The sequence below is a fragment of the Heptranchias perlo genome, unplaced genomic scaffold (genome assembly GCF_035084215.1).
Source record: "Heptranchias perlo isolate sHepPer1 unplaced genomic scaffold, sHepPer1.hap1 HAP1_SCAFFOLD_52, whole genome shotgun sequence".
Taxonomy (NCBI): domain Eukaryota; kingdom Metazoa; phylum Chordata; class Chondrichthyes; order Hexanchiformes; family Hexanchidae; genus Heptranchias; species Heptranchias perlo.
In genome coordinates, this window is record NW_027139537.1 from 7464506 (window position 1) to 7536594 (window position 72089).

Here is a 72089-nt window from a genome sequence, read left to right on the forward strand (position 1 = left end):
GGGGAGTAGGGAAAAACCGGGGAACTACAGGCCAGTGAGCCTAACATCAGTGGTAGGAAAATGATTGGAAAAAATTCTGAAGGACAAAATTAGTCTCCACTTGGAGAAGCAAGGATTAATCAGGGATAGTCAACATGGCTTCATGAAGGGAAGATCATGTCTGACTAATTTGATTGAATTTTTTGAGGGGGTGACTAGGCGTGTGGATGAGGGTAACGCAGTGGATGTGGTCTACATGGATTTCAGTAAGGCCTTCGATAAAGTCCCGCACAGGAGACTGGTCAAGAAGGTACGTGCCCATGGAATCCAGGGTGCCTTGGCACTTTGGATACAAAACTGGCTTAGTGGCAGAAGGCAGAGGGTGATGGTCGAAGGTTGTTTTTGTGACTGGAAGCCTGTGGCCAGTGGGGTACCACAGGGATCGGTGCTGGGTCCCTTGCTGTTTGTGGTCTACATTAATGACTTGGATATGAATGTAAAAGGTATGATCAGTAAGTTCGCTGATGATAAAAAGATTGGTAGGGTGGTAAATAGTGAGGAGGATAGCCTCAGTCTGCACGATGATATAGATGGGTTGGTCAGATGGGCGGAACAGTGGCAAATGGAATTTAACCCGGAAAAGTGCGAGGTGATGCACTTTGGAGGGACTAACAAGGCAAGGGAATACACAATGAATGGGAGGACCCTAGGCAAGACAGAGGGTCAGAGGGATCTTGGTGTGCAAGTTCACAGATCCCTGAAGGTGGCGGAACAGGTAGATAAGGTGGTAAAGAAGGCATATGGGATACTTGCCTTTATTAGCCGAGGCATAGAATATAAGAGCAAGGAGGTTATGATGGAGCTGTATAAAACACTGGTTAGGCCACAGCTGGAGTACTGTGTGCAGTTCTGGTCGCCACACTACAGGAAGGATGTGATCGCTTTGGAGAGGGTGCAGAGGAGATTCACCAGGATGTTACCAGGGCTGGAGCGCTTCAGCTATGAAGAGAGACTGGGAAGATTGGGTTTGTTTTCCTTGGAGCAGAGGAGGCTGAGGGGGGACATGATTGAGGTGTACAAAATTATGAGGGGCACAGATAGGATGGATACTAAGGAGCTTTTTCCCTTCGTTGAGGGTTCTATAACAAGGGGACATAGATTCAAGGTAAAAGGCGGGGCGTTTAGAGGGGATTTGAGAATGAACTTTTTCACCCAGAGGGTGGTTGGAGTCTGGAACTCACTGTCTGAAAGGGTTGTGGAAGCAGGAACCCTCACAACATTCAAGAAGCATTTGGATGAGCACTTGAAATGCCATAGCATACAAGGCTACGGACCGAATGCTGGAATATGGGATTAGAGTAGACAGGGCTCATGGCCGGCGCGGACACGATGGGCCGAAGGTCCTCTTTCCGTGCTGTATAACTCTTTGACTCTATGACTCTATTTATCCAATTCCTTTTTGAAAGCCATGATTGAATGTGCTTCCACCACCATTTCAGGCAGCGCATTCCAGATCATAACAAATCGCTGCGTACAAAAAGTTTTTCCTCATGTCGCCTTTTGTTATTTTGCCAATCACCTGAAATGATTTTGAACGCTTCCATCAAATCACCTCTATAACCTTCTCTGCTCTAAGGAGAACAATCTCAGCATCTCCAGACTCTCCACGTAACTGAAGTCCCTCATTCCTGGAACCATTGTAGTAAATCTTTTCTGCACCCTCTCTATCTTCTTCACATCCTTCCTAAAGTGCGGTGCCCAGAATTGGACACAATACTCCAGTTGTGGTCGAACCAGTGTTACACATAACTTCCTTGCTTTTGTACTCCATGTCTGTGTTCATAAAGCCCTTGACGCCGCATGCTTCTTTAACCGATTTCTCAAACTATCCTGCCACCTTCAAAGATTTGTGCACATATACCCCCAGATCTCTGTGTTCCTGCATCCCCTTTAGAATTGTACCATTTAGTTTGTATTGCTTCTCATCTTCCTGCCAAAATGTATCACTTCGCACGTCTCTGCGTTAATTTCATCTGCCACGTGTCCGCCCATTCCACCAGCCTGTCGATGTCCTCTTGAAATCTATCACTATCCTCCTCACTGCTCACTACACTTCCAATTTTTGAGCCATCTGCAAATTTTGAAATTGTGCCCTGTACACCCAATTCCAAGTCATTAATATATATCAAGAAAATCAGTGGTCCCAGCACCGAACTCCCGGGGAACACTTCCTCCAGTCAGAAAAAGAACCGTTCACTACTATTCTCTGTTTACTGTCACTGAGACAATTTCAAATCCATGCTCCCACTGCACCTTTAATTCCTTGGGCTTCAATTCTGCTGAGAAGCCTATTTTGTGGTACATTATAAAACAACTTTTGAAAGTCCATATACACATCAACTGCATTTCCCTCGTCAACCCTCTGTTACCTCATCAAAAAACTCAGTCAAGTTAGTTAAACACGATTTGCCTTTAACAAATTCGTGCTGGCTTTCCTTTACTAATCTACACTCTTCCAAGTGACTGTTAATGTTGTCTCTGATTATCGTTTCTAAAAGCTTCTCCACCACCGAGGTTAAACTGACTGGCCAGTAGTTGCCGTGTTTATCCTTACACCCTTTTTAAAATAAGGATGTAACATTTGCAATTCTCCGGCCCTCGGGCACCACCCCCATATCTAAGGATGACTGGAAGATTATGGCCAGAACTGTGCAATTTCCACCCTTACTTCCCTCAGAATCTTGGATGCATCCCAGCCGGACCGGGTGACTTATTTATTTAAGTACAGCCAGCCTTTCTTGCAATTCCTCTATCAATTTTTAGCATACCCAGTATCTCAACTACCTCCCTTTTTCTGTATCTTGGCAGCATCTTCTTCCTTGGTAACGACACAGGCAAAGTACTCATTTAGTACCTCAGCTAGTACGCAGGGAGTTAGCATAACATTTAGAGCCAGGACGTGCAGGAGTCAAATTAAGAAATCCTTCTACGCACAAAGGGTGGGAGAAGTTTGGAATACTCCTCTGCAAACGGTAGTTGATTCCAGCTCAATCCAGAATTCTAAATCTGAGATTGATGGATTTCTGTGAACCAAGGGTATTAAGGGATATGGGGCTAAGGCGGGTATATGGAGTTAGATCACAGGTCCACCCTGATCTGATCGAGTGACAGAAAAGTCTCGAGGAGCAAAATGCCACCGCCACTGGCTGTCTCCTGATATGTGCCAGCTTCTCCTGCAAGAAAGCGGGTGATGTTCCTATCATGGTTGAATAGCTGCCAGTGTGTGTGGCCTGTGAGTTGTGGGTGTGCTGCTTGCAACGGTGGTAATGTGTAAGGGTGAGAGGGTTGATTACTGAAGGAAAGAGTTTGTTGCTATGTGGGTGATGGGGGGGTGTAGTTCATGGAGCAATGGGTGCGGCTAGTGGTGTAGTTGGTTGGAGACGCTATTGACAGTTGACCTCGCTCACCTTGACCACTCATGTCAAAGCATTGAATTTCTTCCTGTACTGCATCCATGTTCATGATGCTGTGCGCCTGGCATTGACCTCATCCCCGACTGCCTCCCACTACCTTTTGGGTGTATATCTGGAGGACCTCTTGCCCACTGCGGATATAGGATGTCCCTCCTTCAGTCCACCTCTTACGCCAAAGCCTCTGGTGCATCAGCAGAGAACCTTGATGCACGGAGTCTCAGGCCGGCACATTGGTGAGGTCTGGCCTGCAGATTGGAGGATGTGGGATTTACTGGTGTGCAAACTTTATTTAATATTTTTAATTAACTCATCAGTGTTTAAAAATAGGGATGGGACCTGCATCTGTGCTTTACACGTGCGATGTCTGATCTCCGTTCAGACTCCGTGCAGACAGCAGTCTGTTATATTCAGCAAATAACAGGTACTCGCTACCTTTAAGAGATTTCTAACAGACAGCCTGCCATTAAGAGATAGGAGCTTCCCCCTGCTGGTGGAAAGTGCGAATTGCATGGAATCCTCGTTCAACGCTGATTGCCAACGCAGATTGCAGGTGAGTCCTCAGGGCTGACGAAAATCTCGTCCTGCCTGCACAGGGCCCATTGGGCGCGGGGTAGTAGCGGATCGTGCTGCTCCCGTCCAAAAACAGGTCCTATCCAATTTCCCCACTCGGTGTCCAGGTAACATTCTAGTAAATCTGGGTTGCACTCCCAAGGCCAATGTGACCTTCCTAAAGTGTAGTACCCACAACTGAACACAGTACTCCAGGTGTGGTCTAACGAGGGCTTTGTATATTTGTAGTATAACTTCTACCCCATTGTATTCTGGTCCTCTATATATAAAGGCCAGCATCCCATTATCCTTTATTGATTATTTTCTGTCCCTGTCCATAATATTTTAATGATCCATACACATGGACCTCGAAGTCTCTTGTGATTTTGTGATTTCCGTTCCCACTGCTGTTTCCCTGCACCAGTTACAAAGTACAGTCCTGGTCCCACTGCTGCTGAGACCCTGCGCTTCTGCCATCTCAAGTCTTCATTTCTCCAACACTCTCGTCACCTCACATATTTAAATTAGCCGAGCTAGGAAATACCACCTGGAATCACAGAGCCTTACCCTAATATCGCTCGGTGTGACCTGTCCATTTAAAGGGGCATCACCCTGTCATCTCACGGTGTGACCCGTCCGATTAAAGGGGCCTCATCCTGAGAGCTAACGTTGTGACACATCCAGCTAAAGGGACTTCACCTCATGATCTCACGGTGTGACACATCCAGTTCAAGCGGTCTCACCCTGAGATCTCACGGTGTGACCCATTCAGTTAAAGGGGCCTCACCCTGAGATCTAACGTTGTGACTCGTCCAGTTAAATGGACCTCACCCTGAGATCTGACGTAGTGACTCGTCCAGTTAAAGGGACTTCACCCCGTGATCTCACGGTGTGACCCATCCAGTTAAAGCAGTCTCACCGTGAGATCTCACCGTGTGACCCGTCCGGTTCAAGAGGCTTCACCCTCTGACCTCACGGTTTGACCCGTCCAGTTAAATGAGCCTCACCCTCTGATCTCACGGTTTGACATGTCCAGTTAAAGGGGCCTCACCCTCTGATCTCACGGTTTGACCAGTCCAGTTAAAGGGACGAGAGAGGAATAGAGGAAATTGTCCCAGATCCAGAAAAGCATGCAGGATCTGCTCCAGCTGCAGTCGATGGGGATCGATGTCGGGAAGGAACTCAGGGAGTTGAAGGGCCAGCAAGTCTCGATCTTCACCTCCGAGGCCTCGAAGATCACCTTTCGGTCCAGAGTCCACTCCGTGCAGCAGGGCGAGAAGTGTTCGCGTTTCTTCGTCCAGAAGCTGCACAGAGAGACATCTGGTGATCAGCAGCCTGAAGGAGGAAGACAGCCCGGTGACGCCTTTGCAGACCGACATACTGAGGATCAGCAAATCTTTATATGCCGGACTGTATGACGCAAAGCCCAGAGACACCACGGCCTCCCAACCCTTCCTTTCCTCTATTACGGAGGTCTTAGAGGACAGCGAACAGGAGAGCCTGGATCGTCCATTGACCTTGGAGAAGCTGACAAAGGCTGTCCGGTCTTCGAGAAGAGTAGAACTCCGGAGAGTTCTACTCTTCTCGAAGGTTTACCGGTTGAGTTGTACTCGGCTCTGTGGGATTGGATTGGCCCAGAGCTACTGGATGTGTACGGGGGTATACTTCTGGCAGGCAGCATGTCAGAGTCCATGAGGAAAGGCATCATCACTGTCATCTACAAGCAGAAGAGAGAGAGGGGGAAATCAGAAATTGGCGATCCATTTCCTTGCTAAATGTCAACTACAAGATTCTGTCGAAGGCCATCGCCAACAGGCTCGAGTCCGCTCTGGAGCAGGTGATCCACCCGGATCAGACCTGTACTGTACCCAGCAGGAAGGTCTCTGATAGCCTGGTACTGTCCAGGTATACGATCGTCTACATGTAGGAAAGGGGGGTGAACACCTGCCTCATCAGCCTGGACTAGGACAAGGCCTTTGACAGAATATCCCACACATACATGATGGACGTGCTGTCCAAAGTGGGCTTTGGGGAGGAAATGTCCAATTGGACCTGACTGCTCTACTTGGACATTCATTGCGCGGTCCTAATCAATGGGCGGGAGTCGGAGAGTTTTCTGATCAGATTTGGAGTCAGGCAGGGCTGTACTCTCTCCATGGTCTTGTTCATATGTGGTAGCGAGCCGTTTGTCCCGTCCGTCAGGAAGGACACAAGTATCAGGGGGATGACGATCCCAGGCAGCGGAGGCTTTCAGATTACGGCCGCCCTGTACATGGATGACGTCACTGTCTTTTGCTCCGATCAGCAGTCGGTCCACAGATTGATGGGCATCTGCGATCGTTTCGAACTGGCCTCGGTGTCCAGAGTGAACTACAGTAAGGGTGAGGCCATGTTCTATGGCAGGTGGGAGACCCGATCGTTTGTCCTCTTCACCGTCAGGTCCGACTAACTGATGGTACTTGCGAGCTGGTTCATGGGGCCCCAGGCCTCCACCAAGCAATGGGAGGAGCGGTTCGCCAAGGCCAATCAGAAGCTTGGTATGTTGGTGGGACACTCTCTCTCAATAACAGGCAGGAACCTGGTGATAAGGTGTGAGGTACTCGCGGTGTTGCTCTACATGGCCCAGGTCTGGCCCATTCCCCACAACTCCGTCACCACGGTCACCCGAGCTATCTTCCACTTTGTCTGGAGGTCCAAGGTAGAACGTGTCCACAGGGACACCATGTACAAACCTCCAGACAAAGGGGACAGAAGCGTCACCAATGCTGCCCTGATCCTGATGGCCAGCTTTGTGTGTGGCTTCCTCAGGATGTGTGTGGAGTCCCGGTACACAAACACCAAGTGTCACTATGTGCTGAGTTTCTCCTGTCGAAAACATTGAGAAAACTGGGTCTGGCCATGCTGGCCGAGGAGACGAAGGACGTACCGTCCAGCTCGACCACCCCACCCTACCTGCCCCAGGTGGCGAAGATCCTGAGGAGAAACCACTTCGACCACAAGGCCGTCAGACAGTGGTTGACGAGGAACGTTCTGGGGGTCCTGCAGGAAAAGGAGAGGATGAATCCGATCAGGCAGATCCCCGACCAGACGGTCGATGCCATTTGGCAGAACATCTCGTCGCCGGAACTGACCAACAGATACCAGGATGTGGTCTGGATGGTGGTGAGATCCGCGCTCCCAGTGCGGGCATTCCAACATGGACAAAATCTCTGCACCACCTCAAGCTGCCTTCAAGGCTGCAACGGGGATGAGACCATCGTCCGTATCCTGATGGACTGGTCCTTCACGCAGAATATGTGGAGAGAAATGCGTTGGTCTCTGTCCCAGTTCATCCCCAACACCTCGGTAGCACAGGACGCTGTGCTCTACGGGCTGTTCCACGGGACGGACACCGAGACAGATATCAACAGCTGCTGGAAGACCATCAACTCGGTGAAGGAGGCCCTTTGGTCCTCCCGAAATCTTCTGGCCTCCCAGCTGAAGGAGCGGTCCACGAGCGAGTGTTGCCGACTGACACACTCCAAGGTCCAGGGGAATGTGCTGCGGGATGCACTGAGGCACGGTGCGGCCTATACAAGGGCTCTATGGGGAAAGAGCACCGTGTAAAGCCATCCCACCTTTTATTATACAGAATGTATTTAAAGACATGTACTGTGTATTGTATTGAAATAATGGGATCATAGTGTGTGCGATCTGTTTTGTATTGTTTTGAATTGAAATTGTGACTTTTACCCTGAACTTTATGTATCCTTAAATTTTATGAAATAAAGTATATTTTGAAAATAAAAAAGCATTGCTGCTCAAAGGCACTCCTTTGATCAGCGAGAGACCTGTCCGAAAGACTGACAGAAGTCTTTTTTTGCCTGAAAGTGATGTCCGGTTTGACGTGTTGTTGCTCAAAGGCGCTCCCTGCTGGTGAGCAGAGGCAAATGCTCGAGTAAAACAGCTTCAAGGTTTGAGAAAGGAAAAGCGCCAACATTTTAAGCAGCAAACAGTCTGTAAAGTTAAGAGAGCGGCCTTGAGCTCAATACCGCTTAATCCAAAAACACGTTCGTTATTTTGAGCCAGAATTAAACCAACGATTTAAGAGTGATTTTGCTTTCAAGTTTTAATCTCTACAAGTTTTCCACACGACCAGCTGAGCTCTCGAAGGGAAACAGCAAAGGTCCCTCTTTTTGGTGATTGTTCACCGTGTGCCTTTTGACACTCCCGGACTCGTGGAGACGCGTGGGCATGACCGAGACTGACTCGGTACCTGCTCATACCGCAGCGCTGTGAGAGTGTGAGCTCCGACTTACTCGACACACCTTTGGCCAGTCGAGCAATGGGGAACGTGTCTGACCAAAATTCAGAAGATTGTTGGTTCGAGTTCCACCTGGATGGAGAGTTTTTGCAAACTGCCGATTAGTTTATGATTTTACACCTTGCAAACTGTCCTACTTGATAGAGCTGCCCGGAGTTTTTTGCAATAAGTGCCTTCTGAGCGCAGCAGGCAGCGCGTCAGTCTCATAATCTGAAGGTCCTGAGTTCAATCCTCAGAGAAGGCGTCATTAAGCTTTTTTTTTCCCCATCTTTGCTCAAGACCAAAATCAATATTTTTTTCTTCCTGCAGTACACCAAAAGATTTGCTGCCCCTTGACCTCTCTGTACCGTAGCACGCAGTGAAGCTTAAGAAGTACATGGACCATGGGCTCGCAGAAAACTGACGCCACTTTTGTTTCTGGACAATTGACCCAAGTCAAAAGGTGAGTGGAGAATGCAAGAATCTATCTTGATATCTCTCACCTGCTCAGCGAGCATTCGACTTGAATCATAGAAACATTCCAGCACGGAAGGAGGCCATTCGGCCCATCGAGACCACACCAGCTCTGTGCAAGAGCAATCCAGCTCGTCCCACTCCACCGCCCCATCGTTTTTCCTGATGTCATCTATGGTGCTTTTGCCAATCATGTTACATCTATGCCCTCTGCTCCTTCACCCTTCTGCAAATAGGAACGATTTCTCTCTATACACTCTGTCTAATCCCTTCATGGTTTTGACAATCTCTATCAAATCTCCAGCTTCTCCAGTCTATCCACGTAACTAAAGTCCCTCATCCCTGGAATCATTCTAGTAAATCTCTTCTGCACCCTCTTTAACGCCTTCATATCTTTCCTAAAGTGCGGCGCCCAGAAGTGGACATAATACTCCAGTTGTGGCTGAACCAGTGTTTTCTAATGACTTCCATACTTTAGTGCTCTCTGCCTCTATTTATAAAGCCCAGGATCCCGAATGCTTTTTTAACCACTTTCTCAACCTGCCCTGGCACTTTCAATGATATGTGCACATATACCCGCAGATCTCTTTGTTCCTGTATCACTGTTAGAATTAAGCCCTCTAGTTTATATTGCCTCTCCTCGTTCTTCCTACCGAAATGCATCAATTCGAATTTTTCTTCGTTAACTTTCATTTGCCATGTTTCCGCCCATGCAGCCAGTCTGTATATATTCTCCTGAAGTCTATCACTATCCTCCTCACTGTTTTTAACCCTTACAAGTTTTGTTTCATCTGCAAATTTGGAGATTGTGCCCTGTACACACAAGTTCAAGTCATTAACATATATAAAGGAAAGCAGTGGTCAAAGCACCGACCCCTGGGGAACATCACTGTCCTCCTCCCTCCAGTCCCAAAAACAACCGTTCACCACTACTCTGTTTCCTGTCCCTTAGCCGATTCTGTATCTATGTTGCTTCTGCCCTCTTTATTCAATGCCCTTCACAGCAGTTGTTTCGCACTCGCCTCCAAGCAGTTCCACGATCAGCAGAGAAATCTCGCCTTGGGTTTGCCCCCTCCCTGACGACAATCAATACTTTGTTCCAATCGGTGGTTTCGAGCATAAGCAAGTGAGCAACAGCAGAACGGGAAGCCACAGTAATCGTGAATGATGCTGAGAAGAGCCCGAGCCTGCGGAAGGTAGATGAGATCACAGGAAAGAAACAGCGGCCCCGAGCTTGAGGGAGCAGCGAGAGCCCTGTCTGTCTGCCTGATCGAAGACATTTTTGCCTGAAAGCGGTTTGAAGTGTTGTTGCTCAAAGGCACTCCCTGCTGGTGAGCAGAGGCAAATGCTCGAACAAAACAGCCGTGTTCTGACAGACACAGAAAGCTTTAAGGTTTGACAAAGGAAAAGTGCTCTCCTGTGCCTCAGCGCCAACATGTTAAGCCGTAGGCTGCCTGTAAAGTTAAGAGAATGGCCTAGAGCTACTTACTCCAAAAGCACGTTTATTACTTCGAACCAGCAAACTTTGATCTGTTAATTGTACTATAGTTCTCCGCTCGACAAGCTGAGCGATCGAAAGGAAGCAGCTCATGTCTCTCTCTTTGGTGATTGTTCAACGTGCACCTTTTGACACTTCCGGACTCGTGGAATCGCGTGGGCATGACCGAGACTGACTCGGAAACTGCTCATTCTCCAGCATTGTGGAAGTGTGAGTTACTGCATGCTTTTTGAAAACTAGGCCAGTGGAGCAATGGATAACGTGTGGAGGTTCAATTCCCGTTTGATTCGAAAGTTTCTGCGATTTATTTTTGTTACAAAACATACATTACTGCATAAAATTTAAGAATACACAGAGTTAAAACTAAATTTCACAATTTCGAAGCAATACAGTACAATACAGACCGTATCTCACGGTATGAGCCGTCCAGTTAAAGGGGCCTCATGCTGTGATCTCACGGTATGAACCGTCCAGTTAAAGGGGCCTCATGCTGTGATCTCACGGTGTGAACCGTCCAGTTCAGGGGGCCTCATCCTGTGATCTCATGCTGTGAACCGTCCAGTTAAAGGGGCCTCACCTTGTGATCTCACGGTGTGATCCATCCAGTTAAAGGGGCCTCAAAGATTATCTTTCGTTCCAGAGTCCGCTCCGTGGAGAAGGACGAGAAGTGCTCGCGCTTCTTCTTCCAGAAGCTGCTCAGGGAGACTTCTGTGATCAGCAGCCTGAAGAAGGAAGAGGGCTCGGTGACGTCTTCACAGACCAACATACTGAGTCCACCCCACCTTGTAATTTGCTAATTTACCTCATGCTCATGCTTTAATATTGCATTTTTTTGATAAAGATTAGAAAGTTATTTGATAAACTTGAGTAATGAAGAAGGAGAGACAGAAAGCGATAGAGAAACAACAACAGAGCAATAAACAGGTGGAGGGAGAAACAGATAAAGAGACATAGGGAGATAAAGGTAAACAGATAGATAGCTATATAGACAGATAGATGGATAGATAGAGATAGATAGATAGGTAAGTAGATATATAGATAGATGGCTAGAGAGATGTATAGATAGAGAGAGTTGGATAGAGAGATATATAGATAGATGGATGGATAGATAGATGGATAGAGAGATATATAGATAGATAGATGGATGGATAGATAGATGGATGAATAGATAGATGGATGGATAGATAGATGGATAGAGAGATATATAGATAGATAGATAGTTAAATAGATGGATGGATAGACAGAGAGATATATAGATAGAAAGATAGATAGATAGGCAGATGGATAGAGAGATAGATGGATAGAGAGATATATAGATAGAGAGATAGATGAATGGAGAGGTAGATGGATAGAAATATAGATAGATAGAAAAATACATTTAAAGCAGTGGAGAGACAATGATACATTCGAATCGGTCGAAGGAGATTGATATTGATTTTTAATAAGGTGAAAATAACAATGGATATCGTTGAAAGAGATAAAGAAACATAAAATTAGTAGAAAGAGAGCACGATGGACAGATTCATAATTAGAGACAGAGTTAGAGATTGGCAGAAGCAGCGATGGAGAAATGGAATAAGTTGGAACATTGGTGGTGGCGGGGGTGGGGGGCGGCGGGGAGTGGGTGCAGGAATAGTCCGTCTTTTTGTGATAGTTTAATTGAAATGTATTGTGTCAATTGAAGATCAATTAGCAATGGACAGCTACAAATTGCCCGGTACAAACTCAAATACCCCTCGCCCCAATGAAGCGATGCTGGTAAAGAAACAACTCAATTCAAACCCAAACTGAACTGCAACAAATCAGCAAAGGTTACTTGAAAGGCATCGAGTGATGAGCTTCAGACGAAATGTTCTGGGGATGTTGCACTGAATTAGGCCGACAATGGAAGGCCCTGCAGTGATATTACGCACCACGTGTTTCTCTGCTCTAATGTTGAGAAAAGACTCGAAATTAATTGAATACAACTGCAGTTCCTCAACGGGACTTTCTCCTGCAGCTTAATATCCTCTTAACAGATCCGCCGCCTATCAAGGTCAACCTGCTTCTCCTGTTCGGACTTTGACATTTCAGTTAATGGTTAGTTTTGGGGTACTGTATTAGTTTGAGGTGCTGGATTGTTTGAGGAACACTATTAGTTTGAGGTGCTGTATTTGTTTGAGGAATACTATTAGTTTGAGGTGCTGTATTTGTTTGAGGAACACTATTAGTTTGAGGTGCTGCATTTGTTTGAGGAACACTATTAGTTTGAGGTGCTGTATTTGTTTGAGGAACACTATTAGTTTGAGGTGCTGTATTAGTTCGAGGAACACTATTAGTTTGAGGTGCTGTATTAGTTTGAGGAACACTATTTGTTTGAGATGCTGTATTTGTTTGAGGAACACTATTAGTTTGAGGTGCTGTATTAGTTTGAGGAACACTATTAGTTTGAGGTGCTGTATTATTTTGAGGAACACTATTAGTTTGAGGTGCTGTATTAGTTTGAGGCACACTATTTGTTTGAGGTGCTGTATTAGTTTGAGGAACACTATTTGTTTGAGATGCTGTATTTGTTTGGGGAACACTATTAGTGTTAGGCCACAGCTGGAGTACTGTGTGCAGTTCTGGTCGCCACACTACAGGAAGGATGTGATCGCTTTGGAGAGGGTGCAGAGGAGATTCACCAGGATGTTACCAGGGCTGGAGCGCTTCAGCTATGAAGAGAGACTGGGAAGATTGTGTTTGTTTTCCTTGGAGCAGAGGAGGCTGAGTGGGGACATGATTGAGGTGTACAAAATTATGAGGGGCACAGATAGGATGGATACTAAGGAGCTTTTTCCCTTCGTTGAGAGTTCTATAACAAGGGGACATAGACTCAAGGTAAAAGGCGGGAGGTTTAGAGGGGATTTGAGAAAGAACTTTTTCACCCAGAGGGTGGTTGGAGTCTGGAACTCACTGCCTGAAAGGGTTGTGGAGGCAGCAACCCTCACAACATTCAAGAAGCATTTGGATGAGCACTTGAAATGCCATAGCATACAAGGCTACGGAACAAATGCTGGAATATGGGATTAGAGTAGACAGGGCTTGATGGCCGGCGCGGACACGATGGGCCGAAGGTCCTCTATCCGTGCTGTATAACTCGATGACTCTATGACTCTATTAGTTTGAGGTGCTGTATTTGTTTGAGGAACACTATTAGTTTGAGGTGCTGTATTAGTTTGAGGAACACTATTAGTTTGAGGTGCTGTATTTGTTTGAGGAACACTATTAGTTTGAGGTGCTGTATTTGTTTGAGGAACACTATTAGTTTGAGGTGCTGTATTTGTTTGAGGAACACTATTAGTTTGAGGTGCTGTATTTGTTTGAGGAACACTATTTGTTTGAGGTGCTGTATTTGTTTGAGGAACACTATCAGTTTGAGGTGCTGTATTTGTTTGAGGAACACTATTAGTTTGAGGTGCTGTATTTGTTTGAGGAACACTATTAGTTTGAGGTGCTGTATTTGTTTGAGGAACACTATTAGTTTGAGGTGCTGTATTTGTTTTAGGAACACTATTTATTTGAAGTGCTGTATTTGTTTGAGGTACAGTATTATTTTGAGGTACAGTATTATTTTGAGGTATTGTATTAGTTTGAGGTACTGTATTTGTTTGAGGCACTGTATTAATTCGAGGTACAGTATTAGTTTGAGGTGCTGCGTTAGTTTGAAGTGCTGTGTTAGTTTAAGATGCTGTACTAATTTGAGGTAATATATTAGTTCGAGGTACTGTATTAGCTTGAGGTGCTGTATCAGTTTGAGGTGTTGTATTAGTTAGAGGTGTTGTATTAGTGTGAGCTGCTCTATTAGTTTGAGGTGTTCTATTAGTGTGAGGTGCTCTATTAGTTTGAGGTGTTGTAGTAGTTTGTGGTGTTATATTATTTTCAGAATCTGTGTCATTTGGAGGTACTGTATTCGTTTGAGGTACTGTATTAGTTTGAGGTACTTTATTAGTTTGAGATACTGTATTAGATTGAGATGCTTTATTAGTTTGAGGTATTCGATTAGTTTCAGGCTCTGTATCGGTTTGAGGTATTTATTAGTTTGAGATGATGTATTAGTTTGAGGTACTATATTAATTTCAGTTCCTTTATCGTTTGAGGTTCTTTATTAGTTTGAGCTACTGAATTAGATTAAGATGCTGTATTAGTTTGAGGTATTATATTAGTTTCAGGTTCTGTATCGGTTTGTATTAGTTTAAGGTGTTGTATTTGTTTGAGGTACTGTATTAGTATGAGACGACGTATTAGCTTGAGGTATTATATGAGTTTCAGATTCTCGATACGTTTGAGGTACTGTATTAGTTTGAGGTACTATTTTAGTTTGAGAAACTCTATCAGTTTGAGGTGTTATATTAGTTTGGGGTATCTGTATTATAAGGAAAGAGTTAGTGTTTATATTGAAGTAATATTAACCTTTAGCTTTTGCCTCTTAAGGAAGGAAGTATAAATCTCTGTTGGGAGAATGAAACTACAATAATAAGACGGATTTGCTTCATTTTATATGCATGCATATGTTTAACATAGAGACTAGTCGATTCTGAAGTCCAGAAACGCTTGGATTGCAGCTGATATCATAATACTCGTAAGTTAATTGTCCTTTTGATATAAACAATTCTCTGACAATCATAACAAGGCCTTTAAATCATTCAGAGCTGGTGTTTATGTGTGTCAGACAGCATTGTGTGCTATTCGTCTTACCAACTTCACAGGGAAGCAGGAGAGGTGTGACATCTGTACGATTGCTCCGTATCATTCCATACTGACGCAGCGGGAAAGGGCTGTACTGATGAGAGATAAACACCATTCTGCTCTCTGGTCAATGGGCAAGGCCATATGTTTCAACCAACAAGTTCAACAGTTATAGTTATAATTAATGCCCGAAGCAGAACACCTGGCTGTGCGGAAGGAGCCTGTTTTCACCACAAGGCGACATCTAGTGGAGGGGTGTAGTTAGGTGATGAGGGAAGTGATACTCTGATAACATGGAAAATGCTGGAAACCCTCAGCAGGTCAGGCAACAGCTGTGGAGAGAGAAACAGAGTTAATGTTTCAGGTCAATGACCTTTCATCGGAACCAAGTTGGCCAGTTGTGTTAGGTAATAGTATGAAACATCGGAATTGTTTCACTCATATGTGCTGATTTGGGGACTTTTCTGTCTTTGGACGTTCAAGATCAAAAGTAAAATAAGGGCTCGTCCGGGATCTCTCACATATTTGGACAAACAACCCCAAAGCTAGAATCATACCCCTGGACCAACGAGCCTACTGATAAGGACCAGTGCACTCAAGAGCCAGCCATCGTAAAACCCTTTTTGTTGGCTATCCTTGATAAGCAATTATGAGGACAGGTTGCATAGACCAGACTTGCATTCCCTTGAGTATAGAATATTAAGGGGTGATCTAATTGGGGTGTTTAAGAAGATAAAAGGATTTGACAGGGCAGATAGAGACGATTTCCTCTGGTGGGGAGAGTCCAGAACAAGGGGGCATAACCTTAAAATTAGAGCTTGGCCGTTCAGGATTGATGTCAGGAAGCATTTCTTCACACAAAGGGGAGTGGAAATCTGGAACTCTCTCCCCCAAAAAGCTACAGAGACTGGGGGTCAATTGAAAATTTCAAAACTAAGATTGATCGATTTTGGGGCGATTTCGGGATTTTAATAACTTTGACATTTTTTCCCTGTGACTTGTATCGTTTCGATCGATGAAATGATGGCGAAAAGAGTCAGTGTAAATAGAGTCAGCAGTTCATGTTTTCCCGAGACACTTCCTTCAGACCGGAGATCGAAAAGTTTGTCGTTTCCACAGTATAGCGGTTATCATGTTCACCAGTTACACGCAGAAAGTCCCCAATTCGACCTCGGAGGGATGCATTTTGTTGGGCCTTGCTCCCCACAAACCTCCAGGGTCGAGTTTCTTCAAGCGTGAAAGGGGCGACAAATCTTTTTAAATTTAACAGCGGATGCACCAGATTCATGGTATAATAAGCACGAAACATTTTTAAGCAGACTCCTAAAATAAAGTATGTAAAATGGGAAGGGAGAAAAGTTCATAACATGCAAAGCACAAAGATTTATTGACGTTTTAATTGTCACTTGGCAAACAAGTTAGCATTTCCTTCAGTGTGCAACAGAACGTATTAATGGTGATTAAAGAAAACATTAAATGTCTCACAGACTTCAATTATTTTTGTGCAATGAACTATTCCCAACCACAAGGGAAAACCGCATCAAACATATATATTTAAGTATATAATAAGTATATATACATATATAATCCATGTCGTGAGTGGAGCTCGTGACGCAACTGTAGTGCATCTGATTCCCCATCAGAAGACTGTATATCAAAATCACTATTTATCTTATCATTCATAGGAGCCTGGATAATTTCGGAATTAATGCTTTTTAACAATAAACGGAACATTGGTCACCAGTTCTGCGGTGTCAGGGAGGGACGCGTCATTTAAAAATAAACGACTGGTAGCGGTGAGCAAGTTAAGGCACAGCAGGTGTTGGGACAAGTGAGTGAACCGCCTTAGTTCAGTTGGTTGTTGCTTAAATGCCCGGGTGCTTGATTCTGACAAATTGATGGGCCCGAGGGAATTTTACAAGTGATGGTCATTGCTCCCTGTCATTGATAATTGAAATGAAATGTTAATCTGGCAAAGCCGGCGAACAAAATATTAAACTAGCGAAACAAATGCTGAGCAAAATTAATTGCAATGTTTGGGGGAAAGTGCAGCTGAAAAGCAGAAGATCTGAATGGAATGATCAAAGATTGAGCGGAATACATTGCTCGACTTGTTACTCGATTGCCTTCCACACCATGGAATTCAGGAGAACCTGTTTCATGGTTTGGACTGAACCCTTGGAGCGGAGCCAACAGCCGGCTCGCTGCAACAACAGACAAGGAACTAACAGTTTCCTCAGGCTTGGCTAGCTCAGTCGGTCGAGGCATTAACCTCCTGATCGTGTGTGCGAGTTTCAACTTTTACGCTACACGTTTACGGACCCCAGCGCTCCATTTTCGCTGAAATGGAGAATTACGACGCCACCTTTTTCTTGATATCACAATTGCTGGCGTGCGACGGAAGGGGTCCGTGTGACGTTCCAGTCAAACCCCCCGTCCGGGAACGCAACGATTTTAAAATACTCATCCTTGCTTTCAAATCCCAACATGGCCCTCGCCGCCTCCCTATCTCTGTAACCTCCTCCAGCCCGACAACCCTTCGAGATCATGTGGCTACAAGAGTAGGTCAGAGGCTGGGTATTCTGCGGCGAGTGAATCACCTCCTGACTCCCCAAAGCCTTTCTACCATCTACAAGGCACAAGTCAGGAGTGTGATGGAAGACTCTGCACTTGCTTGGATGAGTGCAGCTCTAACAACACTCAAGAAGCTCGACACCATCCAGGACAAAGCAGCCCGCTTGATTGGCACCCCATCCACCACCCTAAACATTCACTCCCTTCACCACTGGCGCACTGTGGCTGCAGTGTGTACCATCCACAGGATGCACTGCAGCTGCAGCAACTCGCCAAAACTTCTTCGACAGCACCTCCCAAACACGCGACCTCGACCACCAAGAATGACAAGGGCAGCAGGCACATGGGAACAACACCACCAGCACGTACCCCTCCAAGTCACACACCATCCAGACTTGGAAATATATCGGCCGTTTCTTCATCGTCGCTGGGTCAAAATCCTTGGAGCTCCCTTCCTAACAGCACTGTGGGAGAACCTTCACCACACGGACTGCATCGGTTTAAGAAGGCGGCTCACCACCACCTTCCCAAGGGCAATAAATGCTGGCCTTGCCAACGACGCACACATCCCATGAACGAAAAAATAATCTCTGTGCTCCTCCAATTCTGGCCTGTTGCGCATCCCCGATTTTAAACGCTCCACCATTGGCGGCTGTGCCTTCAGCTGCCTCGGCCCTAAGCTCTGGAATTCCCTCCTTAAACCTCTCCACCTCTCTCTCCTTTAACACATACCTTAAAACCTAACTCTCCGACTAAGCTTTCGGTCACCTGTCCCAATATCTCCTGATGTGGCTTAGTGTCACGTTTTTTTTAATAACGCTCCTGTGAAGCACCTTGTGACGTTTTACCACATTAAAGGCGCTATGTAAATGCAGGTTGTGTCCTTTGGTTATCGACTCTCCTGCCAATGGAAACAGCGTCTCCCCATCGATTCTATCAAAATCCACTCATAATTTTGAACACCTCTATTAAATCTCACCATAACCTTTTTTTGCTCCAAGAACAATCCCAGCTTCTCCAGTCTCTCCATATAACCCATCCCTGGACACGATGCAAGGTGGAGGGTTGCAACCAGGTTTGCAAATTATTGCCATTCGGGAGCTGGACAAATCGAAAGGAACCGAAATGACAAAGAGCTTTGTGAATCTGTAGATACGCTTTGGGAAACGCAATTGGAGGCGAGTAAAGGACTGACCAGACAGGCGGCCAAGACGCATCTGAGTCGGCATGTCCCCCTGGAACAGTTACTCTGATGTTATGAGTGAAATTAAGAGGTCGGAGCCATTGAAAGCGCTCCCAGTTACTGCAGATCAGGGATCAAAACCTGACATCAGCGTCAGGACGCTCAGAATACTTTTTTTTATTCGATCATGGGATGTGGGCGTCGCTGGCGAGGCCGGCATTTATTGCCCATCCCCAATTGCCCTTGAGAAGGTGGTGGTGAACCGCCTTTTCAACCGCTGCAGTCAGTGTGGTGAAGGTTCTCCCACAGTGCAACTAACTAACAGACAAAGCACCGGTGGGCGCGCCGGTTGCAGGAGAGCTGGTTGTCGGTGATATCGATGCTGTGAGCGAGACCAGACCGTTTCCATGTTTCCACAAACAATGTCCCATCCTTTATTTCTGGAGAAGGAACACTGATAGTGGTCAATTGCATTTCTGTGGCTGCAACATGTAACTTTGGCTCGGTGACACGCTGCTTTAGTGTATCTTGCAAATCAAAACACCGGATGGTCTCTGTGGCGCAATCGGTTAGCGCGTTCGCCTGTTGATTGAAAGGTTGGTGGTTTAAACCCACCCAAGGACGAAAATTCCACCTTTTGTCCACACTTTCTGGTTCATTGCTTCATTCTGATAGCCCTGAAGCCGGTGCCAGGTTTTAATTTCTGATTTGTAGTAACTGGGAGCACTTTAAATGGCTCCGATCTCTCAATCTCATTTCAAGTTTTCTAATGTGTGATTTGGCTGCGAGAAAACACTCTGTGAACAATGTCATCTGAGCATGCCGGATTCGCCATAATTTACACTGCGGTCGGATATCAGGCACATGAAAAAAACAGTGAAATGTCTGTGTGAGCGCGATGCTCTGGGATTCCCTGCCTGACCATCGCCACCGATCCTTCTCTGCAGCCTTCCGAAATACAGCGCAGGAAATGTATCCCTGGGAAATGAGCTCCTGGACAGTAATACGGAAATTAGTTTGGCTGAGGGTTTATGTCCCTAACACGGCGACTGAGCCATCAGGTTTCTGTAGTGTAGTGGTTATCACGTTCGCCTCACACGCGAAAAGTCACTGGCTTGAAACCAGGCAGAAACATTTTGAAACCTTGTTCCCATAAAAAATGAGTAAATATTTTACGATTCACACTGCTGATTAAGTGTGAACAAAGTCCATATCTCCCAACCCTGTTATTGCAGTCCGCTGGGAGCAGGCGGTGAAAGCCAGCGTGATATTGGTCTCACACCCCGTGGAACCTGGTGGAGATTTGATCAGCCCTATCTATTCAACCAATAAATGAAATGGTGTTTGAGAAACATTCATATATATAATAACATCCAGTATCCTGTTATCAGAGTGCGTGGCGCAAAAGTCTGACTCCAGATCAAAAGGCTGCGTGTTCACATCACATCGGGGTCACTGTTTCTTTCACCGGTCATATGAGACTGGATAATTCCCGAATTAAGGTTTTAATTGCCTTTTCACAAAAAAACAGATGTTTGGTCTGAACCTCGACTCAGTGCCTACCCAGTGGCAGGGAGGGGAACGCCTGATACCCTCATTTATTTCATGCAACAAACTGACAAGAAAACTAGTATTGATTCAAAATCGACCTGCAGATGGACACACACAGAAAAAAGACAACCACAGAAACAGACAGCAATTACTTGCATATATACATATATATATATATATATATATATATCGCCTTTAACGTGGTCAGACGATTTAAGCTCGGTGAACTTGCTTCAGCTTTCTGAAATGTCCTTGTCCATCCTTCAGAGATCACGGGAAATATATTTTTTGCCTTTCGAAAAAAGACGCAAAAAGCAGAGACATGATATGTTTTCAATACGGCTGGTGAAATGGCCGGGCTATTATAAATTAGTAGTCGCATTTGAAACATTTAAAGGCGACTACCTAAAAATCACTTAGTGGAAATTTGAAATCACGGTTAATATTTATTTAGGTCTGAAAGAAATAACAATAAACATATCAGTCAGTGCCCGCGGTGAGACGGTGATGAATTTGTTTGCTGCGAAGTTCACCGCTGGGCTAAAGTTGACGCCATTTAAAAGACGCGAACCCACTCAATGTAAAGGATGAGCTCATAACCAACAGGTCCCGTCAACGTCAAACATCTCCTTTCTTGTTCAATAGAGGGAGCAGAGGCGTGTACATCATCAGACGCCAGCAACTTGAAGCAATGGAACAGATAAAGGCACAGATGCAAGTTCCACATCTTTTCAATGCAAAGTTATTTCACTTTATTTAAAGTGCCGTGTGGCTGAAAACGGGTCCCAGATGATTTGCGTTCACTCGTGACTTGTTTTCCAGTGTTTGTCCGTCAGGTTTGCAATTCAATTTGTATTGGATGTTGAAGATATTTCAGGATGATTGCACAACATACCATGTGTAAAGCAACCATCTTGATAACTTCAATCATCACACACTCGACATCGACGCTGCAGAGGCCCCAGCACCCCTTTCAATATTGTTTTTCTTAACTCACAGTTTTCAAAAGGGAATTGGATAAACGCTTGGATGGAAACATTTTCAGGGTTATGGGGAAACAGCAGGCGAGTGGGACTAACTGGACAGCTCTTTCAGAAAGCTGGCACAGGCACGTTGGGCCGAATGGCATCCGAATTGCGCTGTCTTATTCTATGATTCTATAAATAGATCAATTTCCGCCTTTCACTGAGCCTCACTAAATGGAGCGCAGTCATCGTGTCCTTGTGAAATGAGCTCCTGAACAGTAATACGGAAATTAGCGTGGCTGAGCGGTTTGAAACTCTGGTCAAGCACCTTACAGGAAATTTCCTCTCTGAGTTTGAGTAGTTTATCAATTATCTCCCCACCTTTCCATCTTAAATGTCTTTACATATTTTTTTGATCTCTTCTTCTCCTGTCATGCCCACAATATTAGTCTCCCTGGTAAATACTGAAGCAAAGTGATTATTTAATATTTCTGCCATTTTCCTGTCATTGCCTGTGAGTTTGTCGTGTGTATCCCTTAGTGGCCCGATTCCAATCCTAAACTTTCTTTGGCTGTTGATGTGTCTAGAATACTTTGCTTTTTATGATATTCCTTTTTGCCTTTCTAATAGTTCTTTAGACTTCTTTCCCAGCCTTTTCAAATTCCCCTCTCTCCTTTATTGTCTCGTCTGTGCCTTTTTCTTTAGTTTCAATTTTACCCTTATTTCTTTATTCATCCCTGGTGTGTCATTTCTGGCTCGTTTGTTCTTGCTTTTCAGTGGGATGTATTTCTCCTGGACTCTATTGATCATCGTTTTAAATATTTCCCACTGCTGTTCTATTTCTTTGTCCAGGTCATTAATATGTCAAACATTTCACCGTTGGAAACTTCTCAAGTCACATATGCATGACAAAGCCAGTTACTTTTGTGGGAGGAGCAAATCAACTTGGCAGAAAAATCAGCTGCAGCCCAATTCACAAATAAAATATTTCCACGTCTTCGTAAAAGTAAGGAATGTCAGAAGTGGAATTCGAACCCACGCCTCCAGAAGAGACTGCGACCTGAACGCAGCGCCTCAGACCGCTCGGCCATCCTGACCACCAAGCTCAGGTTTAATTCTGCATTATTTCTGCACTGTTGGCCAGTGAAAGCAGCATAAAAGTTTAAAATGGCACTCGCCCAACGTGGGCTCGAACCCACGATTCTGAGATTAAGAATCTCATGCTCCACCGACTGAGCTAGCTGGGCCGAAAGGCTTTTAACCGCCCTATCTATTATTGCAGCAAGCAGGAGAAAGACTCCATTTCAAATTATTGGAATTAATTCTGAGGGACAGGATAAACTGTCACTTCGAGAGGCACGGACGAATCAAGGACAGTCAGCATGGATTTGTTAAGGGGAGGTAGTGTTTGACTAACCTGATTGAATTTTTCGAGGAGGTGATAAGAAGGATCGATGAGGATAGTGCAATTGATGTCGTCCACATGGATTTTCGCAAGGCTTTTGAAAAGTTCCCACATGGTAGATTGGTCAAAAAAGTAAAGGCCCATGGAATCCAGGGGAATGTGGCTTGTTGGATCCAAAATTGGCTCAGTGGCAGGAAGCAAAGTGTAATGATGTTTTTGCGGCTGGAAAGCTGTTTCCAGTGGGGTGCCGTAGGGCTCGGTACTTGGTCATTTGCTTTTTGTGGTATATATTAACGATTTGGACTTAAACGAAGGGGACATGATTAAGAAATTTGCGGGTGACACAAAAATAGGCCGTGTGGTTGATAGCGAGGAGGCAAGCTGTAGACTGTGGGGGGTTCAGGCAATTTTCTGATAACAAAGCAATCAATCTATCTCTGAACGAATTTTGAACGAATACGTGTGTTTGACCCGGCACAGGCACGATGGGCCGAATGATCTCCTCTTGTGGACTAACATAATACGATGATACTAATTGTTGTCAGATGGAAAAGCAACACATTCCAAATAAGAGCAGAGACAGGAAACTCGTCTAACAGCAGAACAGCACGGTGAGATATTGTATTTGAGAAGGATGAGGAGGGATAGTTTATCATGGTGGTCGTCACATAGGGTATCATTTGTAACTTTGATAAGGACCATTTCATGCTGCGACAGGGGCGGAAAACTAATCGGAGAGATTCAGCCCGGGCGCGGCCTCATCGTGCGCGGTGAGACGTAGGGCGGGCGGGGGAAGTGTCAGAGCTGGGGCTCACCGGCGGAAGCAGCATAAAAGATTAAAACGGTACTCGCCCAACGTGGGGCTCAAACCCACTACCCTGAGAGTTTTTAAAGAAAAGGGGGAGCAGCCACTGTCGGCATCTCTTGCTGTACTTGAAACAACACATTCCACGTACGAGCAGAGAGAGGACACCATTCAATTGCCCATTGTGTTGAACAGAATGCCATCGTTTTCCGTAGTTTGGTGGTTCCCGGTTCGATTCAGGGGAGGAGCATTATTTTGGAATTTGGTCTCCATAAACATCCCGATCGATTTTCTTCTCCTGCCAAAACGGGAGAAAGTGGCTGCTCCCTTATTCTTTGAAAGCTGCATCTTTTACTTCATTAAATAGACAACTTTGAGTGAGAGAAAACTGATCCACAATGACGCTCATTTCAAGTTTATTCCCTTTTAAACTGGAAGGATATATTGGCTTTGGACAGAGTGGCTTTTGAAAGGAGTTAGTCGGGTGGGATCGACAAACCATTTCCGCTGGTCGGGGACAAGGGAACCGAACCAAACATCTACCAAGTTCTCCTGAATTCTGAGGTGCAATGGGGAACCGACCAACAAAAGCCCTTTCATTGACCGTGGAGGTTCAGACAATTTTCTGATAACAAAGCGCTCAATCTATTTCTCTTGTCTATTTCCCGATGTTTCCGGATACTGTCTGCATCTCTGCGCTGTGTTCATTTCACTCTGTGTCCACCTGCAGGGTGGTTTTTGAAGGAAGACGTGTGATTGTCTTCTGTTTGTTACATTAAATAAATAGAGGGCATCAGTTGCTTCACTCCATGACACTGGGGAAACAGAGGCAGACTTTCGAGCAGGGTTCTTTCACTTGTGAAGACGCAAAGAAAACATTGATTGCAGAATTATACAAACCAATTTTAAGGGAAAAAACGGTGACCCCGACGTGATTTCAACACACAACCTTCTGATCTGGAGTCAGACGCGCTACCGTTGCGCCACGAGGCCTGGGTGCGGCAATGGGTGTTTGTTTTTCTCAATGTTTGCCAAGCACCGCTTTATAGCTCCGATATCGGTGGAATGGGTTGGCTTTCAAATTCCCGCCCACTCCCACCAGATGTCAGGAAGCATCAGAAGTCGCCTTCACCTGTCAGCGGCAGCATGGCGCTCGCTTCCATCTCCTGCTGTCAGCGGACTGCAGCAAATCCATTTACATTCATCCTGCACCCAGAATTATCACATCACATGAAAAGGATGTGGGAAACTGCTCAAGATACATAACAGGAGGGGAACCTTCTGAAAAACACTTAGACTTTCGGTGTTTCGACTTCGATTCGAACTGCGAAAAAGAACGTGTGAAAATATAAACTATGGGTGTGATGTTTATATATCAAGTGAATGTTTGTAACGGATTTCTCCCGTTACTCTTACAACTATGGGTTGTTAATCCATCAACAATGACTTCCGCTTGATTTTAGCACGAGTGGTTACAAAATAGCAAGTTTAATAGATTGACTTACAACAGAGTTGCACTACAGTTATCTTCAACATTATATTCAACAGTATTATTATTATTATACAACTGTCGACAGATTACATTAATGACAAGCAATTAACACAACCTGACCTGTCCACGAATCCAGGTGTATCAGACCTGACCTTTGCGGACAGCCTGTGGCAATGAACTTCTGACTGTCCCCTTTTGAGAGCTCGAACATTTGAGAAGGGAGCATGCCCTATCTTTATACGATTCGGCTGCATTGTTCTGTACGTAAACACCACTGATCTTAACACATGGTCGTAAACCATCCCACTTTGCTGACTCTCAGAAACCACCAAGGATTGTTTCATGTCTTAGTGCTTATTTAGCATTTCTCCGTCATCAGGTTTTGGATGCTTATAATAGGTTAGCACAACCTGGAGTTCAGGTGTCCACGACACTCAAGTTTCTCTGGACATCAATATTTAATAGTTTCTCACCATTTCAAAAATATTCTGTTTTTCTGTTCTTCCCACCAAAGTGAATGATCTCACATTTCCCCACATTATACTCCATCTGCCACCTTCTTGCCCACACATTTAACCGGTCTATATCCCTTTGCAGACTCTTTGTGTCCTCCTCACAGCTTACTTTCCCACCTTGATTTGAAACATCTGCAAACTTGGATACATTACACTCGATCCCTTCATCAAGTCATTAAACGTCTTCTTTAGGTATATAAATAGCAAACAGGTAGTAAGAGGAGGGGTAAGACCGATTAGGGACCAAAAAGGAGATCTATGCATAAAGACATAGGGCATGGCTGAGGTACTAAATGAGTATTTTGCATCTGTCTTTACCGAGGAAGAAAATGCTGCCTAAATCACAGTAAAAGGGGAGGTAGTTGAGATACTGGATGGGGTGAAAATTGCTAAAGAGGAGATACGAGAAAGGCTGGCTGTACGTAAAGTCACCTGGTCCGAATGGGATGCATCCTAGGTTGCTGAGGGAAGTAAGTGTGTAAATTGCCGAGGTCCTGGCCATAATCTTTCAATCCTCCTTCGATACAGGGTTTGGTGTCAGAGAACTGGAAAATTGCAGATGTTACACCCTTGTTCAGAATAGGGTGTAAGGATAAACCCAGCAATTACAGGCCAGTCAGTTTAACCAAGGTGGTGGGAAGCTTTGAGAAATGATAATCTGGGACAAAATTAATCGTCATTTGGACAAGTGTGGATTGATAATAGAAAGCCACTGTGGATTTGTTAAAGGCAAATCGTGATTGAGTTTTGTGATGAGTTAACAGAGAGGGCTGATGAGGGCAATGTGGTTGATATTGTGTATCTGGCCTTTCAAAAGGCGTTTGATAAAGTGCCACAAAATAGGCTTGTCAAAAGTGGCGATAGTGGCTCCTCCCTTATTCTTTAAAAGTGCTTCCTTTTATTTCACTCAACAGATAACTTTGAGTGAGCGAACAGTGACGCTTATTTTAAGTTTATACCCTTTTAATCTGAAAGGAAAAATTGGCCTTGGAGGGAGTGCATCACAGATTCACCAGATTGTTAAATTATGAGAAGATGTTATATAAATCACACAAGTCACACTGCAAAAAGTTTTCATTTTTGATACATACATTAATGACCTGGACTTGGGTATACAGGGTATAATTTAAAAGTTTGCAGATGACACGAAACTCGGGAATGTAGTAAACCATGTGGTGGATAGTATCAGACTTCAGGAGGACATCGACAGCCTGGTGAAATGGACTTTATTACAGAGTACAAAGTACAAAAGCAACATAGTAATGCTAAACGTTTATAAAACACAGGTTAAGCTGCAGCTGGAGTATTGTGTTCACTTCTGGGCACCGCACTTCAGGAAAGATGTCAAGGCCGTGGAATGGGTGCCGAGGAGATCCAACAGAACGGTAACAGGGATGAGGGACTTCAGTTATGTGGCGAGAATGGAGAAGCTGGGATTATCCCCTGAGAGCAGAGAAGGTTAACGGGAGATTTGATAGAGGTGTTCAAAATTATGAAAGGTTTTGATAGATCAAATAAGGAAAAACTATTTTCAGTGGCAGAGCATAATGCTCCCGCCCAGGATTGAACCGGGGACTTTTCGCGTGTGAGGCGAACGTGATAACCACTGCACTACGGAAAATATGCTTTGGTTGCTAGCCAGATGTTAGAACGAATGCATTGATTCTCTTTCATAACGATTCAATTGATCGAAGACGGCTCACCACCACCTTCTCAAGGGCAATTATGGATGGGCAATAGTTGCCGGACTCGCCAGCGACGCCCACATCCCATGAACGAATATAAAAAATGTATTCTGAGCGTTCAGGACAGGTCGCGTCTGACTGGCCTGATTGAATTTTTCGAGGAGGTGACGAGGAGGATCGATGAGGGTAGCGCAATTGATGTAGTCTACATGGATTTTAGCAAGGCTTTTGAAAAGTTCCCACATGGCAGATTGGTCAAAAAAGTGAAGGCCCGTGGGATCTAAGGGAATGTGGCTTGTTGGATCCAAAATTGGCTCAGTGACAGGAAGCAAAGGGTAATGGTCAACGGGTGTTTTTGCGGCTGGAAGGCTGTTTCCAGTGGGGTGCCGCAGGGCTCGGTCGTTGGTCCTTTGCTTTTTGTGGTATACATGAACAATTTGGACTTAAACGTTGGGGACATGATAAAGACATTTGCGCGTGACACAAAAATAGGCCGTGTCGTTGATGGCGAGGAGGAAAGCTGCAGAATGTGGGGGTTCAGGCAATTTTCTGATAAAAAGCACTCAATCTATCTCTGAACGAATTTTGAACGAAAACGTGTGTTTGACCCGGCACAGGCACGATGGGCCGAATGATCTCCTCTTGTGGACTAACATAATACGATGATACCAAGTGTTGTCAGATGGAAAAGCAACACATTCCAAATAAGAGCAGAGAGAGGAAACTAGTCTAACAGCAAAACAGCACGGTGAGATATTGTATTTGAGAAGGATGAGGAGGGATAGTTTATCATGGTGGTAGTCACATTGGGTATCAATTGTGACTTTGATATGGACCATTTCATGCTGCGACAGTTTCTGGCACTGTGTGTGAGTGTGGGATTCATTCTGTATCTGTCAGTCTCTGGTACTGTGTGTGAGTGTGGGATTCATTCTGTATCTGTCAGTCTCTGGTACTGTGTGTGAGTGTGGGATTCATTCTGTATCTGTCAGTCTCTGGTACTGTGTGTGAGTGTGGGATTCATTCTGTATCTGTCAGACTCTGGTACTGTGTGTGAGTGTGGGATTCATTCTGTATCTGTCAGTCTCTGGTACTGTGTGTGAGTGTGGGATTCATTCTGTATCTGTCAGTCTCTGGTACTGTGTGTGAATGTGGGATTCATTCTGTATCTGTCAGTCTCTGGTGCAGTGTGTAAGTGTGGGATTCATTCTGTATTTGTCAGTCTCTGGTACTGTGTGTGAGTGTGGGATTCATTCTGTATCTGTCAGTCTCTGGTACTGTGTGTGAGTGTGGGATTCATTCTGTATCTGTCAGTCTCTGGTACTGTGTGTGAGTGTGGGATTCATTCTGTATCTGTCAGTCTCTGGTACTGTGTGTGAGTATGGGATTCATTCTGTATCTGTCAGTCTCTGGTACTGTGTGTGAGTGTGGGATTCATTCTGTATCTGTCAGTCTCTGGTACTGTGTGTGAGTGTGGGATTCATTCTGTATCTGTCAGTCTCTGGTACTGTGTGTGAGTGTGGGATTCATTCTGTATCTGTCAGTCTCTGGGACTGTGTGTGAGTGTGGGATTCATTCTGTATCTGTCAGTCACTGGTACTGTGTGTGAGTGTGGGATTCATTCTGTATCTGTCAGTCTATGGTACTGTGTGTGAGTGTGGGATTCATTCTGTATCTGTCAGTCGCTGGTACTGTGTGTGAGTGTGGGATTCATTCTGTATCTGTCAGTCTCTGGTACTGTGTGTGAGTGTGGGATTCATTCTGTATCTGTCCGTCTCTGGTACTGTTTGTGAGTGTGGGATTCGTTCTGTACCTGTCACTCTCTGATACTGTGTGAGTTTGGAATTGATTCTGTATCTTTTCAGCAGTATGTGTGAGAGTTTGTGATTCATTCTTTATATGCAGTCTCTCATACTGTGTGTTAGTGTAGGATTCTTTCGGTATCTGTCAGTCTCTGGTACTCCATGTGAGTGTGGGACTCATTCTGTATATACAGTCTCCAGTACTGTATGTGGGAGTTGAATTCTTCCTATATATGCAGTTACTAATACTGCATGTTAGTGTGGGATTCATACTGTACCTGTCAGTCTCTGGCACTGTGTGTGAGTGTGGGATTAACTGTGTGTCTGTCAGTCTCTTGGACTGTATGTGAGTTTGGGATTCCTTCTGCATCTGTGAGAGTTGGATTCATTCTGTGTCTGTGTGTCTCTGGTACAATCTCTGAATGTGAGATTCATTCTGTATCTGTACGTAATTATTCTCTCAGATTACATTATGACGTTCAATATTGTAGCTTTAATATCTCAATGTTTAAATAGTTTTACTCCTTGTTTAATTGGTAAATATGGACGTACTTTAGGATTTGATGCTGGAGGTTTTAATCACATAATTTGTGTGCTTTTTGGAGTACTATTAAATCTGTATCTCTGTGAGTACTGTTGTGGATGATAATGTATCTTTCAAACTAATAAGGTGACATTTTTGAATTGGTATGTAATGTGTAGATCAGTCTGTAGAAATGGAATTGATACCGTATCTTTCAGTCCAATATTGTATGAGATTTTTGGACTGGTATGTAATGTGTATCTCAGTCTGTACTAATAGAATTGATATTCTATCTTTAAATCTCATTCTACGAGTGCATTCTGAACAGGTATCTAATTTGTTTCTCAGGTTTACTATCTTTCAATATTTCTCACTCTGATACTCTACCTGAGTTTTGGACTTGTGTGCAATTTGTATCATATGATACACTTTTCGAATGGATATTGCATGTATTTAAGTCATGTGTGTGAGAGTTCTGGGCTAGTATTCAATTTGAATCTCAGGGTACATTATTGGGATTCATTCTGTACCTTTGAATCGGGTACCATGTGTGATTTCTATCTAGTATTTAATTCGTAGCTCATTTTGCTCTATTGTGAGATTGACACAGTGTCTTTCACTCTGAGAGTGTGATTTTGGACTGGGATTTTTGTATCTACCTGTCAGCGGGACTGAGTTAGGGGGAAATGGAACAGTGTCTGCCTCACCCGCTCTGCTTGACTGTTGGATTGAAAATGTGTCTCTGGAAATTGTGATGAGTGTGGGACTGACTACTTCTGCTGTCTGAGACTGTGGAACTGATGACCTGTCTGTGTCTCTGTGCTCTGTGAGTGATATTATACTTACTGTGTGTGAGAAGGAACTGGCTGCAATGTTCCTTCTGCCTCGGGTGGAGGAAGCATCACATTTATTCTGGATCGTTCAAGGGTTTGCCTGGAGAAAGAAAATTACCTCTTGTTACTCAGAAACATGTGAGGTAGAAAATACAGAAGTGATCAGTTTAATATCTCTGTTAATGATCATTTTGAATATCCACAAATGAAATCCAGTGACACAAACAGTGTCAGTGTCTGACTCCACTGCAGTACTGCAGCACTCAGCTTCTGCATACCAGGTGTGTTGGGCTGTTTTACAACAATTTAATGACATCCAGACACGGCCCAACCCCTGCACTGATCCATGAATGGGACTACACGATGGGAAACAGGTCAGGTTTCTAATCCCCTCTCCCATGGGACTAACCGTTCAACCAAAACCAAACAGTCGCTGCTTAAAATGTGTCCTTCACACTTCTCACCTGATGCCTGCAATAGATGCTCTTTGTATAACTCCCCACATCCTTACTGTCCGGCTCTGTTTCCACTCTTCACTGTCCAATAACAATAAACAGGGTGAGGCTGGAACTAAACCAGGACCATTCACTCCTGGTTTGGGGAGAGAAAGCAGCAATGATTTTAACAGCAGGTTCTTCCCATTCTCTCTCCCTTCCCCTGGACACACCCTGTACGCACACAGCCCGAGAATGACCTCTCCCTTCCCCCCTCTCACTCCATGTTCCGGGACCAGTTCCTGATCCACTCCGCCTCTTACAAACAGCCCCCGGACTCCCCCTGAACTTCCCCCGGACTCAATGCCGATCTCTGAGCCCATCTGCGGACACGGTCCCGAAGCGATGATCTGCTGTAACGAGGCTGCTCTTTGCTCCCTTCCCCCTGGGGCCGTGATCTCTCCATTCCCGGCTGTTTTAAACCATCTTCTTCCGCTCACTGAGGGAATGCCGCCCACAATTCCCAATCCAAAAATCGATGGAAACTTTCTCCAATTGGAATTTTTCCGAGTCTGAGCAAAGGAAGTGGGGCTGGGGGAAAGGTCAGAGGGAATGGGGTCCACAGGCAGTGCAGGAACAGGCACCAGAATGGGAAACAGATGGGATTCCACCAGTGCCTAACGCTGGAATCCAGACTGACTTTACAATCTCCAACTATTAAACGATATGTTTCCATCCCTGCTGTTTCTCTCGGGGTCTTTTGATGGTAAAGAGCCTTTCGGAGATAAAATGAGCGGCTGTGAAATCAGCCAATGGATTCTCTTCATTAATGGTCATGAAAATGTGTGACTGAGAGAGGATTTCTCAAACCAATCCTGGAGAAACATGGGAGGAAAGTGGGAGTCGGTGTATTTGCTGGGACCGTGTAGGGTTAATATCAGGCAGCAACAGTCGCAGATTAATGTAACCGGAGTGAAACTGTAGGTCACTGAGAGTAATATCGAACAGCCCTGAGCTGTAAAACTGCAGCTCGTACAACAGGCATTAGAGGGTTAAATGTGGCCCATTGTTTCTGTCCCTCTCTGTACTGTCCCTGAGTGTGGGATTAATAGTGTTTCTCACCCGTGTACAATATCAGTGAGAGATGAGATTGCATCTTCTGTCTCTCCAACGCGATCTTTCTGGATAAAACGGCACTTTACCGGTCAGTCTGGAACTAATACTGTTAACGTCTGTCTGTCACTGTGTCTCACCGCTCTCTCTGTCTCTCTCACCGTGTCTGCCTCCCTCTCTCTCTCTGGTGCTGTATATGAAGGTGGATACTGCTATTGAGCGTGATTTGGACACAGATAGGGAGTGTAAGACTGATACTGTCTCTCTCTCTCTCTCTGTTGCTGGACATGAAAGTGGGATCCTGTCTGATATAAAATAGAGAGAATGAGATGTCCGGGCCGGGCCTCACTGTAACTGGGGATGTGTTCGGCTCCAGTCCCAGTTCATGGTCATAATCTTTTCACAGATTCAGGGCGAGAGTCTCTGTGAGACGGTAACACTGGCGGAGAAACTGCGCGTCATAACTCAAACCCCAACACATGAGATTCTCCAAATAAGCTGGAATAAGGTGTTTGTAAAACGCTGAACCCGTCTGGGAGGTGATGTGTGCGGAGATTGAACAGGGAAACAGAGTTGACTTGTTATTGAACGGACTGTATTTAGGCAGGAATATTAACGATTTCTCGTTGTAACGGGGCTTATTTGAAAGCTTCGGGTTTTGGGAATCCTTGAATATGAAGCCCGGGTCTGTCAGGGTTTGTGCGGAGCGCTGAGATTCGGTTCTATTATCGATAAACGGTTTGAAACTGTCGGATGGAGAGAACTGGAGGTGGAGCTGGAAGATCAGAGGCCGCTCTCCGCTCTGTCACTCTGACTGTCTCCTCCCCTCCCGATTTCTCTGTTTAATCCCCCATATGGAACCAAAGCGGGTCGGTGGACTCTAAACACGGTTTACTCGTTAACAGGACGAAAGGCGAGTAATGTTCCTGATCTCCTGGGCACCAGGCAATTCACTGTTATTTATTTCTGTACAGAGTTACATCTCAGTGATTCCCCAGTGAGTTTGATGTGTTATGTAAATAATCCAACAAAATAGAACAGAAACGGAGCGAAGCGCTGAATTCCACAGATGTAGAAAGTTTAGTCGAGCAGTTCTGGTGATTCTTTATGAGCCCAGCATGGCAAGTAGTTTAAATAAATACAAGAAATCTGGTGATGTGTGGGCTGGGGTCTATAAGTCACCGTTTAAAGTACTGGACTGTGGTCACTGCCCCGACTCCAGTCCCATTAATACCTCATCTCGTCCACAACGAGACAAAAGCAGCTCAAAGCCACACTGGTAGCATGATATCAGCGTCTCCCTTCAGACAGTAACCAGCCCTTTCACAGATACAGAGGGTGGCTCTGAAAAGAGCCTTTACATCGAGTTACATTGAAACTACAGCACAGAAACAGGCCATTCGGCCCAACTAGTCTATGCCGGCGTTTATGCTGCTCATGAGCTTCCTCCTTCCTTACTTCATCCAACCCTATCGGCATATCCTTCTATTCCTTTCTCCCTCATGTGCTGATCTATCTTCCCCTTAAATGTCCCTATGTTATTTGACTCAGCTACTCCTCGTAGTTGCAAGTTCCACATTCTAACCACTCTCTGGGTAAAGCAATTTCTCCTGAATTCCCTATTTGATTTATTAGCGACTATTTTATATTTATTACCTGAAGTTTTGGACTCCCCACAAGTGGAAACATTTTCTCTACATCGACCCTAACAAACCCTATCATTATCTTAAAAACCTCGATCAGATCAACCCTCAGCCTTCTCTTTTCTACTGAAAGGAGACCCAGTCTGTTCAGCCTTTCCTGATAAGAATATCCTCTCATTTCTGGTATCATCCTTGTGAATCTTGTCTGCACCTTCTCCAATGCCCCTATGTCTATAATATGGAGACGAGACCTGTTCGCAGTATTCCAAGTCTGGTCTAAACAAGGTTCGATACAAGTTCAATATAACTTCTTTGCTTTTCAACTCTATCCCTCTAGAAATGAATCCCAGTGTTTGATTTGTCTTTTTATGACCTGATTAACCTGGGTCGCTACTTTTAGTATTTTGTGTATCTGTCCCACTAGATCCCTTTGCTCCTCTATCACGTTTCGACTCTTATTATCCAAGCAGTGTGTGACCTCCTGATTCTTCATTCTGCAAGTTTATTAATGTCCTCTTGCATTTTGATGCATTCTTCCTTTTTATTAACTAAATCCCCCAATCTGGTGCCGTGCACAAATTTTGGAATTGTACTTCCGATTCCCGAATCCAAATCGTTAATGTAAATTGTGAAGAACAGTGGTCCCAGCAACTGGAACTCCACTTCCCACCTTTTGCCAGTCTGAGTAGCGACCCTTAACCTCTATTCTCGGCTTTCAGTTTTGTAGCCAACTTACTATCCATTCAGCCACCTGACTCTGACTCCACGTGCTCTGAACTTAGCCACGAGTCTACAATGTGGTACATTATAGAAGGACTTCGGAAAATCCAAATATATCACCTCTACTGCATTAAACTTATCTGCACTTTCTGTTCCTTCTTCAAAGATTTCAATCAGGTTGGTCCTGTCCTTTGGGTTATCAGATTAAGCCTTGTCCGGTTTACTTGCTCTTGGAGCTCACAATGCTGGTTTTCTTCTGCAGCAGCACGGCCTGGATATCAGACAACACCCTGAGCGATGGTCACCCGTCCCAGCAGCTTGTTGAGCTCCTCGTCGTTGTGGATGGCCAGCGGCAGGTGTCTGGGGATGATGCGGGTCTTCTTGTTTGTCCCGGGCCGCGTTGCCGGGCAGCTCGAGGATTTCAGCCGTCAGATACTCGATGCACAGCAGCCAGATAGACCGGGGCTCCGGCACCCACACGTTCAGCATAGTTCCCCTTTCACAGGAGCCTGTGAACACAGCGAACAGGGAACTGCAGTCCGCCCCGGGATGAGCGAGACTTGGCCTTGGACAGAGCTTTACCGCCGGTTTTTCCTCTTCCAGACATTTCCACAATCTCACAAACACTTTCACAAAGAATGAAGAAATCCTCCCGCACTCGCCCTTCTTATACCTTCTGGAGGAGTACAGCGGGGGCACTTGTGATGGGTCTCTCTCAGAGTGTTTACACTGCCCGCTCACCCTCACTGATATTCTATCTTTGAACTGCTGTAATATTGTCCTTTAGTAATATTGCTGCTCCTCCTCCTTTCGCTATTTCCCTGTCCTTTCTAAAGATCTGAAAGACTTGAATATTAAGCTGCCATTCCTGCCCAGTTGGTAGTCAGGTCTCTGTAATGATTTAATGGAATTATTTAACTTTACTCAATGGCTGATGTGAGCTGTGGTAAAATGTATTTCCAGCTGGTCAAGTATTGCAGGTATCGACTGTCTCTTCAGTCCGATATCAGGTGAAGAATTACTGGCTGGTGTGGAATTTCCATTGATTGGGGGTTGGCTAAATCGACTGGGCGGAAACAGGAACTGCAACAGAGCGAGAAAGGATCCGTCAGAAACCAGTTCAAATGAAGAACAAAATCCAACAGCCTGCAGTGTCTGTTCAGGGTCTGATGTTTGGGAACTATTTTATTGTTGATTATTTTCAGCGGTGGTGGTACAGTGGTGAGCATAGCTGCCTTCCAAGCAGTTAACCCGGGATCAATTCCCGGCCATCGCAATTAAGTGTTCTTATTAGTTTATTTCCATCAGAAACTGTTCAGTTTGCAATCGAATTTGATGCATATCAGTTGGATATTGTTTCCAAAACATAATCGGGTGTAATTATAGTAAAATATTTTCAACCTTCATTTCTTTTCCCTGTCAAAGGAAAAGAGGAAAAACATGCTGGAAATACTGAGTTGCCAAGGGTCGAATGAGAGTGAGGAAGGGAAATGATATGTTCGCCTTTATTGTAAGGGTGTTGCAACAAAAGAGTAAGGAGGTCTTGCTGCAATTGTAGTATGAGGAAATATTGCGTAAAATTGGCCAATATTCGGTGGAGTTTAGAAGAATGAGAGGTGATCGCATTGGAATGTATATAATTCTTCGACGGCTTGACAGGGTAGATGCTGAGAGTCTGATTCCCCTGGAGGGAGAGTCAAGAACTGGAGCTCATAGTCTCAAGATAAGGGGTCGGACATTTCGGACCGACATGAGGAAACATTTCTTTACTCAAAGGATTGTGAATCTTTGGAATTCTCTACACCCCAGAGGGCTGTGGATGCTCAGTCGTTGAGTTATATTCAAAGCTGAGATCGATAGATTTTTGGACTCTTGGGGAATCAAGGGATATGGGGATCGGACGGGAAAGTGGAGTTGAGATCGAAGATCAGCCATGATCTTATTGAATGGCGGAGCAGGCTCGATGGGCCATATGGTCTATTCGGCATCTATTTCTTATGTAGAGAGTTTTATTTCCAAGTGTGCTGACGACAACAATTTAGGTAGCACAGTAAACATTGGAGATGGGAGCAGAAAATTGCAAAGGGACATTGATAGATTAAGTGAGTGGGTGAAACTGTGGCAGATGGAGTTCAACGTGGGGAACTGTGAGGTCATCCCTTTGGACCATAAAACGATAGATCAGTGTATTTTCTAAATGGCAAGAAGCTACGAACTGTGGGGGAGGAGAGAGATTTATGGGTCCAAGTACAGAAATCAATAAAAGTGATTACTAAATCACAAAAAAAAGTTAAAATGGAGATTACATTTTGATCTTTATCTCAAGGGAATTGGAATAAAAAGCAGTGGAAGTTATGTCATAGTTATACAGAGCTCTGGTTAGGCATCATTTAGAGTTCAGTGTTCAGTTCTGGGCACCGCACTCTCCATAATGGCTTGGAATTGGAAGGGGTTTTTCATTAAAGGAAACTCACTGAACTGCAGGGTTTTTGAAGAGTTACGCTCAGAAATGGGAGCGGAGCTCATTTCCTGCTTCACACTGTTACAACACATTGAGAAGAACAGCATCAATGAAGATAAAGGGAATGAAATGAAATGTGTCACACAGTTCCATCTCGCTGCTCAGTCTGACCATTTTAGTCACTACTTCCCTGCAGAGGGATTTGAAAATTTGAAGGAAAAGCGTTGGGTGAAAGATCCTTTTGCTTTCGAAAATCCTGAGTCAATAATGAGGCGAAACTTGATGCCTGAGCAAGAAAACGATCTGGTGCGACTCACCTGTGAGCACACTGAAAACACGCCACAAGTCATTCGGATTGTCATCTTTTTGGATCAGTGCTTTCAAAGAATATCCTCTGTTATGATTACTGTTCTGTTGCTGCCGTTCACAACAACCTACATGTGCGAACTGGGATTTTGGACTTTGACAAGGTTAAAAACAAGTGAAAGAAACTCAACAGCGCACCTGAGATGCGTGAAGCACTTTCATCCTGTGATCCAGATTGGAACGAGATCATGACCAACTGACAGACCCACCCCTCACATTAAGTCAGTGAAACTCAACCTGATCTTCTTTTACTGTATTTATACTGTATTTAAAATGTTTTTCAAGCAACGTCGATGTGTAATTTTCGTTATGACTTGAAGTGAATTGAAGAGCGAGCATGGACTGACCTTTATTGGGATTTGATGAAAACTCCAGTCTGAAGTTATTATTGTTTGGGGTCCCTGGGGGAAGTGTTTTTCTTCCACTGGGTCACGAGAAAAATAGTTTGAGAAACTCTGTTCTACATTGTACGGTCAGTGTCTGTTCAGCAAACCCGCTCTGAATTCCTCAGTCTGTATTTCCAGAAACGGTTCTGTGGGCGACGCGCGCAACAGAACACTGAACCACAACCTACGACTAATGGCAGCCGGAGGGCCCACAATCCCCCGCGCCCCAGAAACCCCTCTATCTCTCCAAGGCGCTGATTTCTCCGGCCAGCGGCCCTTGCCGCGCCTGCGCATTGCGCCCCTTCGAATGGAGATAGACCGTATTCTACCCCGCGCGGCATTCGGGGTAATCTCATCCGCCATTGTAATCCCCTCTTGCTGATAATTCTCTGATGGGGTTTAGAAGGGCGAGGTTTATCCAATCAAAAGCAAAATAATGCGGATGCTGGAAATGTGAAATATAAAGAGAAAATGCTGCAAAGCAAGTGAGGCAGCGTCTGTGGAGAAAGAAACAGAGTTAACGCTTCAGGTTAGAGTTAAGATTTCGTCAGAACTGGAAGAAGTTAAAGTTTTAACAGTTTTTCAGCAAGTGGAGAGCCAGGGAAAGGTGGGGGGAGGGAAAGAACAAAAGGGAAGGTCTGTGATAGAGTGGAGGGCAGGAGTGATAAAGCGACAATAGGGATGATGGTGCAGGGGAAGGAGGGTGGTAATGGGTCAAGTAAAGAAACAAAAGATGGGTCGAGAGGAGCTTTAAATGGTTCCAGTCAGTTAGATGTGTAAAAGAGACTGTGAGCCGAAAGAAGTGCATTTGAAGCGGAGAGAGAGAGGGACACGCTGTGTAACCGGGCGCAAACACTCACCCACAGCCCAAACAAAATTTGTTTCCCACTTGGCGCAAAACAGAAGCCGCTGGCCGGAGAAATCAGCGCCTCGGAGAGATAGAGGGGTTTCTGGGGCGCGGGGGATTGTGGGCCCTCCGGCTGCCATTAGTCGTAGGTTGTGGGTCAGTGTTCTGTTGCGCGCGTCGCCCACAGAACCGTTTCTGATTATTTGATTTTAAAGACTTTTGTTTCTAAATTGTATCATGTTTCTCCAATTGTATTTCCCAACTCAGGTTCAAGGCCTCCAAACCAACCCAAATGTTGGAGATGGTGTGATGGGTTTGGATTTCAGCAGAGGGAGAAGGGTGAGTGTGTGGGACGGGGATTTACAGTCTGGGGGAATCAGCAGGAAGAATGCTCCATAGAAATTAGATTTGCCTGTTCTGAATTTCTATCCTGTATCCACAATGAGGACTTTTGTTATCTACTTTTACAGGGTATTACAAGGGGAGGATTTGCAGACAGGAAACTCAAACCAAACATGACATCAAGATCTGACAGTCACTCAATTCAGCAGCACCTGAAGATCATCGGCCTTTGAACATAGAAGGAGAAATGTTCATCGGTTCTGTCCGTGGGAAAAGATTTCAAACATCAGTGTAACTGGAAAAGCACCGAGACACAAACCCGAGTGAGAGTGTTACAGTGCGCTGACTGTGGAAAGAGCTTTAACCAGTTACACAGTATGAAAACACATCACACCATTCACAGCGGGGAGAAACCAGACACCTGTTCTCTGTGTGTGGACGAGGCTTCAACTGATCGTCCAACCTGGAGAGACACAAGGACACCCGCACCATGGAGAAACCGTGGAAATGTAGGGACTGTGGGAAGGGATTCAGTTACCCATCCCAGCTGGAAACTCGACGCAGTCACACTGGGGAGAGGCCGTTCACCTGCTCCGTGTGTCGGAAGGGATTCACTCAGTCATCCCAACTGCTGAGACACCAGCGAGTTCACACTGGGGAGAGGCCGTTCACCTGCTCCGTGTGTGGGACGGGATTCACTCAGTCATCCCACCTGCTGAGACACCAGCGAGTTCACACTGGAGAGTTCACCTGCACTGAGTGTGGGAAGGGATTCACTCAGTCATGCCACCTGCTGTCACACCAACGTATTCAGACCGGGGTGAGGCCGTTCACCTGCTCCGTGTGTGGGAAGGGATTCATTCAGTCATCCAACCTGCTGACACACCAGCGAATTCACACTGGGGAGAGGCCGTTCACCTGCTCCGTGTGTGGGAAGGGATTCACTCAGTCATCTCACCTCATTGAAAATCAACTTGTTCACATTGATAAGAAACTTTTTTAATGTTCTGTCTGTGAGAAGAGCTTTAAAAGAAAAAGTGACCTGCTGACACACCAACGTACTCACATTGGGGAGAGGCCGTTCAACTGTTCCGTGTGTGGGAAGGGATTCACTCGGTCATCCAACCTGCTGACACACCAGCGAATTCTCACTGGGGAGGGGCCGTTCACCTGCTCTGTGTGTGGGAGCGGGTTCACTCAGTCATCTCACCTCATTGAACATCAACTTGTTCACATTGATAAGAGACCCCTGAAATGTTCTAACTCTGAGAAGAGCTTTTAAAGAACATGGGACCTGCTGAGACATGAACATACTCACACTGGGGAGAGGCCATTCACCTGCTCCATGTGTGGGATTGGATTCACCCGATCATCCCACCTGCTGAGTCACCAGCGAGTTCGCATGTGACTGCAGGTGTTGGATTCTGCTGTTATTACTGCTGTTATTGCTGCATCCAGGACTGAACCATGTTCATTCTGACAGTTGGGGGTTTGTTTCTGATGTTAATGACCCCCTTCAACTGGGCTGGAGTTTCGTATTCTGCAGAAGTGTCAAATAAATCAGCTTTCTTTTAAACACAGTGTTTCTAGTCCTTGATATCTCGATGATAAGAGAAACAGTTTGAGGACTTATGATGAAGTGAGTGGAATCCATCTTAGAACTGAGTTCCTCCACCTTTTTAAAAGATGGATCTACAAGATGACCAAGTCTGACAGGACAGAAAATTCTATTATATCACAGGGCCCACTTTAATCAGCCTGAGCAGATTTCCACTACCCTTGTGTGAAAAGGAGCTTCCTGATTTCAATCCTAGACACCCTAGCTGTAAATTTAAGGTTGTGTCCTCTTGTTCTGGATTCCCCCACCAGAGAAAATGGTTTCTATTTCTATCATATCGAATCCCTTTATCATTTTAAATATCTGGATCAGATCATCCCTCAACCTTCTGAACTCAAGGGAATGCAAACCAAATTTATGCAACCGGTCCTCATAAATGAACCCTTCAAGCCCCAGTATCATTCTGGTGAATCTGTACTGTCCCCCCTCCAAGGCCAATATATCCTTGGTGAGGATCAGTACTCCAGATGGGCTCTGACCAAGGCTCTGTAGAACTGAAGCATCACTTCCTTCCCTTTGTATTCCAGCCCTGGAGATAAAGGTCATGAGTCTGTGATTGCTTTTTGTATCTGTGCACTAGCCTTTAGTGTTTTTTTGTACATGGACACCCAAATCCCTTTGCTCCTCCACCATTCCCAGTCTCTCACTTTAAGAAAATACTCCAATGTTTCCTTTTTATATCCAAATTGAATTATCTCACACTTCCCCACATTGAACTCCACCTGCCACAGTTTGTCCATTCACTTAAAATGTCACTTTGAAACTTCCTGCTCCAATCTACACCACCGACTGTGCCTCATAACTTAGTGTCATCTAGAAACTTGGACCGATAACTCTCTATTCCTTCATCCAAGTTATTGATAAACATGGTGAAAAGCTGAGGCCCCAGTACTGATCCCTGGGGACACCACTTGTCATATCCCCCCAATCAAAGAACATTCCCTTTATCCCTACTATTTTCTCCGGCCTCCCAACCATTTCTAACCCGAATCACAAGGTCCCTTTCTTTTTATTTATTCTATTAATCTCTTGTGCTGAAACTTATCAAATGCCTTCTGTAAGTCCATATGGACAACATCCATAGACACTCCCCTGTCCACCTTGTTAGTGACCTCATAAAATTTAAATAGATTGGTCAGACATGACCTGCCCTTCACAAATCCAAGTTGACTCTCTTTGACCAACTCATTTTTTCTCTCATGATAGATTTCAGTAAGTTCCCCACAATCGACGTTAAAATGACAGGTCTGTAATTTTCTGGTTTCTCCCTCCCTCCTTTCTGAAATAACGGAGTGACATTTTCAACATTCATATCCAAAGGCACAATTCCTGAGTCTAGAGAGCTTTGGGAAATTATGACCAATGCATCTGCAATTTCCCGAGCTGTTTCCTTAAATACTCTGGGTGGAAACGATCAGGTCATGGAGATTTCATTCTTTGTTTGCAGTTATTTATTTATCTGACTGTGTATAACAGGACTGAGTGTCCCAGCACTGACTGTGTGTATAACAGGACTGAGTGTCCGAGCACTGACAGTGTGTATAACAGGACTGAGTGTCCCAGCATTGACTGTGTGTATAACAGGACTGAGTGTCCCAGCATTGACTGTGTGTAAAATAGGACTGAGTGTCCCAGCATTGACTGCGCATATAACAGGACTGAGTGTTCCAGCACTGACTGTGTGTATAACAGGACTGAGTGTCCCAGCATTGACTGTGTGCATAACGGGACTGAATGTCCCAGCACTGACTGTGTGTATAACAGGACTGAGTGTCCCAGCATTGACTGTGTGCATAACGGGACTGAATGTCCCAGCACTGACTGTGTGTATAACAGGACTGAGTGTCCCAGCACTGACTGTGTGTATAACAGGACTGAGTGTCCCAGCATTGACTGTGTGCATAACGGGACTGAATGTCCCAGCACTGACTGTGTGTATAACAGGACTGAGTGTCCCAGCACTGACTGTGTATGTAACGGGACTGAATGTCCCAGCACTGACTGTGTGTATAACAGGACTGAGTATTCCAGCACTGACTGTGTATGTAACGGGACTGAATGTCCCAGCACTGACTCTGTATGTAACAGGACTGATTGTCCCAGCACTGACTGTGTGTATAACAGGACTGAGTGTCCCAGCACTGACTGTGTGTATAACAGGACTGAGTGTCCCAGCACTGACTGTGTGTTTTACAGGACTGAGTGTCCCAGCACTGACTGTGTGTTTTACAGGACTGAGTGTCCCAGCACTGACTGTGTGTTTTACAGGACTGAGTGTCCCAGCACTGACTGTGTGTTTTACATGACTGAGTGTCCCAGCACTGACTGTGTGTTTTACAGGACTGTGTGTCCCAGCACTGACTGTGTGTTTTACAGGACTGAGTGTCCCAGCACTGACTGTGTGTTTTACAGGACTGTGTGCCCCAGCACTGACTGTGTGTTTTACAGGACTGAGTGTCCCAGCACTGACTGTGTGTTTTACAGGACTGAGTGTCCCAGCACTGACTGTGTGTTTTACAGGACTGAGTGTCCGAGCACTGAGCGTCGAGTGTACATTGGCTGCGGGAGGAAATATATGGGTGCGGTCGAATCCATGATTGGGTGGAGTGACATGGGGTTGTCGGTTGAGATTAAATCGGTTGGAGGAGGGTAGAGAGTCAGGGGTTGAGGGCCTTGGAGGCTTTAGAACACGAAGATGAGAATTTTAAAATCGAGGCATTGGCGTACCGGGAGCCAATGTAGTAACACACGAACAGAACAAGACACACACAGAGATCTCACAACAGAGCATGGACGGTCTCAAAGACCACCTCCCTCCGAGGGTTGCGGTCCACCGTCCCGGGGTCGCGGCTCCTCCCTCTCGGGGTTGCGGAACCTCCATCGCGGGGTCTCGGTCCCAATGTCCCGGGAGTCGCGGTGCGACCGGCCCGGGGTGGAGGCCCCTCGCTCCTGGTGTCGCTCTCCCGCCGTCCCGGGGATCAAGGTCCCTCCATCCAGGGGTCACGGTCCCTCCATCCTGGGGGTCACGGTCCCTCCATCCCGGGGTCTCCGTCCCTCCATCCCGGGGTCTCGGGCCCTCCGTCCTGGGGGTCACGGTACCTCCATTCTGGGGTCTCGGTCCTTCCATCCCGGGGTCTCGGTCCCTCCGTCCCGGGGTCACGGTCCCTCCATCCTGGGGGTCACGGTCCCTCCATCCCGGGGTCGCGGTCCCTCCATCCCGGGGGTCACGGTCCCACCATCGCGGGGTCTCAGTCCCTCCGTCCCAGGAGCCACGGCCCTTCTGTCTATGGGGTCACGGTCCCTCTATCCCGGGGGGTCACTGTCCCTCCATCCGGGGGTCAAGGCCCCACCATCCCGGGGTGTCAGTCCCTCTGTACCGGCAGTCACGGTCCCTCCGTCCCGGGGTCTCAGTCCCTCCGTCCCGGGGGTCTCAGTCCCTCCGTCCCGGGGTCTCAGTCCCTCCGTCCCGGGGGTCTCAGTCCCTCCGTCCCGGGGGTCTCAGTCCCTCCGTCCCGGGGGTCTCAGTCCCTCCGTCCCGGGGGTCTCAGTCCCTCCGTTCCGGGGGTCTCAGTCCCTCCGTCCCGGGGGTCTCAGTCCCTCCGTCCCGGGGGTCTCAGTCCCTCCGTCCAGGGGGTCTCAGTCCCTCCGTCCTGGGGGTCTCAGTCCCTCCGTCCCGGGGTCTCGGTCCCTCCATTCCGGGGGTCACGGTCCCTCCATTCCGGGGTCGTGGTCCCACTGTCCGGGGGTCTCAGTACCTCAGTCCCGGGGTTCTCAGTCCCTCCATCCGGGAGTACAAGTCCCACCGTCCCGGCGACTCAGTCCCTCCGTCCTGGGGGTCGCAGCCCCATTAACGCCGCTCAGCCTGGAGTCAGAGGAGCTGTAGCTCGGGCCGCCCTCACTGCGCCGTTCCCAGGCCCGGGGTCTAATCCACTCCAGGGTGCGGACCCTCCCTGTGTCGGCCTCGCCCCCGCCCACAGCAGCGGCCGCCCACCTGCCAACCCGAGCCCACCATCATCATCCTCCCGGCGCCCGCCTATTGCTGAGGGAATGTGGCACAGGGACCACGAGGCGCATGCGCGGCGTCTCTCGGGCCGGAGATGCACGTCCGCGTCGCGATGTCAGCGCGCAAATGTGAGAGATGGTGCCGCGTGTCACATGATGGGAGGAGTCAGCCCGGGACGAAGGCGGGCGGGGGTGAGAGCTGTCAATCAAAGGGCCCGCAGTCAGCACTCACTGCGCACAGGGTTTGGAGAATTTGTTCAAAATATAAAAATAGAAATGTACAAAAAAATGAAAAAATTGCAAATGCAATAATCTGAATTAAAAACAGAAATGTCCAAACTCACATCAGGCTGATGGTCTGGGTCCTCCCGCCACTATTCGTCTTCTCTACCTGGGGCATAGGATGAGCAGAATGCTTGAATGCAACTTTCTTAATGCAGAGGGTGCTGCTGGCTGTATGGAATGGACCAGCGAGGGAGGCAGTGTGGACTGATTGTATCAGCAAATTCTAGAGAGTTGGCTAAGTACCTGATAGTGGTACCTTGGGATATGACAGCCTCGAAATTGGGATCTTTCATTCATTTTTTATACTTGTGCACTTAGTTTTATTGATTGCTGTACTGGACACCCAAACCCCTTTGCTCCACTGCAGTCCCTAGTTTCTCACCATTCACAAAACACTCCCTATTTCTCAACTGATGCCTGCAATAGATGCTATTTGTATAACTTTCCACATCTTTACGATCCGGCTCTGTTTCCACTCTTTGGTGTCCAATAAGAACTGACATAGTGAGACTGGAACTTTTAAAAAATATTTCAAAATATACTTTATTTCGTAAAATTCGTGGATCCACACAGTTCAATGTAAACATTACAATTCAAAACAAATACATTACACATCATACGATTCCATTATTACAATTCAAAACACAGCACATATCTTGTAATACATGCTGTACAATACAAGGTGGGATAGCCTTACACGGTTGCCTTTCCAATAAAGCCTTTGTGTAAGCCGCACCTCGCTTCAGTGTGCACCTCAGCATGTAATACTGGACCTTGGAATGTGCCAGTGGCCAACACTTAGCCACGGACCGTTCCCTCGGCTAGAAGACCAGCAGGTTTTGGGGGAACAAAGGGCCTCCTTGACCGAGTTGATCGTCTTCCAGCAGCAGTTAATATCTGTCTCGGTGTGCACCTTGGACAACTGCCCATAGAGCACAGCGTCCTGTGTTACCGAGCTGTTGGGGATGATCTCCTCTTCGACTCCACGGTATAGGGGTCCAGTCTCCGTGGAGGGGGGTTATCACCTTTTACATGAATACACGGATCCAATCGCCCACATTCATGTCAGTCTTTGGCAAACACTGTCTGAATGTCTTTCACACACCTGTCGAACCTTCGGGTCAGAGAAGTGGGGGTGATTTCACCTTCACTGCTTGGGCGGTAAACTGACGGAGCAGAAATTAAAATCAGGCCGGTTCTATGAGGGGCCGGTGATCCGCACGACCAGTTCAGCCCCCAGCGATGGTGAAAATTTCCCTCCACGTGTTGTGAACCGGTTGCGTTTGAGACAATGGACCAGCTTGTGGGCTTCGAAGATTGATACCAGGGCGTAGGTCAGGGAAGGTGTGGCCAATTTTAGGTATCCCCGCCTGGAGGAAATGGGGTGATAGAGACTAGTAAATGGTCTCAGGTCACTTACCACCCCTTTAACGCCGGCGCTCCTGCCTCCACCATCGTTGGTAGGGTCCTGAGAAGAGCAGACGGAGCAACACCCATCGATTCCTGGTCAGGCCACGTTTAATATGTAAATCAGAATATTATGACGTACACTGGACACCATTTAATGTTGATTACAAATGGGTGGGAGGGCCGCCCTTTCGATGGGCATTGAGTGGTTCAGAACACGGAGGAGTTTCTTTTTAACTTATATTTTGTGGGACGTGAGAAATCTCTCGGCTCCTGATCGTCTCAGAAATATATCAGGAGGTTTCCTTATAGATCTGTGTAACCAGGTCCAGCCTCATGTTCCATTAAACTCCCTGCAGTGAGTAAACATTACTCCACAGCAGCTCAGAGAGGAAACGATCTCCAGAACTCCCCACTGGAGTTTGAAATTACATTAATATTTTACCAGTTAGTAACGGTCCGGGTGTTGGTCCATTATTATTCTGTTCTGGTCAAAACAAATGTCCCAATGAACAGGACGCTGTCTGACCCTGACAGCTCACCCTCAGTCCATCCCACCGGGCAGTGTGTGTGATGGGAAATAATCATCAACTGAAAAGGAGGATTCGATTTTATTCATTTCAGGGTTAAACATTTAAGATTGAAATCATATTATTTCCAGACTAATAAGAGCAAACCATTTCATGTTAGAATCACATCTTGTATCATTTCACAACACCTCATTTATCGGGTAAAATATAATTCCTGTCTGGTATTTCCAAATGTGTTTCAAGTATTGGATTGATATCAGTTACTTTAGTGAACTCATTGATGTCAATGGATAGAAAATCAGGTGCGTTGAAAAATGGGCTCCTGATCCACTACCGCCTGACTTACGCCACCGACAAACATGAAAATCTACTCTAATTGACTTTTTATTTAATTTCAGAAGAAAGTTCTTCAGCTCTTTCTATGATTTAACAAATGTAACAATTAGATTGAGTGGGTATTTCACCGCGTTCTTCAGCTCCTCTCTGAATTTAGTCTGGGTCACAGCATAAATACACGTGTTGGTGCAGGAACTGAGAAGTTGAAGCATGAATCCGGCTGACTCAATGCCACTCTCCGAATAGTACTGGGCGTTTGTTATACGCGGAGAGATAATGTAAAAAACGAATATGCTCCATAACAATATAAAACTGCCCGATATACTAAAGAGTAAAATGATGGATTTCCTTCGATTCTCCATCTCTGGATCCTTGTGATTCTCTCCATTGCTGCGGCCCCGGAGTCCCCGGCGGACTCTATTGGCCGCTACAATGTGCCTGGCGGTGAGAACATTGAACAGCAAAATCAGAATGAATGGGAGACAAGGCGTTAACACAACATGAAACAATTCAAACGCTGCCCATGGGGGTGAAGTGAAAAGGGTCAGTTTCCAGGCACAACCCCAGGATACATTGTCCATTATATATTCCGGGTCAAATACAAAGTACCAGGGAATGTTTAGTAAACAGCTCAGCGCACTCACCACCCCGATAACAGCAGCCGCCGTTTTCTCGGTGCAATATTTTGTTTTCAGCTTCTGACAACAAATGGCCACAAATCGATCAAAGGTGAAAACCACTGTGAACCAGACAGAGGCCGCTGTAGCTGTTGAAATCAGGGTGAGAATGAGCCGGCACACGGGGGTAATGGCCAAGAATGAAACTGGGAAATAAATCTCACCAATCCCCCTTAATATAACATCGGTGATAACGACCATGAGATCGGCCACTGCCATTCCCACCAGGTAGCGAGTGATACAATTGGAGAGACCGCACTTTCCTCGGGACAGGATCACAATCGCCACCAAGTTAACTGTAAGAGAGAGAAACGGAATCAGAGAAATTACTGATCAGACCTGTAGACAAAGCAGCAGTTTGACAGGATCTGGGATGAAATTTCCAGCTTTGTTGCTGCATCAAACGATGGAAACTGATTCACTGACCTGAGCAGCGCGTTCGGGCTGAGAAATGTTTTTAAACACAATGATCAATAATGAATTGGGAAATTGATAGAGGAAGTTAATAAAGTGAACACCGGATATACTGGAAGGGCCGAGTGAGGGCGCAGTGCTGGTGGGGAAGGAGAAGGGGTTTTAATGAGCTGGAATCCAACGGGCTTCATTCGAATTTGGGCTTCAGGTGGACGGGAAAATGAACGAGTGCCCGGAAGGTGAGGGAACAGTGCTGCTAGTTTGAGAGAGTGTACAGGGGCCAGCACAGGACAGGAAAGGCCGAGATTCGAAACGGTGTGTTTGAGGTTTCGGAGCGGATTGGGAAAAGGAAGCATGGAGGCCGTGCCAGTGGCTGAGAGTCGGAGGGAAATATAGAAAAGGACATGGGGGAGCTGGAGGAGAGACTGCAGCAGAGAGTTGGGAGAAATCTAATCTCTCAGTCCCAGTAACATAATGCAAGTAATGAATTCAAGCTTTAATTTCTGTGGTTATTGGTGTCAGGGAACAGTTCTTTGGTTCCAAATGCTTTCAATAAATTTATTTTGCACATTCAATAAAATTACATTAAAATGCATTAATTGAATTAGCCTCGTTCTTTATTGAATTAATTTGACACAAAGCATCTAGAATACAATATCCTAATAATTCAATGCGATCAAGAAATCACTGATTTTATTCTTTAAACACATTTCAATTATGTTTATTTATTCAGTCAGTCAACAAGACTATCTCTTTCTCTCGTCCCTTCTCCCTCTCCCTCTCGTTTTCCTTCTCAGTCGCGTTCTCTATCGCTCCCCTTTATCGTTCCGCACTATCTCTCCTCTCTTTTCAATGGTCCTTTTCACATCCGAGTAAATCCTAACATCCTGCGCCTGCTTTCTCTTCACCAGCCCCGTGTTCCAACGATCCTATTCTTACTGTAGGTTTGTTAAATGGTGAAGCCTCTATGAAGAGTTTAATATTTCTATAGATCATTGAATTCTCCACCTGTTCACCTACTCTGTTCACTTCATCTACAATGCATGGGATAAACAGAATTGAATGCCTCGTCCAGACACACCTCACAATAATTGAAATTCCTTCTCCTGTAATTACAAAGTACAGCGTTAGATGGCGGCATTGTTCAATTAACAAAACGGCAACATCACCGCTGCTGCTTATAATCGACAGATGAATAGAAGGGCTCGTGATTCCAACAGATAAAGTGCAAACTGATACAACATAACCTCAAAATATTGCATTTTACAGTGAATTCATCCACAGTAAAGCAGAGAAGGAGATGTGAAAGAATCAGCAGTTAACTTAGTTCAGTAGCCAGACGTCTGAAGCGGTATCACATACAAACAATGAAACAATATTTAATAACAGTGATCACCAACAAAAACATTGAAACCTCAGTTAAACTGAACCATGTTATTCTGGAGGGAGGACATTCCGCTGCCTCCTTGTAACACTAAGACCGTGAGCTGCCTCATTATCAATCATTGAAAACACATCTATAGAAAAATATTCCAGGAGAGGTTAGTTTTACAACATGAAACTGTTAACAGCTCCTGGTGGTCTGATAACAGCTCTTAGACCAGACACCTGATTCCACAGTCATTCAGTACAGACAATAGTCCAGTAACAATGCCAGGGTTGGAAAACAAGGTCACTTCAAAAATAAGGAAAATTGCTACAAGATCGAACGTTTCCAAGTTGAGGACAAGTGGAGAACACTCCAATATCCAACAATGCATTTAGTACAGTGAAAAATCGAATAACAATGACAGGCTTGGATATGCAAACATAATAATAGATAATGCAGCTGTTACAAGACCAGACGTTTAGAAGTTAGGGACATATCATTATTCAACAATGCATTCAGTCGAGTGAATAATTGAGTAACAATGCCAGGGTTGCAATCGCAAAGATCATAACTGGTATAATGCAGGTGCTGCATGACAGAAAGTTTTGAAGCTAAGGACATACCATTATTCAAGAGTACATTCAGTACAGACAATTATACAGAAAGAATGCCAAGATTGGATATACAAAGTTCATTGTGGGTATAATGCAGCTCCTATAAGACCGACAGAGCAGATATTTTAAATATTCCATCATTCAACTGATAGAACAGTTGTACAAAACATGGTGGGAGAAAAAATAATTAGCCAAGTACAGCAGCACAGTTAACACCGATTTACAATATTCACAGATGAGATAACGGCTTACCTGGAACTCCAATGGCTGCAAGAACAGGATAATAAATGCGTTCTATCTGAAACATTACTGAATATCCCATTTCTGTGAGAAGCAGACACTCTGAGTTGATTCATTGCAACAAGCCCTGATTTATACAGGGGATAAATCTCCACTGAGACGGTTATACCCCTGATCATTGTTATTACTTACAGTCCCTTGGAAAAAAACACATTACATCAGCAGCATTGTCTCCAATTTAATAGTGACGTGGATATATCGCAAACATCTCAAAGTTCAGAACCTTGTCTTAATGAGTCCTCTCTCAGGAATAAAGTTAAAAGCTGTGCTCAGAACGGACTCGTCCAACAACAATGAGCGGCTTCATTTACAGTTTTCATATAATTGTATTGACCATGTTCTTTCCTGGTGATTAATTTATAAATGTTACCGATTTCACCGCGTGTACATTGAATCCAGGGACACAAGCAAACCTGTTTCACTCTGTTCCTGCAGTTTCCCAGTCAAAATATTAATATTGAGTCTCTGACACGGGGACATTTAAAGGCCACGTTGAGGATTGTCGCTGAGAAATGACTGTGGGTGATATTAGGGGACGGACACTGAACGAGCTTCATTAACATTCCTCTCTCCCTTATTGTACTGCAGATGTTTACCAGTTTATTCTACATTGCTTAACGGCTCCAGTAAAATTGGCCCCGTGTAACACCGAGCTGAGTTCATGACCCGATTTGACCTCCATCACAAAGGCCCCGTGCTTCCCTCACTCGCCTCCATTCCTCCCTCAGCCCATTGCCATTGAAATCCTCATCAATGCCTCTATCCCCTCCAGGCTCCATTCCTCCAATGCACTCCAGGATGGACACCCACCATCCAACTTCCGACCAGCGCCAGGTCCTGCTCGGCCTCACTGACCCTCACTGGCTCACAGTTCCCGATCGTCAAATATTCACAATTTTCATCGTAGGGTTTAAATCCCTTCATGGCCCATCCCTCCCTATCTCCGCCCTCTGCTCCATACATATAGGAACCTCACCCGTGATCGCCTCATTCATCAGTCATTGGCCTCTTTTGGTGGGACTGCTCTCGCTTGGTTCCACTCACCTATCTGATCAGAGCCAGGAGAAGCTTCTCTTCCCACCCATATATCAGATGTCTCTAGCAGTTCAATCCTTGGCTCCCTCCTCTTCCTCATCTACATGCTGCCCTTTGGTGACACAGTCCACAGACATGGACCAGTTTTCAGATGGCCGCTGACAAAACCACCGCCTCTCTTGATCCTTCCAATGTCTTTGTCTTGTCAGAGCGATATTCTGTTTTCGATGAACCACAATTGCATCCAGTTAATAATTGAGAATTCATGATCTTTGATCCGAGAATCTCCACTTCTTTGTCACTGATTCCATCCTCACCCCTCTCTTTTTGATTGGTGAGTCCCTGTAGTTATTTTTATTCTTTCTCACACTTAAATCCACAAGGACCTCATCCCTCGCTATCTCTGTAACCTTCTCCACTGCCAAACACTCTGCTCCTCCACGTCGAGCTGCTTGTGCATCCTCAGTCCATTTGCCCTACTTTTGACAACCGTGCCTTCAGCCACATCGACGCTGCAGAATTAAATCCTGATGCCCCACTCCCCATATCCTTCTTCCCCGTGTTAGCCGTGACTCAGCAGTAGCAGTCTCGCCTCTGAATTAGAAGGTTGTGAGTTCAAGTCCTACTCCAGAGACTTGAACACATGATCCAGGCTGACATTACAGTGCAGTACTGAGGGAGCACTATATTGTAGTTGCTGCCGTCTTCCGTATGACACATTAAAACGAGGACCAATCTGCCCTCTCAGGTATTCGTTAATGACCCCATGCACTATTCGAAGTTGAGCTGGGGAGATTCCCGATGTCTTTGTCAACATTTATTCCTACACCAATATTATTAAAACCGATTTTCTGGTCATTTACCTCACTGCAGTTTTTGGGAGCTTGTTGTTTGCAAATTGGTTGCTACGTTTCCTACATTACCGCAATGACTACACTTCAAAATGTACTTCATTGACTGCAAATCGTTTTGGGACGTCCTGAGGTCTCGAAAGGCGCTATATAAAGGAAAGTTCTTTCCTTCTTTCAGACTTTTCATGAAAGCCACCTCTTGCTTCATGAATTTGTCATCCCTTCTAATATCTCCTTCTTTGGCCTGGGTTCTATTTTCGTCTGATTTTACCTCAGTAACTGGTCTTAGGATATTTCTTTATGTTAAATCCGCTACATAAATACAAGCAGTCATTGTTATATTTTACCATCCTCCACTCTCTTCATCCCACCATTGGTGGCCTTTCCTTCAGACACCGAAATCCTACTCTCGACAAACAACCTTATTCCATCCGTCTCTCCATTTGCTTCTCCTCCTTTTACACCCTCCTTAAACCCTCTCGTTGACCAAGATTTTCGCCACTCCTCCTGATATCTTCTTATTCCTTTAGTGCCCGTTTTTAACAACCCTCCGTGAAGCCACTTGCGAATGTTTATTACGTAAAAGGGGGTCTGTAATTGCGAATTTTTGTTGACTTTCATTGGAATGTGTTCATCAGTTGTCCACTGTATCAGCAAAAGTAATTTCTGGGCTGATATTCTTGTACCAGGAACAAATTTATATGAAAGACGGACATATTGATATAAATTAACATTGGCAACTGCTCGTGGATACTACTTCCTTCGAAGATCACAACTCGGTTTATCTAGAGGTATCGCATTGAAATAAGTTTGTACGACTGTAAGACAGCGTTTAGGAAGTCCTTTATCTAAGATGAGACCAGCTGCAGTGACCAGGATGAAGGTTTATTAGTGTTTTGCCTTTTTTCTCTTTGGTTATAACCAATTTTACTGCTCTCTCAGGCTGATGACTATGATGTAGCTTCATTAGTTATTCTCTTTGGTTAAAGCTGCTAGTTCCAGAGCATAGTGTGCAGTTTTGACGTCCCATTGCAGAAACAATATTGAAGCCACAGAGAGAACAATGTAAATTCTCTCGAATGTGGCCAGGGAAGGGAAACTGTAACAGAAAGATTTTAAATATCGGGATTATTTCAACGGAAATAGTGAAGAGGAGACGTTAATTTTAAATGATGAACGTGTTTGATAGAGTAACATAGAATTACTATATCGTCTGTTGTGAGGATCAGTGATAGAGTAATAGAGAATGACTGTATCCTTTGGTTGTGAGGATCAGTGACAGAGTAATTGAGAATTAGTCTACCCTTTGGTTGTGCCGATCAGTGATAGAGTAATAGGGAATTACTGTATCCTCTGGTTGTGAGGATCAGTGATAGAGTAATAGAGAATGACTGTATCCTTTCGTTGTGCCGATCAGTGATCGAGTAATAGAGAATTACTGTATCCTCTGGTTGTGAGGATCAGTGATAGAGTAATTGAAATTACTGTATCCTCTGGTTGTGAGGATCAGTGATAGAGTAATAGAGAATTATTGAGTTCTCTGGTTGTGAAGATCAGTGATGGAGAAATAGAGAATTACTGTATCATCTGGTTGTGAGGATCAATGATAGAGTAATAGAGAATTACTGTACCCTCTGGGTGTGAAGATCAGTGTTCGAGTAATAGAGAATTAATGTATCCGCTGGTTGTGCGGATCAGTGATCGAGTAATAGAGAATTACCGTATCCTTTCGTTGTGCCGATCAGTGATCGAGTAATAGAGAATTACTGTATCATTTCGTTGTGCCGATCAGTGATCGAGAAATAGAGAATTACTGTATCCTCTGGTTGTGAGGATCAGTGATAGAGTAACAGAGAATTACTGTATCCTCTGGTTGTGACGATCAATGATAGAGTAATAGAGAATTATTGTGTCCTCTGGTTGTGAGGCTCAGTGATAAAGTAATAGAGATTTCCTGTATCCTCTGGTTGTGAGGACCAGTTCTAAAGTAATAGAGAATTACTGTATCCTCTGCTTGTGATGATCAGTGATAGAGTAATAGAGAATTACTGTATCATCTGGTTGTGAGGATCAGTGATAAAGTAATAGAGAATCACTGTACCCTCTGATTATGAGGATCAGTGATGGAGTAATAGAGAATTATTGTTTTCTCTGGTTGTGAGGAACATTAATAGAGTAATAGAGAATTACTGTATCCTCTGGTTATGAGGATCAGTGATGGAGTAATAGAGAATTACTGTATCCTCTGGTTATGAGGATCAGTGATGGAGTAATAGAGAATTACTGTATCCACTGGTTGTGAGGATCAGTGCTAAAGTAATAGAGAATCACTGTATCCTCTGGTTATGAGGATCAGTGATGGAGTAATAGAGAATTTTTGTTTTCTCTGGTTGTGAGGAACATTAATAGAGTAATAGAGAATTATTGTATCCTCTGGTTGTAAGGATCAGTGATGGAGTGATTGAGAATTACTGTATCCTTTGGTTGTTAGTATCAGTGAAATGAGGTCATAAATTCCAGCTCATCATGAAAGGGTTTACTTTTAAATTCTTCACGCAGAGATTTTTTGGAGCATGGAATATTTTACCATCGGGAATGGAATATCCAGACAGAGACAATTGCAACTTTTACCATTGCATTATTTAAGAGAAAATTGAATACATATTTGAAATTGATGAAGATCAGAGGTATTTTGAAGAAAGTTTGCCATCTCATACATTTCGAATTGCTTTAACCATGAACTGGCACTGAGACGATGGGCCCCTGTTCTGTAAACTGCAATGCTTCATGTTTCTCCTAGATTGAGATTTGTGATGTGCTTGAATGATCCTGGAGGCCGGTGCGCTGCCCGAAATCTAGCAATATGACAGTGTAACCCAGGAATGTAACAATAGTTCCCCCTTCCAATGTAAACTGGATCGTCATGTTTCTGCACTGCCCAATGCCTTACAATATGACAGTGTAACCCAGGAATGTAACAATAGTTCCCCCTTCCAATCTAAACTGGATCGTCGTGTTTCTGCACTGCCAACTGCCTAACAATATGACAGTGTAACCCAGGAATGTAACAATAGTTCCCCCTTCCAATCTAAACTGGATCGTCGTGTTTCTGCACTGCCCAATGCTTAACAATATGATAGTGTAAACCAGGAATATAACAATAGTTCCCCCTTCCAATCTAAACTGGATCGTCGTGTTTCTGCACTGCCCAATGCCTAACAATATGATAGTGTAAACCAGGAATATAACAATAGTTCCCCCTTCCAATCTAAACTGGATCGTCATGTTTCTGCACTGCCCAATGCCTCACAATATGATATTTTAACCCAGCGATGTAACAATAGTTCCCTTTATAATTGGAACTGGATATTTAAGTTTCTGCCTTGCTGCATATCTCACAATACGACAGTGTTAACAAGTAAAGTAACAATAGTTTCTCTCATTACCTGAGCTGGATATTCATGTACCTGCAACGACCAATATCTAACAATACGCTAATATAACCCAGGAATATAACAATAGCTCCCCCTTATAATCTGAGCTGGATTTTCGTGTTTCTGCACTGTCCAATATCTCACAATACGATAGTGGAATCCAGGCATATAACAATAGTTCCCCGTTTAATCTGGACTGAATATCCGTGTTTCTGCACTATCCAATATCTCACAATACGATAGTGTAACCTAGGGATATAACAATAGTTCCCCCTTATAATCTGGACAGGATAATCATATTCCTGCACAGTCCAATTTCTAACAATACCACAGTGTAACTCAATGGACTGCCACATAACTAATAATACCACAGTGTAACCCAGCGATGTGAGAGTAATTCCCCATATAATCTGAATTGGATGTTTGTGTTCTGCACTGCCCAATATCTAACTATACGATATTGTGAAACCCGAATCTAACTGTAGTCACCCATGGGATTAAAAGAACAGTGACAGCGCGGATACAATATTGGCTAGGAGAAAGAAAGCAGAGAGTAATGGTGAACGGTGGTTTTTCAGACTGGAGGGAAGTATACAGTGGTGTTCCCCTGGGGTCAGTAATAGGACTGCTCAATTTGATATATATTAATGACCTAGACTGGGGTATAGAGGGTATCATTTCAAAGTTTACAGATGACACGAAACTAGGAAATGTAGCAAATAATGTGGAGGATAGTAACAGACTTCAGGAGGACATAGACAGACTGGTGAAACGGGAAGACACATAATACAATCAGAGAATTGTGAAGTGATGCATTTTGGTAGGAAGAATGAGGAGAGGCGGTTCTTCTTTTCCCATTGAGTCGTGACCCTCTGAAATGCGTTGCTGGCTGGTGCGGTGGGTGCTGTCTCTCTGTCTGCCTTCTCCAGGGAGCTGGACCGGTTTTTGGCTGGGGCAGAGGTCGCAACATAGAAAAGGTAAGAGGATTTACAGTTAACGTGCGTCTGATTCATGTGATCTCCTGGACTGGTTTCGATCACCTGATGGGGTCGGGGAGGAATTTTCCAGGGTATTCTATCCCTTCAATGCCCAGGATTTTTCCCAGGATCTTTGCCTCTCCCAGGAGATTACATGGCTCCGGGCGGGGGGAAAGGGAGTAAGTGTCAGTAATGATGCTCCCGCCATCACGAGTGAGGGCCAGGCTTGATGGACCAGCTGGTCTTTTACTGCCCGTCATTCCGTTTGTTCGTCCACATTCTCAGCTCGTCAAGGTGTTTTCAATGAAGCGATCTTCACACAAATACACACCTGGGGCATATCCTGCGTCTGTCCTGAGTGAAACCAGACTTAATGTCTCTGCGTCTCACATTATTCTCCTCTGAAGCTCAAGGGCGCGAAATATTCTTGCAGGCCTCTATTACAATGTGCCTGAGAATTTCTAGTCCCGTCCAACCGTCCGCTACGGGACTATATGGCTGTTGTCTGTTTGGAGCACAAGAGGAGATGATTTTAAGCACAGTAAATCATTGGGTGGTCTTAAGACAGTAAGCACTCAGTCCTTCTACCCTTGGTCTGTTGGATTCGGGGTTGTAGCTCAGTGGTGTTGCGCTTGCTTTGCGTGTATATATTTGTGGGTTCAATATCTAACACCTCCACCATTTTTTTCACTAGAATGATCCACAGAAAGACGAATCGCATTTTCAGAGGGAAGCGAGTTCCAACTTCTGAGACAAATATTCAATTGTCCCGGAGCAGGACTTCATCTCACGGTCTCCTCAGCAGCTCAGTTCATAACAGCCGCCGACTGATCGGAATTCAAAATTCGAAGCTTTAATTGCTTGGAGATAGAACACGGGACCTCATACACGCGAAACATGGCATCTATCACTGAGCTACAACACCAGGTAATGAGGACCACGAACCAAGAATAAAAGGATTGAGCGCCTCATTTTCCCAAGGCAACCCCGAGGTTTTAGTGGGCTGAAAAGCATCTACTTTTGTACTCCAAGCAGACAACTATACCTGAGGTACGCGGACCTGATACAACTGTGGGTGAACAGAAGAAACCAGGTCTCGCCCCTCAGAGAAATGAGGAAGTGAGCGTTGAGAAGAAAGCCTGAGAAAGGGGGAGAGTCTCCTCGGGCTGTGCTGACCATTATTTTTGATTCAGGTCGCCGTTCTTCGAACGCTCCCGTTATCAGTCACAAGGCTGAGGGTTGGACGGGACTGGAAATACTCAGGAATATTGTAGCAGAGGACGGCAGGAATATTTCGAGTTCTTCAGCTTCAGAGGAGGGCAAGGTGAGGTACAGAGAGCATTGAGTCTCATTGCACTATAGACGGACGCAGGCCCTGCCCCAGGTGAGGGTTTGTGTTTAAAGATCATTTCACAAAAAAACACCTTGACGATCTGGGGTTACAGACGGACATGACGGGCAGAAAATGACCAGTTGATTCATCAATCCTGCCCCACATGCCTGGAGCATCGTGACTGGACACTTCCTACACACACCACCCGCCCCACCCACCGGAAACATGGAATCTCCTGGGAGCGGTTACAAACCAGAAATAAATCCAGGGCCAATAAGGAGGGGAAATTCTGGGAAATTCCTCCTCGACTCCCTCAGGCGTTCGAATAGATTTCAGTAGATCACGCTGACCATTTGTAGGTTAATTGTAAAACCACTCACCTTCTATATGATGCGACCCCTGCCCCAGTCAAGAAGCCGTCCAGATCCCTCGAGAAGGCAGAGAGAGAGAGTCAGCAAACACCACATCAGCCGGGGATGCATTCCAGAGGGTCAGTACTCTCTGGGATAAGAAGAACCTCCCAACATCCGGACGATTGTTACATCTGTGTGGTCTAAACGTCTGTCTGCTGCTCCTCCCAAATCTGTGAAACTGGAAATAATCTATTTCTTCACTCAGAGGGTGGTGAACCTGTGGAATTCTCTACCACAGAAGGCTGTGGAGGCCAAGTCACTGAATATATTAAGAAGGAGCTAGATAGATTTCTAGACACAAAAGACATCAAGGGGTATGGGGAGTCAGTGGGAAGACAATGTTGAGATAAAGGATCAGCCATGATCATATTGAATGGCGGAGCAGGCTCGAAGGGCCGAATGGCCTACTCCTGCTCCTATTTTCGATCACTGGGCACGCTATTCAGCCCCAGAATGGGAGCCATTTAAAAGGCCGTGCGTGCTTCTATTCAATTATATCGTGTGCAGAGCGTTAGGTTTTCCTCGATGTGAAGAAACTCTTGTCTGTCCTTTTGTGCAACGGTGAGGAGAGGCAAAGAGGATCTTACCAAAATTCGAAACATAACGCGGTTGAAGATGCCAGGAATTCACCCCGGGACCTCATATATGCGAAGCATGCGCTCTACCACTGAGCTGTATCACCACAGAAAAGCAAGAGCCACTTTAGAAATAAACTAGTTGGCTTTCCGTTCCTTCTCTCCCAGACAACGAGATGCCCAGCGGTCCCACTTGCTCACAATGTTCAACCTCTGCTTCACTTCACGGGGTTTCTGCTCCTCTTTACTTTAAAATTACTTTAAACCTTCCAAAAATTATCTGCTGAAATAAAAAATACAATTGCCAATAGTCAGTGACTGGGCTGAAATCCAAGCTCTGAATCAGAGAGTGAGATGGAAGAATGACAAAGCGTCAAACAGGAATAAAAGCTGGGGTTGCTTGCTCGACATTGCACCGTCACACATTCCCGTCAGTCGGTGGCTGAGCAGACCGTGAGATGAAGTCTTTTGTCCAGGACAACTTAATGCTCGTGGAGCCTCAGAAGTTACAACTCGTTGCGCTCAGAAAGATCGATTAGCCTTTCCTTGCGTAATTCTGGTGAGAAATATCTTTGGAGATGTTGGGGATTAAACGCAGGACCCCGTACATGCGAAACATGCGCTCTACCACTGAACTAGATCTCCAGATAACAGTAATCTCCAACCAAGGAAAGAAGAACTGATTGTTCTCATTTTATGAGGCCGCCCAAGTTGGGTTTGCCCAGTGATAGATTATTTCTAGTTTCCCAGTACAGCTACAACACGAGCATTTGCCCGACAAATGTGGAAAATTTCCCAGGTATGTCCTGTCCACAAAAAGCAGGACAATTCAAATCCGGCCAATTACTGCCAATTAATATACTCTCAATCACTAGCAAAGTGATGGATGGTGTCGTCGACAGTGCTATCAAGCGGCACTTACTCACCAATAACCTGCTCACTGATGCTCAGCTTGGGTTCCGCCAGGACCACTCGGCTCCAGACCTCATTACAGCCTTGGTCCAAACATGGACAAAAGAGCTGAATTCCAGACGCGAGGTGAGAGTAAATGCCCTTGACATCAAGGCAGCATTTGACCGAGTGTGGCACCAAGGAGTCCTAGTAAAATTGAAGTCAATGGGAATCAGGGGGAAAACTCCCAAGTGGCTGGAGTCATACCTAGCACAAAGGAAGATGGTAGTGGTTATTGGAGCCCAATCATCTCAGCCCCAGGACATTGCTGCAGGAGTTCCTCAGGGCAGTGTCCCAGGCCCAACCATCTCCAGCTGCTTCATCAATGACCTTCCCTCCATCATAAGGTACTCAGGTTTGAGGGTCTAATCGGCCTCTAGTAACAGTGTAACGGGCTCGAGAGGCTGAATGGCTTCCTCCTCTTCCTGTCGAACAGCCTTAAGGTGCTTGCCGCTATTTCTTCGAAGATGGCTGCCGTAATAGCCGCCATTTTATCCAAAATCGCCACCGTACTTGCATACAAGTTGTTATTGTTGTATTAGATGTTGTGGTGTTGGTCGAAATATAAATACTGCCACTCTGGGATCCCTCTGAGGTGTCTGGGTGCACTCTGCGATCCCTGAGTGCACTCCGGGTTCACTCAGGAGTCCCTGGGACATTCTGGGGTCACTGTGGTATCACCGAGGTCAGACTGCGTGGTATTTGCCGCAATTTTGTCCAAGATGGCCGCCGTACGTGCGGCCATTTTGTCCAAGATGGCCGCCGTACTTGCCGCCATTTTGTCCAAGATGGCCCCCGTACTTGCCGCCATTTTGTCCAAGCTGGCTACCGGACGTGCCACTCTCCTGGCCGTGACTAAATAGACGTATATATCTATATCAGACATATATGACATAAATATTATAAATACATGTTATATTCGTTGTAGATGTTGTGGTGGTGGTCTAAATATGAAGTCTGGCACTTTGGGGTCCGTCTGGGGAGAACGATGCCACCCCTAGAGGGGACGGACCGAGGCCTCCCACAGCGGGGCCCGACCCAGGCGTCCTCCAGAGGGGAGCGACTGAGGCCTCCTCCACATGCTGCACCCAAACAGGGCCCACAAGATTTCGGTCTGTTTATTGCCGTGGGATTTAATTTCCTCTCTTGGTCCTGATTTTGGGGCCTCGGTTCGATTGTAACCGTTGTGATTTAACCAGGTTAAAGCCTGGGGTTAAAGTAGCCCGGCCTGCAATGTTATACAAACACGTTAACCCAGTTTGAGACAAACAGGGGCCGAGAGGAGATTAACGTCTGAAACATGAACCCCTGTACGGGCTTCGAGGGTTTGTTATAATCTCAAAATGATGCTTGTGTTTCGGGGAGATGCGACAACTTTGAGGGGACAGAGCGGCGATTGGAGGGATTTTGATGGAGTAAATGAGGAGAAACTGTTTCCAGTGGCAGAGGGTCGGTAACCAGAGGACACAGATTCAAAATAATTATCAGAAGAGCCAGAGGTGACATGAGGAAGGCATCTTTTTTGCAGCGCGTTGTAATGATCTGCAATTCACTGTGTGAAAGGGAGGTGGAAGCAGATCCAATGGTAAATTTAAAAAGGGTATTGGATAAATACTGTAATATATCATTCTGTGATATTGCGGCAGGTTCATGGCGGCCATTTTACGTTGAACGTCGAGAAGCCATTTTGTGGAGTCACAGCTGAGCTCCTTTGCTCACCGTCCGTCTCACCATTTGGTGTAAATTGCATACCAGACCCTCACCCCGGGTAAGACCCACCCACTTCAACAGACCGACCGGTCACATCTATGATGCCATTTAGAGGAGGTGTGATGTAGTTTCCAGGAAAAATTATTCAATATTTTAAAATAGGAAAACCAGTAATTTAATTTTTAATAATGAGGAGACCAGGCCTGAGCTGAAGTAAACGGTGGAGTTTTATTAACACAGCACACGGACAACAACTTACATTTATATATCGCCTTTATAGTAGTGAAACTTCCCATGGTACTCCACAGGAGCATTCGTACAAAATTTGACACTGAGAAACATAAGGAAATATCAGGGCGGGTGGTCAAAGAGGTAGGTTTTAAGGAACATCTGAAAGGAGGAGAGAGAGGGAGAGAGGTGGAGAAGTTTAGGGAGTGAATTCCAGAGCGTAGGGCCTCGGCAGCTGAAGGCCCGGTACAGAGGGACACGTTCACACACACACACACACACACGGTTCACAAGACCAAACAGTCACGTCTGCGATGCCGTTTGGAGGAGGTGGGATGGAATTTCCAGGATCCTTTACTCAATATTTTAAAACACTAACACCATTTAAAAAATAATAACGAGACCAGGCCTGAGCTGAAATAATCGGTGGGGTTTTATTAACACAGCACACAGACAACAACTTACATTTATATTGCACCTTTATAGTAGTAAAACGTCACAGGGCGCTTCACAGGAGCCATTCATGTGACACCGCGACTCACAAGAAGGCATTAGGACGAGACACCAAAAGCTTGGGTAAAGAGGTAGGTTTTAAGAAGCGTCTTAAAGGAGGAGAACGTGGCGGAGAGGTTCAGGGAGGGAATTCCAGAGCTGATGGCCCAGACAGCTAAAGGCACGGCCGCCAATGGTGGAGCAATGGCAGTGGTGGATTTGCAAGAGGCCAAAATATTGGAGCGTAGACATCTTGGAGGGTTGCAGGGAAACTTGTTGCAGAGTCAGACTCCTCACTGGGAGGGACACACACTGTGCAGAGGGACACTTGTTACTCTCGATACTTTCTGTCTGTACAAAGACCCAGTGTCCCAATGCATCCCAGACTGAGCCCCACCCTGGGCCCTTCCTGTCTGTTCATTGACCCAGTGACTCAATGCATCCCAGACTGAGCCCCACCCTGGGCCCTTCCTGTCTGTACATTGACCCAGTGACTCAATGCATCCCAGACTGAGCCCCACCCTGGGCCCTTCCTGTCTGTACATTGACCCAGTGTCCCACTGCAGCCCATACTGAGCCCCACCTTGGGCCCTTCCTGTCTGTACATTGACCCAGTGTCCCACTGCAGCCCAGACTGAGCCACACCCTGGGCCCTTCCTGTCTGTACATTGACCCAGTGTCCCACTGTAGCCCAGACTGAGCCCCACCCTGGGCCCTTCCTGTCTGTACATTGACCCAGTGTCCCACTGCAGCCCAGACTGAGCCCCACCCTGGGCCCTTCCTGTCTGTACATTGACCCAGTGTCCTACTGCAGCCCAGACTGAGCCCCACCCTGGGCACTTCCTGTCTGTACATTGACCCAGTGTCCCACTGCAGGCCAGACGGAGCCCCAACCTGGGCCCTTCTTGTCGGTACATTGACCCAGTGTCCCACTGCATCCCAGACTGAGTCCCAACCTGGGCCCTTCCTGTCTGTACATTGACCCAGTGTCCCACTGCATCCCAGACTGAGCCCCACCCTGGGCCCTTCCTGTCTGTACATTGACCCAGTGCCCCACTGCAGCCCAGACAGTGTCCCACCCTGGGCCCTTCCTGTCTGTACATTGACCCAGTGTCCTACTGCAGTCCAGACTGAGCCCCACCCTGGGCCCTTCCTGTCTGTACATTGACCCAGTGTCCCACTGCAGCCCAGACTGAGCCCCACCCTGAGCCCTTCCTGTCTGTACATTGACACTGTGTCCCACTGCAGCCCAGACTAAGCCCCACCCTGGGCCTTTCCTGTCTGTACATTGACCCAGTGTCCCACTGCAGCCCAGACTGAGCCCCACCCTGGGCCCTTCCTGTCTGTACATTGACCCAGTGTCCCACTGCAGCCCAGACTGAGCCCCACTCTGGGCCCTTCCTGTCTGTACATTGACCCAGTGTCCCACTGCAGCCCAGACTGAGCCCCACTCTGGGCCCTTCCTGTCTGTACATTGACCCAGTGTCCCACTGCAGCCCAGACTGAGCCCCACCCTGGGCCCTTCCTGTCTGTACATTGACCCAGTGTCCCACTGCAGCCCAGACTGAGCCCCACCCTGGGCCCTTCCTGTCTGTTCATTGACCCAGTGCCCCATTGGGGACCATCCAGCCCCGGATATCCGGCAGAATCAGCGCTGTGGGACCGGGTGACTGAGTCTCGTGACCCTGTCACTGTGCCTCTGACGTCACAATGGGAGACGACGCTCGCTCAGCTCGAGCTGGAAACCGTTAAAGGGCCGTTCGGATTTAAACCTGGAGCGCGGCCGGTTAAAGGGGAGGGACAGAGAATCGGCCAAAAATGTTCATATAATGACACCAGGAATGGTTTTAAATTGAAATGTTCATATAATGAGACCAGGAATGGTTATAAATTGAATTGTTCATATAATGACACCAGGAATGGTTATAAATTGAAATGTTCATACAATGAGACCAGGAATGGTTATAAATTGAAATGTTCATATTATGAGACCAGGAATGGTTATAAATTGAAATGTTCATATAATGAGACCAGGAATGGTTATAAATTGAAATGTTCACACTGTCACTCTCCGTTCGGGTCTGAATTCCCGCAGTGACTCCAGGTGTCTCCTTCCGTTTGGACTGAACTGATTCCCCCTCAGCCTGTAACAGATTAAAGATTAAACAGGAAATAAACAGATTGAACAACAGTGTAAATAACAGGGAGACTGGGGTTAATATTTCAATAATAATCACAGACCAATATCACCCATAAAAGGGACTGCTTCCCATTGATATTTTGTTAATTACATTAATCTTTAACACAAACACTCACCAGATACACTCCAGATTCCTATGGGTCAGTATGAGGGAGCAGAAAGCGGGGACAGATCGGTCTGTGAAGGAGTTTGATCCCAGGTTCAGATCCGTCAGTGATCGGTTTGCACTGAGAGCGGAGACGAGATCCTCGTTACAAGAATCTGTGAGACCATTACCCCATAACCTGGAGATCAGATGGAGGAGAAGGAGAGAAATAACAGGAATCAGAGTAAATTCTCAGTATTTGTTTGTATTATTATTACTCACACTGACATGAATGTACCATGTTAGACATCCAGTTATGATTAACACAATCTCATACAGTCTGATACTTACCACAGTTCCTGTATTTTACAGTCCGGGTTCCTCAGAGCCGCAGACAATGGTTTCACTCCTGAATCTCCCAGTTTATTTCTCCCCAGTCTAAACACAAACAGAGAGTGAGAAACAAACTGAATCCAAACCCCGATCTGACACAATTTCTCTCTGATACTACATGAAACACTGAAAAATCTTCAGGAAATTAACTGCCAGATTTCCCTCTCACTGACAATGAATCTTACTCTGTCCAACGCCTCAAATATTCAGGGACTGTCAGTAAATGTATTTATTAAATAAAGTGCTGTCTGTGTGAAGCCTTTAAATGTCCCTTATTCCGGTCTCATTCCCTGATGATCAGAATTACCCTCCTGGATGTCAGTGACCGGTCCCGTCATGTTTGGGGAAACTTGTCTCATTTCTGCTGTTTGTTAAATCCCAGATTTTATGGGAATGAAGCGATTTTCCCCGAATTAAATAATAAAGCGGTGATTACCTGTACTTTATGCAGTATCATATTAATCTGTATAATATCTCGGGGTGAGTTATATTTTGAAACAACGCTAACGGCTGCTGTAAAATCCGTGCCCCAGAATTTTATGCAACAAGGAGAGTTTATTCTGTTCTGTTACAAGTTTTAAATGTCCCTTTACTCCTAGTTTCTAGGGGAGGGAAGTCTCTCACTTTATTCCCATTAAACTGGCTCAACATTTATTTCGGGTGCAACGGGCCCGACAGTTTTTGGGGAATTTTGTGAAGATCCCCACCCCGTGCGGGGCCTCACACACAGTGGAGGAGATTATGGGAAAATCCCGGGTTCAATGACTCCTGCTGTCCCACCGCTGGCCGGTGTGCGTCTGTACTCCTGGGCTAATAACCCACATCCCCTTAGATTTGAACTTATTCACCAGCAGACTTTAGCTCCCAAATCCCACTGAAGTGTCGGCCTGGATTAATGAGCGAGGGGCCTGAATCCACGACCTTCTGACTCAGAGGCACGAGTGCTGCCAGCTGGGTGAAGAGATGGTGGATGTATTGGAGAGTGTGAGGGGCTGTGTCATTGATGAGTTAAGATGACGGACCGCCGTCCTGCGGGGAAAGCTCAGCTCGTCCACTGACGGTTGACTGCCCGAAAGCTGTGTTTTGCTCTTCGTTACTGAATGTTTGGTGTTTCTGCTTCCCTCTCCTGCACACGTTGACAGTCCGGTGACTGTCACTTGCCCGCACACCTCGGTAAGAGGGAGGGATGCTCCGTCACACAGACTGCTGCAGTTCGTGTCGGTATATGTGCAAGTAACAGTGAGAAGGAGCCTCTTCAATGGACGTATCTCAGGCAGTGAGAAAAACAGCAATAAATATAATTTATTGCAATTACATTATCAGACTCTTTCAGTGACCTGTATTTACTGATCCGATAAAGACTGTAAAATCCCGACTTGTTCACAAGGATCCATTTTAGATTGTCCAGTTATTAGGGAATTACTAACAGATCCTCTTATCATTTGTCATATTTGTGTTGAATCTGCTTCTCTCTGGTTTAACTGAACTGTTTGTTTCCCTTCATTACGGAGCAACAATACAATCCGTGACTGTTCCACAATTGGCCAAACAGTTAGAGACAAATAAAAAGTTACCTCAACACCTGGCATTTGTGCAGTGCGGGTCCCAGCCTCTGGAGTCCTTCACACTGAATGGAGCAGTACCACAGATCGAGGTGTTTTATTGTATCACAGAGTCCAATGACATGAGAAAGAACCGCACAGTCAATCGGGGTGAGTTGCAATGCTTGCAGTGAGTCCCAGTGTCCAAATATAAGTGTTTCCACAGATCCCACTGTGACCTGAGCCAATGTTTTATTCTGAGACTCAAACAGGTAGTGGATTGTGTTCAGGAGGTTCCTTTTACCAGTTTTACTCTCTGTCTTTCCAATCTCTCCTTCAACCTTCTCCTTCACCCAGTCAATCACTCCACAGATTGTTTGATGAAGAAATGGACCGAGAAACTCCTCCAGGGGCCGAGCTGACTGTGAAGAGGAGAGACCAACAACAAAACGGAGAAATATCTAAAATCTCCCATCTTCCTTGCTGTGGGCTTCACTGAGGATTTTCCGGATGTCCCCAGGATCTGGAGTCAGGAATTGTGCGAGTGCGGCTACAAACTCTTGGATGGTGAGGTGCGAGAATGTGTAAACCACACTCTGGGCAGAATCATCTCTCTCCAAAAGTTCCATCATGAACCCAGACAGGAACTGGGAAGGTTGCAGATTGTACTTGATCAAATCTCCATTTTGAAACACAATCTTCTTCTCGGAGACTCCTGTGAAGGCCATCTCACCGATCTTCAGTAACACGTCACGGGGGGATTCAATCTCTCGGCCATGGTTTTTCAGAATGTTGTAAATATAGTAGGAATATAGTTGGGTGATGGTCTTGGGAAGTCGCTGCTGTTTCCGGTCTCTTTGTGTGAAGAAGGGACCCAGTGACAGACCGAGGATCCAGCAGTAGGAAGGGTTGTAACACATGGTGTACAGGATCTCGTTCTCCTCCACATGTTTGAAAACAGCTGCTGCCACCACCTGATCTTCAAAAAACTTGTTGAAATATTCCTTCCGTTCTTCACCAACAAATCCCAGGATTTCAGCCCAGACACTGATCTCAGCCTTTTCCAATAAATGTAATGCAGTGGGGCGGCTGGTCACTAGCACTGAACATCCTGGGAGCAGCTTGTGCTGTATTAAACTGGACACAATATCAGACACTTGACACCAGTCTTCAGGATCTGTGCAGATGTAATCAGCCTCTGTATTTCTCCGATTGTCAGCAAAATCGATACTTTCCTTGAATTCATCTAAACCATCGAATATAAACAGTAATCTCTTTTGGTTCTTCCAGAGCTCTCCCAGAATATTCCCAAAGTAAGGATACAGATCCAGTATCAGATTCCTCAGGTTTATTTTACAGTTAATAGCGTTCAAATCCCGGAATTTGAAACTGAAAACAAATTGAAAGTGTGGGTATATTTTTCCAGTGGCCCAGTCATAAACAATCTTTTGTACCATTGTTGTTTTTCCAATCCCCGCGACTCCGCTCACTGCTGCTGAACTCCCAGATTTGGATTTTCTCTGGGAAAAACTGCTCTGGAACAACTGATCAGTTCGGATTTTTTCCAGTTCTCTCCGGAGATGTTTCTCTCTCCACTCTTCATGGTCTCGGCCTCTTGCCAGCAGTTCATGTTCGACAAGTGTCCGATCTCGAACAGTAGAAATGACCGTTAGCTCAGTGTATAGACTGACCAGCTGGAAAATCTTAACCTTCTCCTTTATTAGGATCGTGTTCACTCTCAGTGTTTCAGTTTGGACCCGGAGTGTTTCCTTGTGTTTCTGTTGAACATCTTCAATTAGAGCAGACAGACAGTGGTTCTCAGTGTTAGTTGTATTGACAGAAAAACAAATTCTCAATATCACTTTACTATTCAGTAAAATGTTCCGAGATTGAATTCACAGCTTCAATAGAGGTGCGAGCAGGAAATTAAACTCAGTTACTGAAAACCTCGCTTGAAAGTGAATAATGGCAGAGAAAAGTTTCAAATCCTCACTTGATTCTAATATTTACTGAAAATGGAGAGATGGATAAAGGTGATATTTTCTGTCTGATGGTTAACACTATCAGCCCTTGCCCCTACAAGAGACATCTCATTACAAATCCAAACGTGATTATGCGAAAGTAGAGGTTCTAGGGATTAATCTATGAGTCTGTCAGTGGTGCTGACCTTCTGCGGAAATGGGAAAGAAGGTATTGGCTATCAGTTGAAGAGGGACAGACTGTGAATGGACAGAAGTTCCACTGTTCAACCTCGCTGGTGAGGAAGCTTTTAGTAACGCGACTCGGGTATGTTATCTGGGGTATTACCTGCACTTCTATAGTCACTTGATCACAGGTAAAGGTTACTGCCCTTCTGAAGGCACAGTGGGGAATCAGAAAGATTATTTCTGATATTCGGAGGTTTGGTTGAGGGAATGGTGAGAGGGTTTGATATGTTTTGTTTGGGCAATAGACTCGGTATTGAAATGTTTCAATGCAATTCCCAACATTAGTAAGGGTATATTAAGATATGAAATGGGAGCAGGAGTAAGCCATATGGTCCGTCGAACCTGCTCCACCATTCATTAAGATCATGGCTGATCTACCTCAAATCCACTTTCCCGCCCTATTCCGATGTCCAAAAATCTATTGATCTGTATTGAATATACTCATCGGAGAAAGGAAACAGTCTCTCAATCAACAAAATAATTAATAACGGAGAAAATTGAATGTCAGAAATACGAAGGGAAATCAGGGCAATTTTCTGACCCAAAGTTTCAGAGAGCGAAGTCCAGTTACCAGGGAAGGACACTAAAGGGGCAAAGTAAGTGGGATCAAGAGACAATTGAACGTGTTACGGATAGACAGGAGGGGCAGGTGGGGTCATATCTCGAACAGGGACAGGCTTATTTGGGCCAAATGGCCTTTTCCTGTCCCTTATCATTCTCCTGTTATATTGTGTTTCAGAAATTGTGAACAAATTTTCCGCAGTTTTACACCTACATTGAATGTGTTTTCCGAACAGTCCTGTCATATCACCGATTAGAATTAGAATTAGAACTACTGCCCACATCACTCAGTGTGATGTTATAGCAGAAAACATTCACAGTTCATTTCAACTGTTCTCCCAATAATTATACTCTGTTGTTTCATTTTAGTCTGAATTTCCCATAATGAAAGTTTGGGAAATTACAAATCTCTTTCCATTGGTCATTATAATGGGTCTAAAAAGACCCTGAGTTAAAGGACTATTCTTTGAGGAGAATAAGTTCTTTCATTCTCTGCCATTAGGACGCCAGTCCATAAGTTCGGAATTACCTTGAACATTGTCTTTCCCTCACATGTCTCCACGAATTAATTATCTATTTTGTGAACATCTGTTCATGTTCTCAGATCAGATCAAACACTTTCACGTCTCGATCTGTGCTGTGAAATGCGAATATTTTATCCACTGCTTTCCCTGCAGTTGATGGTGGGTCAGGTTTCTCGGGGCGCACGTAACGCTTAACGTCTGGCTCAAGACACCGCTCTTTAATTGTGAGCTCAGAGCATCTGTGCGGCACATAGGAGATGTGTATGGGGATTCACAGTGTATCGGGATGCTGCCAGGTGTGTATGGGGATTCACAGTGTATCAGGATCCTGCCAGATGTGTATGGGGATTCACAGTGTATCAGGATCCTGCCAGGTGTGTATGGAGATTCACAGTGTATCGGGATCCTGCCAGGTGTGTATGGGGATTCACAGTGTATCAGGATCCTGCCAGGTGTGTATGGTGATTCACAGTGTATCAGGATCCTGCCAGGTGTGTATGGGGATTCACAGTGTATCAGGATCCTGCCAGGTGTGTATGGGGATTCACAGTGTATCAGGATCCTGCCAGGTGTGTATGGGGATTCAGTGTATCAGCATCCTGCCAGGTGTGTATGGGGATTTAGTGTATCAGGATCCTCCCAAGTATGAACGTTTTTTCACAACTCTTTCAATCAGCACCTGGAATGGCTGGAGTAATAAAACATCTGCTCATTTACAAATAATTTAGAAAAGCGAATAGGAACGGATTGCGCAGAGGGTTTGAAGATTATTAACAAATCAAAATCAAATTTTATTCTCTTCCCTCCACCCTTTGAATTTCTGATTCCCAGATTCTGACAATCTCGAAACAAACGTCTACAGTCAAACATTCTGATTCTCAGAAGTGAAATAAACAGTTTGAAATCTCCATTTCATCAATTACCTTTCAGGTGACTGGGTATTTCAGATAAACCTCGTCCGATGTTCATATAATCAAATGGATCAGGACCTGTTTAAATCAATGAGCTTTCGTGAAATCAGATCTGTGTAATATTACAATAAATGCTGCAGTGTTTCAATCTGAAATTGAATTCACTGTGTGATTTTACCCGTACCAAGTTCCTGAATATCTTTCAGTATTTTGTCCAACTTTGGTAATCTGTGGTGCATTTTCAGAAAGGATTCCCACATCACCCTTCGGGCCCGAGAGCCTTTCTCCATCACCAGATTTAGGAGAAGTTTGAAACTGCCCGCCCTGTTTCCATTCTCCACAAGCTCAGTGACTTTCTGTAAAGAATAATAATGAATATATTGAGCAGCGAAGTGAAAGACAAAGACTGAGAATGAGAAGGAAAGGAGCTGCTCCGTGATGGGATCTCCCAGTTTATATTGAGGAGTGGAATGAAAGACAATGACTGAGAATGAGAAGGATAGGAGCTGCTCCGTGATGGGATCTCCCAGTTTATATTGAGGAGTGCAGTGAAAGACAATGACTGAGAATGAGAAGGAAAGGAGCTGCTCCGCGATGGGATCTCCCAGTTTATATTGAACACAGAAAGTAATCATTGGGCCGGGTATTGATCCATTCTGAACATGAGCAGAATATTCTCTAAACACTTTGATTCAGTCATTAACGGGAATGAAAAGTGATGAAACTGCCATGGAAATGAGAAATATCGTTCTCGGAGAGTGAGGAATCACTGAGAATCTGCAGTAGTTTTAATGGGACTAGTTTTCTCTGTCCTTCAGTGTCCAACATGACATCAGATTACTGATTGACAATATGATACTCTTGTTTCTCACATTTACTTCCTGCTCTCACAATTTGTTGATTTGTCTAAAAATAAAACAGCAGCGAATCTGAACTGAAGTGACAGGGAAGGGACGATTCTCAAGTTAGGGAATCAGCTGGGAAACTGGCTGAGAAATTATCACTCCTGCTTCATCAGTGAGGAGAGCTGACCAATAATAATAACGGTGTAAAATATCCGTCACTTTTCAGTTCGTAATTAAATGTCTGACCTCCAGGTTTCTGCACATCCGCTGTTGGTATGAAACCTCAGGAACCGGGAGCACTGATGCAGCAATGGGGCTCATGTCGTCGGGACTGTCATCAGCAACAACGTACATTTATACAATGCCTTTAATGCAGAAAAAACGTCCCAACACTGGACCACTACTGCTAGGGTGATGATGAGATGTACAAGATGCTAGAGCCAGAGCAATAGAGAATTCTGGGGACGCAGGAAGGCCGTAAGGCAGAGGAGGTTACAGAGAAAAGGAGGTACGAGGCCATGGTGTGGCTTAAACAGGAGGATCGGAATTGAAAAGTGAAGGCATTCGAAAACTGTGAGGCAATAGGTGAGTGAGCACAGGAGTGAGAGGTGAGTGGGACCTGGGGAGGGACAGGGTACAGGCAGCAACGTTTTGGATGAGCTGA

General features: G+C 45.4%; 5 non-coding genes across 5 annotated transcripts; 2 read left to right on the top strand and 3 right to left on the bottom strand.

Annotated features, from left to right (window-relative positions):
• Positions 1-8475: 8475 nt before the first annotated feature.
• Positions 8476-8548, top strand: trnam-cau (transfer RNA methionine (anticodon CAU)). The gene has a single exon. It is a non-coding gene; the product is annotated as a tRNA-Met (tRNA).
• A 13701-nt stretch (positions 8549-22249) lies between these two features.
• trnal-cag (transfer RNA leucine (anticodon CAG)) lies at positions 22250-22332 on the bottom strand. Its single transcript has one exon. It is a non-coding gene; the product is annotated as a tRNA-Leu (tRNA).
• Positions 22333-22410: 78 nt separating this feature from the next.
• trnak-cuu (transfer RNA lysine (anticodon CUU)) lies at positions 22411-22482 on the bottom strand. Its single transcript has one exon. It is a non-coding gene; the product is annotated as a tRNA-Lys (tRNA).
• A 1884-nt stretch (positions 22483-24366) lies between these two features.
• Positions 24367-24438, bottom strand: trnaw-cca (transfer RNA tryptophan (anticodon CCA)). Its single transcript has one exon. It is a non-coding gene; the product is annotated as a tRNA-Trp (tRNA).
• A 10971-nt stretch (positions 24439-35409) lies between these two features.
• On the top strand, positions 35410-35481 carry trnag-ucc (transfer RNA glycine (anticodon UCC)). The gene has a single exon. It is a non-coding gene; the product is annotated as a tRNA-Gly (tRNA).
• Positions 35482-72089: the final 36608 nt, after the last annotated feature.